The sequence below is a fragment of the Protopterus annectens genome, chromosome 3.part1 (genome assembly GCF_019279795.1).
Source record: "Protopterus annectens isolate FY-2018-M chromosome 3.part1, PAN1.0, whole genome shotgun sequence".
Lineage (NCBI taxonomy): Eukaryota > Metazoa > Chordata > Ceratodontiformes > Protopteridae > Protopterus > Protopterus annectens.
The window spans coordinates 956,951,559-957,023,647 of NC_056732.1; positions in this window are offsets into that span (position 1 = coordinate 956,951,559).

The window sequence follows — 72,089 nt, forward strand, 5'->3', positions numbered from 1 at the left end:
CCACATGACCACAGGGAGAACATGCAGACTTCGCACAGAAGGCACCCCAGCCATGGATCGAGCCGGAGAACCTCTTCCTGTGAGGTGACAACGCTAACCGCTGTACCACCGTGGCCACCCATTAAAACTGTTCTGCAATAAAAACACAAATTAGTATCACTACATGCATGAAGTTATATCTAATAAAGTCTGTTGTACAATAGAGCTGTTTTGCATGCAATCAATTATTAAAACTGTTCTGCAATAAAATCACAAAATAGTATCCATACCTGCATGAAGGTATGTCTAATAAAGTCTGTTGTGCAATAGGGCTGCTTTGCATTAAATCAATTATTAAAACTGTTCTGCAGTTAAAACACAAAATAGTATCACCTGCATGAAGGTATATCTACTAAAGTCTGTTGTGCATTAAGTGTAGCTTCAGAATTGATTTGTAAGAATTGACTTATAACAACTGGTCTGCAATGACACATGGACCAATAGCAATAACAACAAGGTAAATCGTGTACAGCAATATTGTATTGTTTTCATCACTGCATGTCAGCTGCAAGCATGTGGTATGGTACTACCATCAGGTATAACAGTGTACTAGTTGTAAACTGCAAATAATAACCCATAATCGGATATTGTTTGTTGACTTCACAGATATTTCAACACACTAACAATGTATTGTGTACACCTGAACTCTATGTAGTAATGTAGACTTTAGCTAGTATCTCTGTCATGTTTGAATGTCATGCATGTGTGTTCAACTGTCACTGCAGTCAGGTATAAAACTGTACCAGTATTTGCAGGTCATATTTTGGTGTCAGGTGAGCTCTAGGCAATATATTAGTCAGTCGGTAATCAGCAGTGACTCAGCAGCTCAGTTTTCTAAATGTTGTGTATGAAGTACATTTTTGCCATACACAGACTAGGGTTTGAATCCAGTGCTATGTAGATGTAAATATTACAGTATCAGTCACATAATGTTTACAGATATTCTCTCCACAGGAACTGCAAGTAAATGGGTGAGGTATCCCATATTATGAGTACATTATTGTGTGTTTACATGCCACGGACTGTTACAATCATTACCAGGAATGTGAAAATACAGCATAAAATGCAGGAAAAAAGTGTAATAATAATAATAAAATAAAATAGAAATAAAACGTGTAAACTTTGGTATGGTTGCATGCTTGTAGTGTGTGTTAAAGGTTGCTGCAGTCAAAAATTACATTTGATGCAGATGTCCTCTACAGTCAATCCTATTGGGTTCTACTCCCATGCCTGCCAAGCAAGGCATGATAGTTTACTGTCTGTACTTTACACATACATGCCTCTCAAGTGTCACACTGTCACTGAATTTAATTAATGTTGTGTAATCCCTCTGTCACAGATGTATCATCAACATGATTATGTAAATAGAAAAGTAACACTACATCAGCACACAGTACACCTTGGTAGTTATATAGGTATACCTGATATGCAAGTGGTCTGTGTAGTTGTGTGCTTGCAGTTGTTACTGCTTGGCCCATGCTGTCCCATGCAGATAGCTTGAGAGGTATGTACAAGCTACAGCAGCTATAAGGCACTTTTACACATAAATAAAGGACAGACCTGTAGAGTAGATAGCAGTACTGGGGGAGTCCTTGGTGGTCTAGTGGTTAGGATTCAATGCTCTCACCGCTGCGGCCCGGGTTTGATTCTTGGTCAGGGAGGCTTCAAGGGTGGGAGGATGGCATAATGATTAAGGTGCTTACCTTTCAGACACAAGGAGCAGGGTTTGATTCTCATGGGTCTATATCAGAAGAGTGAAAGTTCACAAGAATGAACACTCAAACATTGAAAAAGCACAAACATCGAACTTGATATTGTGGGGGGCTGTGCCCCCCACACCCCCAGGTAAATATATATTCCAACTCCGAGTTTGCACTACAGTGAGGAAAGGGCAAATATTCCTATCCTCACTGTACTGTGACCCCAGAAATAGTGTTTCGATGTCCGGCATTTTCGATCGGAAGAGCGTTTGTTCTTGTGAACTTTCGCTCTTCTGATATAGACCCGATTCCCACATGGAGTAATTGGCTAGGCTTGAAATGGCTCACAGGGGCAGTTAGCCTAGTACTAAGCTATGAAACATATAAAGCTATATAGTCTATAACAGTATTAATGGACTGTATTTCTCTCTTCCTCTAGACCCCTTATCGTCCAATATTATTTATTGTTATTCATTGGTTATGGTTTGCTATTAACATATGTTGTTCCATAAACATTATTTTGGGGCATGTTTTTTATTATTGTTATGTATTACAATGGTTGCATATTAACATATCTTGTTGAATTACCTATTCTTTTGGCCTTATGTTGTAACTGTTACTGGCATGCTGCTTATATACTGACTGTTCTGTTATTTATTGTTGTGTTTCACATAATATGCATTGAAATGTAATGGGGTTATTTCCAAAGTTCTGGCATGCTGTTATTGCTAACAATGGCTTTGTTCATAACTAACATATATGTATTGCTTTACCTCCATAACCACAGCGTGTCAGGTTAGGCTGGTTCCTGCTGATCCACCTACCCTACCTCAGCCATCCTTTGGCACCAGGGCCCAGCATATCTGGGACCAAAGCCAGTGGTGTCCCCTCCACTGGACCTGTACCACCTTCAGGGGAAACCACCTCAGGTGATGGGGCCTGTCCCCCTCGGGAGTGGTGGCGGAGGGACAGTAGACACCAAAGATAGACTATCGGCCATGGTGCACAGGATTGCTCATAGGAACTATGAACATCACCTGTGCTGGATTGAGGGCAGACTTGTCAACCTGGTGGGACCAGGTGGCCCTCATGGCCAGCCTCCAGCACAGCCACGTTCAGGGCAGTGAAGAAGCAGTGTAGACTGCCCATGGGTGGGGACCTCAGTCATGCTGCTGCCATCTGGAGGTAAATGCACTTCGGATTCCACACTACCGCCCCATCCAAGGTGTTTACCTCCCTCATGTGTCACACACCACCCCCTGTCTGCTGTCTTGTCTGTCTGCAATTGCATTCTCACCTACCCGACTTACCTCCTCATAAGTACCCATATCCCTTCCCCAACTTTCCACTCTCTCCTTATAAAACAAAATGGGCACCTGTCCCAGAAAAAAAGATATTGCCCCATAAATAGCTCTCCATTTCACACATGTCCACTGGACACAACTAATTTGGTCCAATTGATTTGACAACACATGTATGTTGTCCTCACCCCTCTCTCTGGGGTTTGAGAATCCAAATTCATCCACAAAATCTGTCAAAATGAACAGCTGTTACTGTACAAGAAATGGAAAGCTATGGTCCTTCTCTACATCTGTCCTGCACATCCCTACCTGCCTTTCACTATGTTTTCCCCCTGCTTGCCCTGATTTCACCACTGTCCTATCAATCCCTTTTTCTTTTCTTTTGAAATTATTAGTGCAGATTTGAGCAGAGTGAAACAGAGTGCTGTGACACACCACACAGCACAAACCCACTTAAATGAGCTTTAAAGTACCTTAATGATCCTATGTGTTTCTCACAGTGTTAGGTAGATGTATAAAAGTATCTCCCCACCATGTTTCAGACCCACGCCCCTGTCAACTACAGCCTACTGCACTAATCCACTAGGCCACACAGATCTTAAGTAAAGCAGGTGTTTCCAGCAATACATACTGATTGCCACTGACAGGCTGCAATCAAATCTAATGTGACAAATGGGAGTGTACATGGGATGCAAAAATATATCAGTAGACAGCCAAATAAATTATAATGGCAGTATGTGAGGCCTGTGATAGCAGTTAATGTTCCCTTTTACCTGAAACATCTGCAAACACACCTGCTAAAGCATCAATGGCAGAATACATATGTTCAAATGGTACCCTGCTGCAGAACAACTGCCTTTGAAAGCCATGCACATACTGATGGATGCAGACATGTGTCAGAGCACATATATCTGGCAAATACACATGTTGCAGCACTGACTCAGTAATACAGTCTGTTAAATGCCTTGCCTACAGACCTTTTTATGATACACTGCCCTGGGTTTGAATCCTGTGTATTGCACTTCAATTATATTGTTGTGAGCACAGCAAGTAATGACTGAGTCATGCAGTTTTAATCCCCATAGTTTACTGCTACTGCATTATCAGCGACCCAGTTTTGCAAGACTCAGGCCTACAGGCAGGGACACACTGCACATATTCGTATAGCCTAACCATATCTTGTGGACTACTCTGCTATTGGCAGTGCCAATTTGGCACTGTTGCATAACAGATGTACTTTAAGCACATGCCTCGATTGGACTGTAATGAGTGCCCTTACCCTGGGTATGCTGTAATGACAGGGCTTCCACAGCTGCCACAGTTAAACGTACAGCTTGCAGGTGTCCAAAGTGTTCACACTCCCCCCATTGTGTCCTAGGCTGAACATACCTCCCAAACCCCTATAACAAGGGATCCAGACATAGCCATACATAAAGGGGGGTGGCAAAGGCCCAGAGATAGGTACATGTTTCACAGTTTGCCCCTACAAAGATTGTAAATTGATAGAATAGCAGCTACTGCATTGCCATGCATATTCTGATGGGTATGAAGTGTGATGCTCACATGTCTCTCGCTCCTTTTTTACCTCAACCCACAGTGATTGCCAGTGGACTGTCAGATGACCACAATGTCATGGGACACTGTGGACATACTTCATACATCTCTACAGTGAAAAGTATTTGTATGTACCCTCTGCGATGATGTAGTCTCCACACCTCAGTAATATCCATCTGAGAAACTAAGAAAGGGGCCAAGGCCTACATGAAGGCCTTATATATTGCACTGTGGTGCCATGTCACTGGCTTGTGATAGTGCAATTAAGCTGTTTTGGATACAATTAGAAATACTGAGTCACAGATAGGTGCACAGGCAACTACCTGTTAATGATCATTACCTACAAAAGACAAGCAACTGCTTATGGGGAACAGGTCTGTATCTGATTTTACTCACACAGACAGCGTATGTGCATAGCATTTGCAGAGGAACATTTCAGAAAAAGGAATAGATCACTCTATCAGGTATGTACTACATTTCCCCATAAAACAGGATGCAGATGGGAGGATAGTGGTATGGGAAACAGGGAATAGGGATTAAAACAGTAGGCTTGTATTAGATCTGTGAGAATGACATGTCAGTGCTGCTCACCTGCTGTCCAACACGTACAGGCATCCCTCTCAATTTGCCCTGCTGTGCATCACATCTCTGCTCTGTCCCTGTCCATCCCTCCTACAATGGCCAGCTGTTGTAGTACAGATATTGGAGTACACGTAAGACATAATGACAGTAAGTAAAGGTATATACTCCTGTAACATCAAACTTTGTACTGTAATTTACCTTTTATCAGTCTGTCAGTGTCCCTGAATGTCCCTGATGTACTATGGCTAAGTCTCTGTTTCATGGACATTCATTCCTGTCTGGTTGAGAGCTATATCTAACATACCTTTCAACCTCCTAGAGTAAGATATGAGGACAAAGCCATATTTACTGAGGGGACAAAGGTCCAAACTCAGTGACAGAGTATACATATTCCCCATACAAAGTAAGAATGTGATTAGAGTAACATATATTACTGTAGCATAAGTGTTGTCTGAGGAGTCTGATGGGTGACAGTTAGATTATGTGTCAGTTTTCTGACAGCAAACATCAATCAGTGGACAAGCATTTGTCAGACATCCACAAGTTTGTGAAAGAAGGACCACATCTATGAGGCAAACATGGTGACATTCTGGAAACATCTGCATAGTTGAGAGGTATGATGCCTACAGGGTAACATATACAACAGCAGGTATACATTGCTGTCTGTTACTGTGGCACACTGGTTTGGCTGGACTGTCCCCATATAGTTGTTGGAATAATTCACTACTATTTGTCTGACAGTGGCTGTATCACATATTAGTGGGCATTTACCTGTAGGGGACACACCACAGTACACTGTAGTAATGGCTGTTGAGACATGCAGCAGAATCTGTCACAGCACACAGGGACATTACCCAGTATTGCTACTATCTTGGTGATAGTCACACATGTAGTGTGTCACCACAAGTTGGATGCTGTGAGATAAGAACCTCTACCTATCTAGTATAGCACATTATAGCTTGCAGTATTTATCACGTGCAACACACTGTTTATCTGATAGTACACTGTCAGCCAGTGCTATTAAGGTGGATGGCATCAGCAGGCCTTGTAACAGAGGTCAGTGTTGAAGCCAGCAACTAGTCACTGGCCATAAAATGCATAACAATTATATGGAATTAGCTTATAGAGGCTTGTCTGAAGTACTGCATGGGGATATATTTACACACACAAGTTGGATGCTGTAAGATTAGAACCCTTACCTATCTAGTATTTTGCACTAGAGCTCATAATACTTATCACATGCACCACACTGTTTATGTGACAATATGCTGTCAGCCAGTGCTCTTAAGGTGTATGACATCCTCAGGCCATGTAGAGGAAGGAATTTAGAGGCCAGTAGCCAGTCATAGGGCCATAAAACTCATGCCATTTCATGGAGACAGCCCATATGGCCACGTCCATAGTGTTGCGAGGGAATATATTGATACAAACACACACACACACACACACACACACACACACACACACACACACACACACAGTTGGAAGATGTGAGATTAGAACTCCTACCTATTTCCTATTACACACTACAGCTCACAGTACCTATCACACATGCCACAGGTTATGTCTGCTATATATGTGGATGCAGGCACAGTACTTGTGAAGTACACAAAGTGGCCTTGTGTTAGACAGCATGTGTGGCCTACAGAGTGATACTGATTGGTACTGTTATTGTATCTAGTGGCTTATGGGTGGGATACTTGGTATTATCCCTGCTATTTGTGTATACTTACCAGTCTGGCCATATGTGGCTGTTTGCAGTTTGATAGGCAGACATGTGGCCAGGGACAATATGGGCTGTCCAAGGAATGCATTGCCCTCATTGGACATTACAACACCTGTGTACCTATGTCTCTCTGCAGGATGACAACTGGCAGGCTCAGGAGTCTGTGGGTGAGTGGATTATGTACTGTTACGGCCTCAGTCTGTTGCCATCAGACAGTTGTTGTGATGTTTATGTAAAGATAACTCCAGCATTCAGGGGTATGTGGGAACATTCGTACATCCACATCCATATCTACATAGTTTGTATAATAAGGCTGTCTCCTTAAATGTAGTTGTGTGTCAGTAATGTAACTGTGTTATGTAGAAGTATGTGGGGAGTCTATGTAACATTGTACTTTATATAGTTAGGTATACTTCTTGTTTTATATATATATATATATATATATATATATATATATATATATATATATATATACACACATGTGTGGGACACATACTGATAGAGACACTGATCAAGCATGAGGGGGATAGGGAGAGACAGATATGTAGATGTAGCTGTATTTATGTACAGACATACTTCCACATAGCAGGTCTTTGTGAGGTAGAGGCAACAGACTTGGTCTCAAGTTAGCTAAGTGTAGAAGGATGCCAGTGTGATTTTCAGTACTTACAAGGTGACTCCAGGTCAGAGCAACCTGTACTCCAGTCCAGGATTATTGTGTGCTGCAGGGCATTAGCTGCTGCACCTGGTACCACAGTACTGCAGCTGCCTGATATTGTCAAATGCTTTCCCCAGCTGTTTGCTGACCTTAATATGTGACTCAAACTTCAGAACTGTAGAGAGCCTCACAGACTCTCCAGACTCTTGCTGCATATTTTTGGTCTGTTTCACATAGCATTGTTGTTTTCTGGCACATTAGTGGCAAATCAGTCATGACTGAAGTAAATTATTAACGACAGATATTTGAGTTTCAGACTCAATGCACAGCTGGAGAGTCATAAAATGCAGGACCTGTTATTCTATCCACATTCTATGTTTGTAGGAGCCAATATTTAAAACCTGTACCAAGTTGTGGGCCTTGGTCCCACTTTTATTCACTTTATTTGGCCAGATTACCTGCTGTAAGAGGTTAAGAGGTTAAGAGGTATGATGTGACTGGGGTACACGGTGAAACACCACATACAGGGTTACAATCTGCATACTTTTCCCTGTACATGTTTTTGCAGAATTTCTAGCATTCTGCCCCATATCTCTGCTGTGTTCTTCATACATTTGTGGTTTCACGGTGCTATACTGTAGTCGCTGACTTGTTGTACCTACTGACACATTTAACTGATGGCCTTAACATCCTGCAGCTACTCTGACCTGTTGCAGACTGCTGTTATTCTAGCCACCCGCTAGGTTACTCAGGACATGTATAATGTCTGTCTGTAGGTATGGCCTTTTGTGCCCCCATTCACTCCAGCTTTGTCCAGCTTTCTTGCAGTAACAGATTGAGGGGTTATGACAGTCTGTGGGACTACCACCATATGAGTACCTCACATGCAAAAGAGGTTGGATGCTGCCAGATTCAAACCATCACAAACCATCACACATGATGCTGTCCCTGGCCCACTGAGCCACACCGGCCACCAGACAGAGAAGTTTCCTCCCTCACACTGTGAACAAGATAGAGGAATTGTCTGTTCTGCTGGTATATCATTGCAGACTTACTGTTGCAGCAGTTGCATGGCAACACTAATATGTTTGTAGTGGGGGACGACCAGCCTATGCCCTGCTGGCATAGACAGTTATGCATCTGCCCTGTGACCCCACTGTTTGGCATCTATCTTGACTATTGTCATGGAGTTTCCTGCCATGTGGCCTAGTGGCTATTATGGGCCACATACTAGTGAACAGAGTAACTGGTGTCCCAAGTGGCTGTTAGATCTCTACATATAGCCCAGTATCCCACTATAGATCTCTGCAAGTAGCCCAGTAGCACACTATATTTAGCCCACTATATTCCATTGTATTCATGTGGTAGGTCCATACATATGCTACTATATTGTAGTACCCCTTACAAATGGTGTACAGGAGAGTGACTTTCCTTACGAATGTAGCAGTTGACAATCCTGTAGTTTGGGGCTGACTCTGTATGATACGGGCAGTCTACAGCCAATACATGGTGAAGTACAGGTTGTGTGGCCTAACTGGCATCAGTTTTACTGATATGTATGCGAGTTGGAGTATGGTGTCAGTCTCTAGGGCCCTAGGTTGTCAGTCCATATGCTGTGTGTTGTCTCTTGTCCAAGTCCAGGCATATTGGGAATGCCTGTTTGCCTACAGGGACAGCCTAGGGGGCTCCTCCTCCAAATCCCCTTGTGGGTGTGGTGTGATGACCTAGGCACTGGTATCTCTTTCTGTTACTGATTCTGCTGCAGCTGTTTATGCAGGATCATATTGTGTAGCATGGCACATACTGTGAACATCTGTGGACATGTGGCTGGAAAGTAGTGCAAGGCTCCACCTGATATATCGAGGCACTGGAACCATGACTTCAACAGTCCAAACTCATGCTCTATCATGTTACTGGTTCATGCGTGTGCCTTGTTATGGCTTTCTGCATTGGGTGTGGGTGCATTTCTGATGGGTGTCATCATCCACAGTTCCAGTGAGTAGCCAGCATCACCAAGTAAATGGCCGTGTGGGATGTCCCCACTATCAAACATCTGGTACAGCTCTGATGCATGCCGGATATGGGAGTCATGATAACTGCCAGGGCTGCCAGCACAAACATTCATGGTAATGCCTGGGCATTGCACACAACCTGGCAGTTGATGGAGTGATACCCCTTGCAGTTGACATAGATTCTACCCTCTTCAGCAGGTGGTGCCTTGGTGTGCACAAGAGTGCAATCTTTGGCACCCAATACCTCAGGGTAGTGTGCTACATGGTAGAAGAGCCGCATACTGCTGGCCCTCTCCTCAGGGGATTAGGAAGATAAATGTGGTCATGGCATGTGGTAGCATGACATCCCAGAACTGGTGGAGTACCCTGGAAGCAGATGCCTGTGAGATCCCATCACATCCCCAGGTGGTCTTTGGAAAGTACCTGTAGCTAGTATCCTGAGGGTTACATATACCTTTGCTTCCACTGGGATGGGTTCCCTTCTGTTGACTCTGGGTCTGAGTTGAGGGTGGCAGAGCTCAGTGAGTTATTATAATATGTCCCTGTCTACCCTGTAGTGCTCTACAATCTCCAGCTCATGTAGCTCCTGGTAGGTTACTCTGGGCCTGAACACTCTTCTCCTTCTCAGTCTAGGCCTATGGTCAGGATCAGCAGCAGCTGCATTGACCTCAGCATCTAGCACATACATATGTAGCAGACCTGCAGCAGCCCTTAGGATTCTCTAGGTTAAAATTCCCAAGTATGTACTCCAGTGGTGCAGAGTATAGGGAAATATCAGATTGTAGGGTGTATGCATACTTTATAGTGCTCTGCTGTAGGTGTACTTCATGTGATTGGCTAGCTATGATGCAGTCAACCTGCCAAGTAACTCATTAAGGGGTTTATTGGCCCTAGTTTAAGTGAAACAAGATTCATCAGTAATTAATATATCACTGGCTTTCTCAGCCAATTTTTTTTTTTGAGACTGACTTTCTTGCTGCGCAAACCCATAACACAAAGATAAACAAAGCTAAGCAGTCAGTAGACACAGCCCCATGAAGGGTCACACTCAGCAGGGCTGCATGCCATGCAAATGTACACAAACCCACTGAAAACGTGCCCCTAAGGTATACAAGGCTTAGTAGTCAGCAAACAGCTCCCCTGCTGAGCAGAGAGGAGCACTGCACAAACAGGTGCCACTGAGCTCCAATGCGCTTAAAAGTTTGCAGACACACCCCCTTTTGATGTCAGCTACCTTTTCTGTGGACCTCAACATAGTCCAGTGCCTACACAGATGGGATCTGCAAACACAGATACCTATTTGTGCTATTCACCAACCCCAGCTCATTTGCATACAGATCTGTGCACAGTGCCTTGCAACTATACTGTTTCAGGCTTTGCCTCATTAGCAACCACAGCAGTCCTACACTGTACATACTCAACACAGGGTCTGCTAATGCATTACTGTTACATACTCACAAATTCTGTTTTTTACAGTATTTTTTTTTCCATAAAGGCATGTTTGGGCACTGCAGCATGCCACGCAAACATACCCAGGGTATTAAAAAAATTATTTTACATTATTTTTCTGCCATTGTAACTACACTTTTGCAGTCCCTGGTGTCATTTTTATATCCTGTACATGGAAATTTTCCATGTACATTACAGACACCAACATGGCATCTGCACGACTGCTTCCCTGCTTGCTGGATCACTCTACCTTCCTCATTTGCATGCATTTTACCTACTTATGAGGTGATTTGCATGACACACACTTCCATGCTTGCATACTGCTGCACGCCTCTCAGCTTCCTTTACTGATTCGCACATCTGCCTATTTCCATGTAAGCAACATGCCACTATGGCTACACAGTAAATAAGTCAGTGTAGGCTTTATTAACCTCCCTCATGTCTTTTTGTTGCTTAAGAGAAAAGGGATAATGCAGGACAGATGCAAGAGAAAAGTGACAGTATTGCCCTTTTCTCAGAAATGTGGCAGCTGATTTTACTGAGTAGATTTTGGTGTGAGTTGCAAAATACTGTAAAGTTTCTGTGTCTTTGAAGTAGGATAGGCTGAGCAAAAAATAAAAGATTTTCAAGATCTGTTGATTCTGAGAGCTATTGAGTGTGATTGAGGTTATGATTCAAGGTGTTGGCATCACACACACACACACACACACACACACACACACACACACACACACACACACACACACACACACAGACACAGGCATGCACATGCACAAATGCACACATATGCGTGCACACACACACACACACACACTCACATATACACACACAGACACACACACACACACACACACACACACACACACACACACACACACTCAAACTCGCAGATCATATACTCTGTACCCTGTCTAACCACTGCTTTACTACCTTTTTTTAAATTCCATACCCTAGTACTGTTTCTCAGTTTCTCTCCTCTGTGTCACATTGCTGGCACCTTCTTGCACCACACAATGAGATAAGTTGAATGGTCAGTCAGATAGGATGAAGTATAAATATATAAATACATACAATTAGTACATCTGTGCTTAAAAATGCAGCATTTATATCCCAAAGAAACTATGACTATGACATTATAGACATTAACATTCCAAAGACATAATTGCTTAAATAAGTTCTTCTTCACTAATTTGTTCCTTGCTCATGGGAAGAAGAGAAGCAGAGCTACAGTAAAATAAATAACTAAATAAATAAATAAAACAATAGCAAGAGCAAAAGAAAGAAGTCAACACATTACAATGTCATTAGCATCACTGCAAATTTTTTGGAGCAAACTATATATACACTAAGTAACAACTTTCAGTCTTGCAAAATAAATAAACCTGTTATAAACTAATAGCTCTAACACAATTCTCATTTGGCATGGAAAGGTAAATTGACTGACCTGACTTTTTTGTTGTTTGATCCCTAAATACATCACCTGCCTTACTACATGTAATCACACTACCCATTCTGTCTTTGCAAACTTTGTTCCAACAGAAATTTAAGGAGACAGCAGAGGGAAGGTGTGTGTGTGTGTGTGTGTGTGTGTGTGCGTGTGTGTGTGTGCGCGTGTGTGTGTGTGTGTGCGTGTGTGTGTGTGTGTGTGTGTGTGTGTGTGTGTGTGTGTGTGTGTGTGTGTGTGTGTGTGTGTGTGTGCCTGTGTGCGTGTGTGTGTGCACGTGCATGTGCACGTGCGTAGGAATCAGCATAACCAATCTTGAATGCTTTTCTGAAATAATCTTGTCTGTTTCTTTTGCAAAGTTTTCACTCTTCTTCTTTATTTTATTTTTTACTTTTTAGAGCAACTCAATTAAAAGCATTCTTATTTTTTTTAAATCTTTTTTATTTATATTTCTGTGTGGGAAAGGATACAATATGTGAGTTTGCTAAAATGGGTTGTCCAAATGCAGAGTCAAGGGAGATGCATAGATATCCTAGCCCAGTGGACAGTATGGTATGTACAGCTTTCCCAGCCTTAGCCGCAGGGACATTTCACTAAAAAACAGAGGACATACTAACAGTATTGCATGTGTCAGCCTCATGTATTCTCAACAAGTACAATGTAAAAGGGAAGGTAATCCACTGTGAAAAGGTCTGCAGAAGCAGCAAAATCAACAGCAAACAAGATAAAATCCACAGAACCAACCATGGCAGTCTTAGATAAAAATTGTAGTTTTATAGAAGGTTAGCGCTTTCATGCTCCCCTGAGCACTTATTCAGACCAATACAAAAAAGTTTAAAACACACTCAAAATAAATATTAAAACACAAATCACATGACCAATGTAGTCAACAGTTATTTAAATAAACGACAAGCCTTTAAAATAGGCTTTAAAGGTGCATACCCATTTAACCCTGGATGTACATCCACCTGTAGTCTCAGTATCCATCTAGTCTCTCTCTGTTCCACTACATTGTTGATATCTCCCAGCCGTGACACTTGTTCTACCTTTTCTAATACTCTAAACCTAAAATTATGTATAACACCTTCCTCATGGACATGTTTAGCCAAAGCATTCCTCAGATCCCTATTTCTAATGGCCAGTAGATGCTCCCTTATTCTCTCTTTTAATATCCTCACAGTTTTTCCTATATAAAAGCATGAACATGCTTGGCAACAAGCTAAATAAACCACATTAATGTTAAAACATATAGTTCTAACTTTAAAATTATACTGTTGATTTGTTACAGGATGTACAAATGTACTATTGCAATCTATATACTGACAGTAACTACAACTACCACTAGGTGTTGTACCCCCAATGGCTTTTGCCTTATTCTCATTCTATTGTCATAACACAAAATTCACTTGAGAGAATGTTTATTCTTAAACACAAAGTTTGGTTGTGGTCCCACAACAATACCTATCTTGACATCTGACAATAAAACTGGCCAATTCTTTTTTATTATATCACAAAAAATAGCATCGTCATTAATTTAGTGCATCAAAAAACATACTTTATTTTCTTGACTCCCACTAGCCATCTGTCTCTGATCTCATGCTATCTGTCCACTTGAAAAATAGGATCAAGCTGTAGTATTCCCTGTTTGGACATCCCTGGTCTTGGCCCTCACTTCACATTTTCTATGACCCCTGTCTTTGAACTCTTGTGTCAAGGTGGTCAAATTAGACTCAAAACATTTTTTGTTGGCTGTTCAATCTCGAAACCCTCATCCCTTGTCCTTTCAATACATTTTTGAACACTCTAGATGGATGCATACTGTCCCTTCTCAATGTGGTGTTCACTCGACATGGTTTCCTATTATCTGGTGGCTAACTTATCACTCCCTAACTTGAAAACCTCTACATCTAAAAAATCCATACTAGTGTTAGAGTATTTATACGTAAATTTAAGAAATGTAGTTGTAGTGTGGAGATAATCTACAAACACTGGAATCAGTTCTTCCCGTCCTTGCCACAAAAGAAAAAGGTAATCCACAAACCTTTTCAAAAATATAATATATTTGGACAACTGTTGTTATTCAAAACATATGTTCATTCCCATTGGGACATAACCAAGTTCGCATAACTATTGGCACTGGGTGTGCCCATGGGTACACCCTGCTTCTGCCAATAGTACACCCCATCTAAAAGAAATATCTTATGTTCCAAAATGAGGCTGACTAATGAACAAATCAACATTATCTTAACCTCATTAAAACTACTGTGTTCCTTAACTCATTAACCCAGTGTACATTCTCATGGTGCCTATGTGCTTAAACCTGAGTATGCCATGAGAAGATACAAATTACAAGCAGTCACCCCTGAGTGCCTTCCACAAGCGAGAAAAAATGTACTGCAGATTTTTAGTTCACCTTAATGTAAAACACACTGAAATCGTAACTGAATGTGTAATTTAACTTATATAGTTAAGATTCAGGGTGTTTTTACACTAAGGTTACATTAAAGTTCTTGTAGAAAATCCAGTTTAAAAGTTTGCGATAAAGCAACTGGTGGCAACCAAGCGGAGTCTTGGAATCCAAGCCACCACTTGCATAACACCTCCACCCCCAAACTAAATTTCTTTTGTTTCCCCCTAATAATAAAGAGGGTCCAGCAGCAGGTATTTCTTTTCTTTCTACAAATAATTGAAGATTTTACCTGCTACTGGATCCTCTGTTTTATTTTCCGCACTCCAGGATTTCACAGACCGCCATATAGGCACTACCCAGAGTTCCCGTTCAGCTCGGAGAAACAACTACCTTCTTTTCCTTCCAGTAGGTTTTTTTTTTTTTTTTACTAATCTAAAACTAGAAACTTAGAATCTAGAAAATGGGATAGGAACCACTGTACATGGATGAGAACTGCTCAATTAGCACAGCCCAGAAGGTGGGGGAAAGGTATGAAATTCAGCCAGCCTCATGGTTCTTTGATGCGGTTTTTCTTTCATCTTTTGACCGGCATTCTGCAAGGGAATGAAGAAGGTGTGCCAGCGACCTCAACAATATCATTGTTATATGAAGAATATGCTTCAGCACCACAAACCTTTTACAGAATTAATATGTTCTGTGCAGTTTGTACTGGCTGGTGCTGCTGATTTACTCATTTGTATTATTTTTAATATTAACTTTTGTCGTAATTCACATGCCTCAAACACCGATACTGCAAGCCATCTCTAAAGCTCTTTTTAATCCCATAATGCTGCAGCAAACATATCAGTACGTCCATCTTTCAGTTATGATGCCCTTTGTTTTTTTTTCCTTGTTGTCGTCCAAAGACTGCCCTCTTGTAGTTTAATGCCTCCTCAACACACACACACAATTATGCATAAAGCACAAAACTTCTAAGTTGCTGCATGGAATAAAAACACTGGCATGCAGCTCCTGGAACTATTTCCCTGACTCCTGTTGCTGTACGTATTTATTTTGCAGAAGCAGCACAGAATCACATTTCACTGTGTTGTCTTCTACAAAAGTTCAAGAGCTTACCATTCTGCAGTTGATTGTGGGCCGATAACGGATGCATAACGAAAGTACAGCCTTTCAAAGCTAATGGCTTTTTAAAACAGTTTTATACACTTTCTTAGAAGTTATATTTATGGTTTTCCAGAAATTTAGTGGGAGTCAGGACACAAGCAAAAGGTGAGTAGGTCAAGGTATCATGTCCTGTAAGAACATTCTTGAGCTTATTATGGTAGAGTGAACAATCACAGTAGTTTACTAAAATTAACGATTTCTTTGAGCTGCTTTATTGGCCAAGTGTTTGTGTGTGCTGTGTGTTTTGTAGTACATTGCAAGAATGTCTTACACTGTGCTGAAAAGTTTACATGCTACTCTGAGGTTAAGTGAAATGTGCATTGTCATCGTCTGATCTCACATTAAAAGAAAAAAGTTTAAAGAAAAAAATTAAAGTGATTCAAATGAACAGGATGTTTAGATCTACTAGAAAGTGCACGTTTCAGAATAAAGTTCATAACAAATAACTTAAAATTAATAAATGCCAGTCTGAGTGAGATAGTGTTTTTTTAATGTTTATGAAGTGTGTAAAGTAGTATGGACTGATTTTTGTTTTCTTTACTATTAATGCATTGCTGCTTTCAGAATAATCTTTGCTGGTATGAAAAGTGTGTGATCCTCTTACAAACTTTATGTAAAAAGCACAGTTAGAACAGACTGGTTATTTTTATCTTTCATTAAAAGTTATGTTTGAAACTTTTGCCATGTTTTTTTCAAGCATCATGCTTGATTAACATCTCATTTTGAGAGCCCTCTTTGGGTTTGACAGTGAGTGGGCATGGACTATATTTTTGAGGGTGCATATTTTAGTATTGAGATGTAAACTGTATTTGTTAATTGCAAGGATTTTAGCTTGGTGTTGGAGTTTATTTGGGTAGTAGCTCTGAAAAGAGTTTGGAGTATTTGTTTGTGTTGCAAGGATGATATCTCCACATTGGGAGTTTCGGATGGGTTCCTTATTTGTTTTATGACTTTGTGGGTCATTATTGCATTGCTTGTCACAAAATGTATCATCCTGTGAACAGAATGTTGAGCTAGTAAAATGAACAGGAGAATTTCCTCCATATCGGTTACCATTTCAGTGGTAATGTAACTGTTACCCATGTTCATTTTATTGTTTTTATTTGAGCAGACTTTCAGCACTAAATCCTCTTTGTATCTCTCTATGTTTAGTTAGTTGACATTGGCTATTTTCCATGTATGGGCCATGGGTCTTGTTGGCAAGAGAAGATAACCATTGTTGCAGAACTCTTGGCCACGTGTTTATGAAGACTTGTACCTCTCAACATTATTTAGGTGCTTGCAATGATGCAAATAGGTGAATATGTATAGATATCATGAGCTATACATATTTTTTGGTTGTTTCTGATGTTATGACTATGAGCAATATTTCCTTAGAAATAGCAATATCTCAAGAATGGTCGCCCCTACATTTGGAAGCTAGAATGAAGCATTTGGTGTGAAATGTGTGTTGCATAAGTTATTGATGAATGCTAAAAAAATTTATAGAAAATATAAATTCTTTCTCATGAATTGGAAGCTTGTTCCAGAGAAGTGGCAGTCTCTAGGTGATGAGATTGGAGCTCTGTTTTATGTGAATTGGAAGTTTGTTCCAGAGGAGTTGCCTTGGAGATAGTCGAGATGACCTGCTCTCTTCTGGCCCCGCATAAATATCAGGGAAATTAAGGTGGTGATTCTAGCTTTAGAATCACAACATCACTTGTGGTCTTCAGTTGTGGGTCATGTGGCAAATGTTTCATTTTAGTGCTTGTGTATAATTGGATATACTACTGAGGGGGACGTTGCGGGCGATGTTTTATTTTGGTTAGTGTGCATACTTGGAAGGGTTGCTGAAGGGGTTGTCGATGGAAATGTTGCATTCTAGTGCTTGTGCATAGTAGGACAGACTGCAGAAGGGGTCACTGGGGAGATCTTTTATTTTGGTTCTTGGGCATGCTCATCCAACATCAGATAAAGAAGGTGTGTACTAACCATAATGTTCCATCTGTGTTCTCATTTTAGTGCTTGTGTATACTTGGACATAGTATTGAAGGGGTCATTGCGGGGAATGTTTCATTTTGGTTTTTGTGCATATATGGGCATACTACTGAAGGAATCTCATGGAAAATGCTTCAGATGGGTGCTTGTGCATACTTGGACATACTGCTGCAAGGGTCACATGGCAAAAGTTTCATTTTAGAGCTTGTGTATACTGAGATATATTAATGAAGGGGCCATTGGGAGAATGCTTCATTTTTGTTCTTGTGCATACTTGGAAGGGCTGTTAAAGGGGTTTTTGTGGGCACATCCAGCATCTCAGCCGAAGCAGTGGAGCCATTGATTGCAGGCATGGAAATACTGGCATCAGGCTCAACCAGTCGTGACTCTCCTGGCTGTCTAGCTACAGCAGGCTCAATATCTGAGTGTGCTTCAGGTACAAAGGATCGTAGCCAGGAAAATACATGCCCATTTACAAAAATCACGTAAATCCTTTCAAGTTTTCACTTTTTGGTGACCAATAAGCGATTCTGAAAGGAGATGACTTTCTCTGTTAACTCCTCCACAGTCCATGCATAAATTTCCTCAGGAGCAGTAGCTACAAGTCTCTGTTGCCCCTGATTAATGCCAGCTATTAATGATTGTTCCACTGGAAGAAAATATCTAATAAGTAGCTTAATATGACTGAAAATCAAGTCCAAGTTTAATTGTTGCCACTCCTTCAGCAGGTCCAAATAAGTATCCCCATAGGTCAGCATCCTGAGTATGCGAAGACCCCTGGGTACTACTTTATGGTGAAGACAATCTTCAAAGTGAAGATGTTGACATTGATAATGTTTCACTTTGAATAAATCATTTTCAAGGGCCTTAAGCTTGCTGTTAAATAACACATTGTCAAAGTTCATGTCTTCTCTTTCAGTAACTACTGCACCTAAAGTGCAGGTCAACAGTGGATTGTATTGAATAGCTGATAGCTTGTCTAAACACAATAAACTTACTGATTCAGTCCAGGGTGTATAGTCCAACTCAATGTTTTTCCCTTCGCCTTGGTCCACAAGAACACCAACAACAATGCGAAGCCAATGAGAAAGGGAAGGTAATCTACTATGAAAAGGTCTCTGGAAGACAAAAAATCAACAGCAAACAAGATAAAATCCACAGAACCAACCATGACAGTCTTAGATAAAAATTGTAGTTTAATAGAAGGTTAGCGCTTTCATTGTCCCCTGAGCACTTCTTCAGACCAATACAAAAATGTTAAAAACACACTGTAAATAAATATTAAAACAAAAATCACATGACTAATGAAGTCATCAGTTATTTAAATAAACTATGAGCCTGTAAAATAGGCTTTAAAGGTACATACCCATTTAACCCTGGATGTACATCCACCTGTAGTCTCAGTATCCATCTAGTTTCTCTCTGTTCCACTACATTGTTGATATCTCCCAGCTGTGAAACTTGTTCTACCTTTTCTAATACTTTAAACGTAAAATCATGTATAACATCTTCCTCATGGATATGCTTAGCCAAAGCATTTCTCAGATGCCTATTTCTAATGGTCAGAAGATGCTCTCTTATTCTCTCTTTTAACATCTTCACAGTTTTTCCTATATAAAAGCATGAACATACCTGGCAGCAAGCTAAATAAACCACATTAGTGCTCGAACATATAGCTCTAACTCTTATTATGTTATACTGTTGATTTGTTACAGGATGTACAAATGTACTATTGCAATCTATATACTGACAGTAACTACAACCACCACAAGGTGTTGTACCCCCTAATGTCCGTTACCTTATTCTCATTCTATTGTCATAACACAAAATTAATTGAGAGAATGTTTATTCTTAAACACAAAGTGTGGTTGTGGCCCCACTACACTGCCCATCTTGGCATCCGACAATAAAGCTGGCCAATTCTTTTTTATTATATCACAAAAATAGCATTGTCATTAGTATAGTGCATCAAAAAACTTACTTTATACCTAGAGTGTTCAAAAATGTATTGAAGAGGCAAAGGATGAGGGTTTTGAGACTGAACAGCCAACAAAAAATGTTTGAGTCTAATTTGACCACCTTGACACAAGAGTTCAGAGATGGGGGTTATAAGAGAAGGTGAAGTGAGGGCAATGACCAGGGATGTTCAAACTTTAAGGAATACTACTGCTTGACCCTATTTTTGAAGAGGACATGTAACACAAGATCAGAGACAGATAGCTAGTGGGAGTCAGAAATAGGGATCTGAGGAATGCTTTGGATAGCATGTCGATGAGGAAGGTGTTATACATGATTTTAGGTTTAGAGTGTTAGAAAAGGTAGAACAAGAGTCACAGCTGGGGGATATCAACAGTGTAGTGGAACAGAGATAGACTAGATTGATAGTGAGACTACAGGCTGATGTAAATCCAGGGTTAAATGGGTATGTACCTTTAAAGCCTAATTTAAAGGCTCGTAGTTTATTTAAATAACTGCTGACTTCATTGGTCATGTAATTTGTGTTTTGATATTTATTTAGAGTGTGTTTTAAACTTTTTTGTATTGGTCTGAAGAAGTGCTCAGGGGAGCATGAAAGCGCTAACCTTCTATTAAACTACAATTTTTTATCTAAGACTGTCACGGTTGGTTCTGTGGATTTTACCTTGTTTGCTGTATTCTAAACAAGGACCTTGGCATTATGCTTCAGCATGTGGAAGAGTATATCCGAGGGCTGCATAGGAGAGAGCGACCATTGAGCAGGCATTCTACTGAACAGTCTACTTCCCTGAGGTCTTGGAAGTCATTTATTGCAGAAACACAATGCCATCAAGGCATCATCTTATCTACAAGGTGTCAGCATAGCTGGCCTTAGGCATAGGCCAACTAGGCAATCGCCTAGGGTGCTGCTCTAGCAGGGGCATTTTTACAGTATTTATTTGGTGTAGGTAGAGCAGGATGGGGGCACTAGGTGATGTGGTGGGGGGCGCCATGGAGCCCTTTTGCCTAAGGCACCAGTTGACCTAAGGCCACTCCTGGGTGTCAGATACATCTGCAGGAAAAACTTCTACTCTATTGACTGTCAGGTGGTTTGCAATTCATAATGTCTCATCTATAATGTGTCCTTGTACCACCAAGGCAGTTGCTATGATTCTTATTTCTGGCTCACATCCAACCTGTATTAGCATGTCATATGGGGTGACTGTCTACTTATTTACTCAGTAGATGCACATGTTGATGGGTATAGAAGTCACTATATAAAGTCACTGTGGAATCAGGTAGCAGGCTACCTATAATGGTGTCACCACTGCATGTTGTAAGTGATGCTGGATACATGATAGTTCCATGTATGATGTCCATCACCTGCAACTCCAAGATCATAGCAGAGACAGAATATAATACTTCACATACAGAGACATGGGACATTACTCAACAGGTAATTTGACAACTTCAGAGGTACTTCTACTTCATAAATGCATCTGGTGGGACACTGCAGTTTGTCTCTGAGACCTGTAACCAGATATTTGCATTATGTACCCTGTTATACAACATAGTTGCATGGAAACAGCTTCAGAATCTGAGAACCACCCCAGTAGGGCCTCTCACACTTGTTACAGCAGTGGACTAAGATCAAAGCAATCAATCAGAACAGGAACAAGCAGCAGTGAGCCCCATATGGGGAAGGGGCAGGTTCAGTACATTGTGGCACTTCCAAAGAGGCTGCTTCTTGTAAACAACTATGGGCCCTGACACAAAATAAACTGATACATATATTAACAGACCCAGGATATGCAATTAAGTGCTTGGACTGGTCATGATGTGCATCTGACATTACCTTATCCACTCAGGTTAGACAAGGGAAGAGCATAGTCACTATCATTTGTACAGGCTGAAGGTGCAGTGAAAGGGGATATAAATTCTTTCATATCAGCCATAATTATGGTAGCAGGATATGGTAGCCACATAGTCTGGTTAGCAGGCTGTGGGGAGTCAGAGATCTCATCCTCAAGTTTTGTGTTGGTGCTTCTGTGTTACAAAAGTTGGTAATGTGTATTGCAGTGTTTTGCAGTCCTAGAACTTAATGCAGTTGATTGCAAAAATGACACAGATCTAAGTGAGAGTGCTTGCACCAGGTTTAGAGAGGTCCCATGCTGGGAGCAGTTAGATGTATGATATCCACAACCAAAATGATGGTTGCGCCACAAGGGATAATGATGGTGTATGACTGTAGAAATGATAGCATGCAGACTGGTGAGGTGCCTCAGTGGTAAATCCAGAGGCATATCATTTACCATATACACGAGACTGGCCGTGGTCATGTGTAGTGTTCTCTCTGGTCAGCGGTAATAGTGATGCTGTCTAAGGAAGAGTCTGTATCATCTGGATATGACCAGCCTGTGGCCAACCACCTTGCATTTGGAGCCTTCTATGGCCATGGACAGCAGAACCTGCAGAGGAAGACCTGAGAATAGTCCTGTGTCACTCTACAGGAGGCATGCAGGTATTATATATTGTCCCACATGCCAGAGACACAATCTTTATCTACACAGAGTTATGGCTAGCAGCTGCATGTGCCTGGATCACTGAGCTGCACATAAGCTGGTTAATGCCAAACGTTGCACCCAGGTTACAGACAGATCAATAAGCATAATAGTGCTACAGACCATCATGCGTCTCCCCTGAGTGGTATATATGCATATCAGAGGCAGCATGGCTCTCAGATGCTATCTGGCTTGGGGTATTCTGTATAGGTTAAATGGGGCTGGCAGTGGCAGGATGTTCATCAAGCACTAGTGAGATTGGGGTTTCTGTTTGTCTCTGATCAGGGTCCTAGTACATGAGGAAGTTGTGCAATGCCTCCAATGTAAGTGTTGCTGACAGAGTCAATGTGTCTTTTCTTGTGCAATGTGCATATTGCCATCATTGCCAGAAACAGGTGATTGGTTTACATCAGGCATGTGCATGCGCTGCCCCTTGTACTGAATCTTCCATCAGCAGAAATTGTGAAAGCAAAAAAAAGGATATGTATGTGTGTATGTATGTATGTATGTATGTATGTGTATATGTATATATATATATATATATATATATATATATATATATATATATATATATAATATAGATATATACACATATGTGTGTGTGTTTGTGTGTGTGTGTGTGTGTGTGTGTGTGTGTGTGTAGACAGAGAAAGAGAGAGAAAGACACACACACGTATATATATATATATATATATATATATATATATATATATATATATATATATATATACCTATATATACCTATGCCAACACTATTACAAATGGAGTCCCCACCACCAGCACACTATTATATGACAGGATCCTTGAATACCTTATGAATATTAACATATCTTGTTATGCAGGTTAATGTAGTTATAGATATGCAATGGCCTCACTAAGTTCAGTCTCACATGCTATGCACTATTCAATATGACAATGTAATCTGTATTTTCCCCGCCAGACACTCATGTTTCTATTACCAGCTCTGACACCTAGGGTACCACTGGTTATGTGGGTCTGGTCCCCTTCCCCAGACTGGTATATCAGGAACTCTGCCACCTTTTTTAGTTTCATCTGTGTTGGTGATCTACCTTATGTGATGAACATATACCTAGCAGTGTATCATGTTATTCTTGGCATGCAATATAAAACTGGCTACTCTTCACTTAACCTGATGCAGACTCCTTTTGTGGCCAACTATATCACTGATGTCTTGTTCCACTCTTTGTCACACCTGTTTATGAAAACGTTGGCCAACATATGTCAGCAATGTGTGCAGAGGGACTGCAGTAACAGTTTAGACTCCTAAATGGCAAACTTTTCCAGCTGTTTCACCTATCATGTGCCCATGTTGACTCAAATATGCTTGTTCCATGGGATTCATGAAAACTTGTTTAGGCTTTGTGTGAAGTCTGCATGATGTTTACATGTTAGCCAGATGTGCAGCAGTGCTAATTGCATATGCATGTTGCTCTTCAACCTAACACAAGTACAAGCACATTTCCTTGGCCAGTAACAGTGTTCCCAGCCAGGAAACTATGTTGAGCAGCACAAGCACACTCAGTAAACAAACAGATTTGTCTATAGGCAAACCTGTTAAGAGTGTTTGCACGGACAGCATGAAAAGGTAGATAAGGCAAATAATACTTGCTGTACATAGGCAGGTAAAGTGTATTAATTGTACTCTTACATAAATGAAACATATGAATACAGTAATAAGTAAGAGGGGATGTGAAACGGCAAAGGGAACTATAGTACATGGGTTACCAAACAGGAAAAGTGTACTGATGACAATGTGCGCAGAAATCAGCCAGGTGTATACAGTTAAATTTAAGAGGTGAGGGTAACTGTTTAAACTTTAGTGTAATAATCGATGTGAAGGTGATTATGTCACAAAGACAACTTTGTAATATTAAAATTTTGCAATACTTATGTCAGAATAATCACTGTTGGTTGCAGTTCTTCAACAAATGTAGATAAATAGAAGCAGACATGATATTATAGGATGTGACAGTTGCACAAATTCACATTGTAATAAAGATGAATTACATAACATATGAATGTGATTGACATGTTAATTTATGATGATAGTTCACAAGGATAGTATATATACAAAATGGGATATTTGCAGAGTGTGCATTATGTCCATGTAACATGTAAAATAAGAATGGCTTAGAAGCCACAATTTCCTTTTGAAAGACTCAAGCCCATGCCATCAATGTCAACATTGACCTGTGTATTAACTATGTATGCCACAGAAAAAGGTATAGCACATGTACAAGGAGAATCACCCTTGAAGGTTATTATGCACCTCAATATTATAATAGTTATGCATCCCATACGCAGGTGTGTGTGTGGTGTTAAAAATGTGGGAGCAGTGTGACATATGTAATACCCTTGCATAAGGCACTCCTGCCTAACACAGTTATTGTGCAGTCAGATAACAACAGATGCAAGCTCCACACCATGAGGCAATGTATTCCCAGAGCTGTGTATCATCGACATCTGCCACAAGAGGTAGCAATGGGTATTGTGACAAATGAAATTAATGTCTGAAATAAGAAAAGTTACCTGATAATGAATGTCATATCAGTATGTTAGACTGATGACAATTTGATGAGTATGGTCATGTGCACACAAATGTGATCAGTCCTATATCAATTCTCAATGGACAATGGTGGCTCCTCTGTATGTCTGTACACATACCACTAAAGAACTGGAGCACACAAGGGTGTACCACAGTACTCAATGTATGTGCTAAGGTAGCACTCTCTCTATTACATTGTCAGAACAAATGTGTACTTTCAGGAAACCCAAAGCTACATTCACATGTGTCTGTGTAACATATCATGGGATACTACTTATGTGATGTAATGGTTATTGTGTGATGTCAGTATGCTCACACGAAATTAATCCCTATGCTAGACTCGAACAGCAAGCTGTACAACTCCTCTAAATAACAAGATGGCTATTAATCACATTTATCACAGTGGAACTGTTATCACAGCTCTTGAACTCCACCTATGTGAAGTCATTCAAGCAGCTGTACTTTATTTGCCCATAATTGTTATTAGCTAAAATTGATGAGTGAGGCCTCTGCCACTCTATATGTTTAATGGGGGGGGGTATCTTTCCTGCAGAGCAGTTTAGAACACAAATGCTTACATTCACTCAGTACTGGTTTGGAACACTTGCCTAAACATTCAATAAAACAGCACCTTTGCCAATTGTCATTTGTGTGGTTATGTGAAAGCATTACATCATGAGTATGAATCAAATAATGTGTCCCTGTAATTACTTTGAAAGAATTTTGCTGTATGTCAGACAGCATTGCCTAATGCTAGGTATCCCTAAACACACCTGTACTCCCCTGCTGTTGTCACTGTGACGGTAGAACAACAATTATGTACAATGTGGATCTAACCTATATTGGAGCATATGCCTTACTTAGACAACAATATACATCACATTGTCTTATATCCTTAGACCTGAGGAGGTGTTTCATTACAATTGAGATGGAATGGCAATGTATTCAAACAACAGAATCAGTCTTCAATACAGCCTTTCTAAGGAAATGTAGAATACGTTCTTGTAAGAGGAAACAGAATTTATACCTGAATATAGTAAATGTGGGTGGCAACACTGTTAAAATGTACAGTGACATTGGGATTTGAACTATGTAGCTAACATCACAGGTTAATGAAGGTTTGTTGAAAGACACGGACAACTACATATTTATTTGACCACTGTGACACTGCACATTTCAATGAATGATATCACCATTGTGCAGTACCTTCATGTTCCTGTAAAAAGTGGTTGCACACATTATATAGGTTTACCTCATATATGTATATGCAACCTGTTCTGCACAATAACGGAAAGAAATACCCAACCACAGAAGACAGTCATTCCTCTATTCAAGCTGCCTATGCACTGAAACAATCTACACAGAAGTGTATTGGAGAAATATGACTGCATGTGAGCCACAATGCATCTTTAAAAGGATGACATCAGTTGTGTCATGCAAGAGAGATGCGTGTACAAAAATGACTTCTACACATATGTGGAATTCTAAATATTGTCAATAGTTAGAAGTATAACACACTCATGCAACCATTTACATTCAAACACACACACTTAGTAGAGTCTCACTGCTGTATTCAAACTCCCTACCTGTCAACTGACACAATCTACACATAAGTGTATTATAAGCATGTGCCACAGAAGAGGTCTAACTTTAGTGGTGTTATAGTGCATTGTTGAAATTATGACCTCAGTGTGTTACAGAGAATATGTGCTTGTGGACAGAGGGAAAAGGGGATGTGGGATTGATCTGACAATGTAAATGTTTCTCACAAGTGTGAGACAAATGAGCACACCTGTTGAATTAATACTCTTTGAATGCAATGGACACATCACACACACAAGTTGGTTGTTGTGAGATTAGAATCTCCTACCTATCTAGTTATACAAGCTAGATGACACAGTGCTTAGGATGACATCAGCATTGTGTTGCTGAGAAGATGATGTTGGGAGAAGGGTCTAAAACTAATGTGGACTCACCGTGCAGTGTAAAATTTACAACAGGCTACTATTTTACTGTGGCGAGGCTAACAGAAGTTAAGGTCATATTTACACAACTTCATGCACACCAAGTTGACTGCCATGAGATTGAAACCCTCTACCTATTTAGTTATACAATCTAGAAAACAAACTACTTAATGCCACCACAGACGTCTAGCTTCGATAGTGTAAGGGTGAACTTTATAGAGGATGAACTCAGCATTGTATTTATGAGAAGATTATAGATTATAGAAGATAAGGGTCTGAAATCGATGTGGACTCAGCCTGCAGTATAAAATTTACTCCAGGCTATTACTGTATTATGGACAGTAGTAGTTAAGGTAATTTCTGCATAACTAAACACACACACACACACACACACACACACACACACACACACATACACACTGACTGCTGTGAGATTAGAATCACCTACCTATCTAGCTATGTGACATAGGGGGCACAGTATTCAGTGCAAGCACCACTGCAGAAATCTGACTTTGCAGTCTAACAATGCAGTGTAGATAAGATCAGTGTGTCATTATGTATCAGAAGATATTGTGATGTTGAAAGTTTTGTGTAAATCCATATGTGTTGATATGATGTCGTAATTGCAACGTTATGCCCTATAATACACCCATACTGCTGACAATGCTGTCAGCTATGCTGTCAGTAATGTATATTACAGACATAAGAGTGAAATCTACCATCCTGTCTTGCCTATGTGAGATACACACACCTGTGGAACACAGAATGGACAACTAATTATTCATGGATCATCAGGTGATGATGATGATATGTAAACCTTAATGAAATGAACTGATATTAGCAATGGTATGTGCTCATGCATTGGCAATATGGACTGTTAGTACCAAACAATACTTAATGTTCCAATGCAGGAGGGATAAAAAAATATTTTTGTATGTCTAGGCTGAGTGTGGTTGTATATCATTTGTAAGTGTCAGTGCTACAGTGCTCAACCAACTGTCCAGAATGAAGTGGTCAATTAACCACACAGTTCACTGCATTTCACATCAGTACATTACACAATTTCCATGTAATGAAGTAATTGCATCCAGCAGCAATACATATTTCCATTCCAAATCACTTCTGCAAGTGCAAAGCTGAGAATTGCATTTGCACAGATGTTGGCAAAGTGTTAGTACACCTGCCAACCTTTGCACAAATAAGAATCATGGAGAAAATGTTGCGATTCTGATTACATTTACAACAGATCAGGTTTAACTTTACATGTTGCATACATATGCTTTGCATGTTGTATATACCTTTCAATGTCAGCTTCAAAGCTCAAATCAGAAATTAAATGTGCTTGCCTTCCCCATTTTACAATAATACACTGCAAGCAGAATTATCTGCTGAAGGAAACAACAAAACACTACATTCAGTGTTCCTTCTACAGAGCAAACAGACTTATCGGTGCTGCATGGCTATCAGCACTCTGGACATTACTTAGTAGAGAAAATCCACCTGTTAACCTAGCTTTCTCTGGGGCACAAGGTGTAAACACTCTGAGCTAAATAAAAAAAGCAGAGTTGAATCAAGTTCAAATCCGGTACATAGATGTTTTTGGAAAGTGTGTCAGAATGTGATTATTATTTATTTTATTTATTTGACATTTGTTAACCACTTGTTCCAAATGAGCCAGGGGCCCATTTTCAATGGAGACCCGAGGAGAAAAGCTCCAAACAATATACAGTTATGAAAAAGACATACACTAATAATTTGGTCAAAAGTACAAACACATAACATAAAGAGATAAGATGCAGTGCATAGCAGAGAAACTCAATAATTCAATGAAAATTCCATTACAAAAGTATGCAGTGTAAAATATGTATTCTCAGTAGTTAAACTAAAGAGACATAGCATTGGAATAATTTCCATCTTTTTGATATAAGAGGGTAAAAACAATGAAACTCCATGTCAGAGAGAAAATAAAAAAAAAGGGGGGATAGTTCTAATAAGTAGAAGAGGAATAAGTCCAATTGAGGGGATGCAGAGATGAAATAGATGCCATGTGGGGGAGGGGGTTGGCATGAGCAGGACCAATTATTTTGTAGATAGTGTTTTAATTATCTTTTAAACTGGTGTTTTGGGGAAATATTACTTATATTGTGTTCCAGACATGAGCTACTGAGTACTTATAAAGGGGTTTATATTAGAAGATCTAAGTATTACTACATTGAATGTTCTAATATTGAACCATCGAACACTCAGAACAGCAAATTTTTTTCCCAGGGAAAAAAAAATCGCTGTTCCAACAAATATACACACAACACAACCACACCAAAATACATAATCCACACACATACACTTCACAAAACCCTACACTAAACCATACATACACTACTAGCTATCCACTTACCTTAACCCAACCCTAACCCTAAGGTCCGTAGTTACCGCACACTCACCTTACCCGCTCCCTAACCCTAAAGTCCCTATCGTACACTCACCTTACCCGCTCCCTAATCGTAAAATCCCTATCGCACACTCACCTTCATTTGCACACTTACCTTAACCCGGTCCATAACCTTTGCTCCACAGTCGAGGAAATAGCGAAGCTGCCGAAACGGCCCACCAAATACTTTCCCTAGGAAAGTATTTGATATTCTGCAGCTTTGCTATATTCAGCATTCAATGCAAAGGGTTTGATATTAGTACATTTGAAGTAGTAATTTTCAATGTTCTTTTTAGGTTTGTAGATGTGAAGAAGGTATTTTTCAGTTGTGCAGAGGTGTCTGAGGGGGTGTAGTAAGATACTAGTTTGGAGAGAAATGGGTAGGAAGAGGGATTATAGAGAACAGAATGTGTGATATGTAATTGAGAAAGTAGTAGTTGATGAGATAATTCAGGCCACTGAAATGTATTTAGGGTGAGACATATGAGTACCTTTCAGCCATCCAGATTTTTTCAGAATGTCCTGATTTTTGCCTCATATCATTGGCCTTTTCCTCAATATGTGTGGTTTTCTGACAAATCACTGAGGATTGAAATAACTAAATGTCACACATCTAAATTTTAAACTTCATTTCCTTTAGAAAAATGCATGCTAAGACAAATACTGTTATTCTAGCAACTTTCTAAGTCTGTAAGAGCAATATCTAAAATCTGTCCCTATGTTGGGGCCTTTGTCCCCCCCATTATTTTTAGGCTTTGTTGAGATTTCTTATGCTAAGAGGTGTGAGGTATGGAGGTAAGGTGTGTAATGCTCTAGTTAAGGGGAGGACAGGTTAGTCAATTAACTTGATGAGGCTTGACCCTGTAACTTGGTTACAGGAGACAAGAGCCTAAATCCTCTATACCAACTACCAGACTGCCAATGGAATTGTAAGCTTGAGTTTCAGTACATTTTCAGGGAATTGAGTTTCATTCCATTTTCAAGGGACTGAATTTCATTTCATTTTCATGGAACTGTGAGGAATGTTAGTGGCAAATCTGGCTGTTTTATTGTAGTTTGCTCAAGTTTAGACAATAGAGTACATTGAATATTAATAAGGACAGGGGCAGCATAAAGTAGACATGGTAAGTGGAGTGACTGGGCCAAAGAAAGTTTGAAGGTAGGTGTAAGGAATTTTCAATATCTGTAAAGTAGTCCAAGTTTCTGCTTTTTTTTTATACATTGTTGGATGTGTAGGTCAAATTTTAGTTTGTTGTCGATTATGGTGCCAAGTATGGTATGGGTTTAGCTTTTATGATGGTATTATTGAGGGAGATGTTGGCAAAGGAGGATTTGTGTTCTAGGAAAGGAGAAGAAGTTTTGTTTTTTAGGATTTAGTACTAGCTGATTGAACCATATTTCGACAGATGAGAAGGTGCCCTGAGTGTTAAGAGATTAGGAATACTATGCGTGGTGGTGATAAGTGTGGAATCACTGGCATATTGTAATAGTGTTGAGAGCTTACAAGCAGAATGTAGTTTGTTAGTGAAAATATTGAATAAGAGGGTGCCCAGGAGTGATCCTTGAGGAACTCCTGGGTTGACTAGAAGGAAGGGGGAGAAGACGGTTTGCCAGAGAACAGATTGTTGCCTATTGAAGAGGTAGCTGGAAAACCAGTTTATTTTTTAGCATGACTTTAAGAATATCTAGGAATGGCTATCATAACCATGTTGTCTGGCAAAATTGTGTCTATAATAGCTACTGAAATAATCTTTTATGCATACAACACATGGTACATACTTCAAAGGAAATCACAGGTTAACTGTGTGTACAATGAGGTGCAAGGCAAACACTCACCCAATTACACAATAACACCAAAAGTGCATGACATTGCACAACTGCCAAGCACTACAACTGATAAAACAGAAGATGCTTAGACGGATACGTAGGGAACTCATTGATAGCAAAAGACACTTATAAAAACAAATAGTATGAGCTTCACCTAATGCTGGATACGGACTGCTGTTAAGATGAAAAATTAAGTCTACAGACTTGATCATTATCTCTAGGCCCCACCAGGGAAATCTTACTTCACACATGGCAAAACCACACCTTTGAAGGGACAGTGTTACCCTATTTAGCCAAATGAATATGTAGGTTTTATTCTTCAGCAAAGAAATGGCAGACAGAAAATGCCATGACATGACATTTACATGCATCAGGCTAGTGAATAGTCAACAGTATAAAGGGGTGAGAAAGAAGGGGTGAAGACAGACTCGTATATAGAGACACCTATGAAAGGGTGATAATATGGGTCATTAATGTATATCTTTATGGTGTGCCCTCAGTATTAATCAGTCAGGCTCTGTATCAGTAAGTGATGGCTATAGGGATGAAGACCCTCTAGGACAGGCAAAAACTGATGACATGGGTAGGATAAGGGTGGTTTAATAATTTGATCTTATGGGCATGGGTGTGTTGACAAATGCTTTATTGCAACAGTATTCAAAATCTGTTCATGAAAGTTTATTAATGGATAAAAATTAAGATGCATGTCATCATACAACTGAGATATAACATCATAGTAAGACATAATGTGACATACATCTGGACTTGATCTCTTGCTGCTATGACCAAAATGTAATCTTCAGACAAGTACTTTATGTCAACACTCCACAGAGGAAGTTGCACTTTGTTACATCCAGTAACTGTCAGAGTGACTGTTGCAAAGTATTGCCTTTAGTCTAAGTATTGCCTTTATTCTGCCCTTACTCTGTATTAAGATAGTGCAGCATGTTTAAGCACCTTTGCACAAGGATAACTGCACTACTGAGGGTGATGGCAACAAGTGACTAAGTTTTGCCATAGCACATGAACAGCCATTCGCTCTCACTCAGCATTGGTGCATGATGCTAACTTCTGTGAAACTGCTGAGGCAAAATAAGTGAAGACTTTTCCTATGGGCCATTTCTGTCTATGTGTGATTCTATTGTTTGACCAGATTAAATGTGTGAAAAATGACTTGATAGGAAAGTGGTGAAATGGGGGGAGGCAAGCAGAGGGGAGGACACAGGAGAAAGACTAGAGGAATTTGCAGGAAGTAAGTGGGAGAGAACCATAGCTATCCACTTCTTTACAACATAAAGGTAGAAGTGTAGCTAGAATCAGCTGATTTTGGACTGCCACCACACCAAGGGTAGGTGCTGACAACAGAATAATGTTGTACATCCAATTGTACCAAATCAAGTGTGTTAAGAAAGTACACACACACACACACACACACACACACACACACACACACACACACACACACACACACACACATGCACAACAGTCTTGCACCTATACCTACCCTATGTACCTTTCTATGGTTTGCTCCACCCCTGTAATACTTTAGTGCCTTTATGGTACATATGTTTTAGGCCCTGGTAGTCTTGTGTATCTTGCCAAACCGTGATTCCTGTGATGATGTTGCTTCTGTTGCAAACCTTTAAAGAATAATTCCTGGCAGTCTATTGTTCCCTTCCAGCCCTGATAGCATGTATAATGTCAGTGCCATTAAATCACTTCACTCTGTCACTGGTATTTAGCTTTCCCACACCCCAGTCACAGTGCTATTAGGGCACTTTAGAGTGTGTCTGGTGTTCCCCCATCATCACCATTATGCTGTTCTTTGTTTTATGGCACTTTATGGAGGTTACCCATGTGTCTACTATATCCCACCACCCTTATTCCCGTAGTAATGCTGATCTCATCATGGCACTTTGAAGCATGTATCCCCCACACATCTTCAATCCCTGTAGTACCACTAATGCCATCCACAGCACTCAAGGTCTTGGCACAAAAAGTCTGGAGAAAGACAAAAATAACTGTGGTACAAAGCCCCAAAAAAGGACACATTTTATGTATTGCTCTTATAAACTTAGAAAGTTGTTAGAAAAAAAGGTCCTTTGTTAACATACATTTTCTGAAGGACATGAAGTCTGACACTCAAATGCCTGTCATTATATAGTGAATTCAGTCATAACTGATTCACTACAAAAAAAAAAACAAGAGAACTACAACTTTTATGAGGAACAGACCAAAAATATAAGGCAAAAATCTGGACAGTTGAGAAGTATGGTGCCATCATAGCACTTAAAGTATTCCCTGTTATCCAGTGCTTCTCTCATTGGTTCACATAGAATTGTTGGTACCAGTATGTCACTTTACAGATGAATTCCTGATGGTCCTTGGTTCTCTCCACAATGACTGAGGATGAGGACTAGATTCTCACTATTCTCAGGCTTAATGTGGGTGCTTCTCATATGCCCCTCATTTAACTTCAGTCATCTTGTCCTTCATTTTCATGTCAGTGCCATAATGGCACTTTAAAAGTAAGCCCTGGTGTCTACTGATTCCTCACCAGCACATTCATGTTTGTCAGTTAAAGGCCATGATCACCATCACAATGTGGTGGGGATGGCCATGCTGGTTTACACAGCTGATGCCTTCCTGGGAGAAAGCCCATAGCTAATTACAATATATCTCTTCCCCTGGAATGCCTCATTACTATTTGCTCTGCTGCATGTCTTCTTACTGGAGGGCCATGTAGCACCATGTAATGGTGGTTTCTGAATCAAAGAAAGGTACCTCAACATGTACACCTTTTTGTACATGCCAGGGTACCTTCATGAATTTAGTCTTATAGTCATGTGCTCACTGGTACACATTTGTGTGATGCTCATCAATTCAGTCATATGCACTTTGATAGTATGACTCCAACAGTGAGCCTGCCTAGTGGCACTTGTTCCCATAAAAATGGCCAAATTAATTCCATATGTACTTAATTTCATCAACTACTTGTACTGCTTAAACATTGATTGATAACTAATCAGCTATGGGTTGCATTGCACTATGCATGGGATGCTTGAAATTAAATCTCAGTGAAACTATGACGTGCTTATCTATGAATCCCATCAAGAATATGCACAAATGTGAAAAAGACACGCAAATCAGAAGGAAAGGGAATAATGTTTTAGTTCACAAATGAGGTAGTGCCGAAGGTTTGGAGAAATTACACGTCACATAACAAGCGGAAGGGTGCTAACAATGTGAAAGAAAGAGAAAGAACAAAGTCACAAAGACATATGAAAAACAGTCAGTAAAGTAAAACACTAACCTGAAAAAATATAACTTTCAGTCTGGGAAAGAAACAAAATATTTTATAGATATATAACCAAGCAAATTATGACTGAAGGCGAGATATCAAAACCTAGTAAATTTGAGAAGAGTGAGAGAAAACAGCTGAAAGGAGCAGCATGACTGACAGAATATGTGTACCATGCAGATAACAGATTCAGAGAAATTACAAGGCATAGCCAGTCCAGGGATTATAATCATTCCACTGATAGCCTCCCTCACAGGGTACCTGCTACCTGAAGAGAACAAAATATCACAGGACAGGGACGATTGTGTGACTCCAATCCAATTGTGACTGTTTACCTTAAAGAAAGTGAAGGTATTATTCTCTTTTATATGCAGCAGAACATTATTCCAGAGGTGGGATCAGCACTGAATATTAAATCTGCCCCCACCCCCATGTCTTATTTGTTTAATAATGAAGGTTCAAGACTTTAGTTTGTGTCTGTGAATCCATGTGATTTGTGAAGGTGTAGCAGATTATGAAGGACTGAATCCTTAATAGCAAGGAACATTACACATAAATCACATCAGAGGAGTCTGTAAGAAACTTATTATAAGTGCAGAGCCTCAAGATGTCTAGGCAGCTGAGGGTGTTTTGTCCAGTGATCTTTTTAGCTAGGGACCTCTGGCTGTATGATGCACATAAAGAGGTACATACTTAAAAGGAGCATTATATTCTATAACTGGCCTGGTTTGGAAAGGTAATAGAGGAATGATTAACTCTTTTGGACTTTGGTTGTTAATTGGTCTAGACAGAAATTCCATATCTACTGTTGCTATATGGTGGTCAAAGGATAGGGGGTTGTCTATGAACTTACCAAGATCTTTGATGAGTGTATCCATCTGGGGTGATGTGCTGTCTATACTCTATGCTGCTAGTGAGATTTGTTTACCAAAGGTGCCAATTATATCCTTTACCCATTTCTAATTCATCACTGATTTGTATGATTTAACCCTTTTTGCAATAATTTGGTATCAGATGCTAAGAGAATGATAAGGTCCAGCTTGCAGTCATTGGCAAATTTAGTGGGTTAGTAGTTTGGAAAACTGAGAATTAGATGCTGATAAGAAGTGGGGTCCTGTACAGAGCTGTAGGAATGCTGCTAGTAATCTTTTTGCTTTCTAAGGTGATACCTGCTACATTACCTATGGGTTCTGTCTGTCTATTAATTTGCTGTTCATCTTCTAATATAAAGGTCTGCATTAGGCCTCTAAGCTGGTTTACAATTCCACCATGAGGAATGCTGCCAAAGACCTTGGACAGATCCAGGCACACTGCATGAACTGCATGATCACTCTACAAATTTAGTGGCATTCTCAAATACATCCTTCCTTTGACAAAATGATAGACTCTACAGCAATAAGACTGTTTATAAAGGATCTTATGAAATAAAATATTTATCCATACTTTTATAGTAGAACAAGGAAGATTTAGTATACATTCACCAGAGGGATGGTAAAGTAAATGCAGTCTGTACAAATGTTTTCACTGAGATAATAGTCTTGAATGTGGTTCAGATGTCTGAAGGTAAAATAATGGTGCCTGACAAAATTATTAGATAACTACAGAGAGACTTTACAGTCCATAACTCTCAACTGTACAGATTTTTGCAGAATGTCTAGATTTTTGCTTCACATTTTTGGTGTATTCCTCCTAAAATCTGCACCTGTCTGGCAAATAGCTCGGAATTGAAGTAATTAAATAATGACAAATATTTAAAGTTAAGACACTACATCCTTCATGCTAATGCAAAACCTATTATTCTATCAACTTTCAAAGTTTATAAGAGCAATATTTAAAATATGTCCCTATTTGTCCCCCCATCATTTTAGGCTTTGTCCAGATTTTTTGCTCTAAGAGGTTGAGAGGTATGAGTACATCTGTCTAATTTCCTAACACATAATATGCAACTACTGGAAGAAGGCAACTGTGATTCCCTTTCACAACAACTGATGAAGCACACTGGCTACAAACTATCAACCTGCCACCCTAAAATCAGCTGTGAGTAAAATTACGCAGTCATCGCCACATATCAGAATGTGATACATCTAGAAGTCAGTGGTACAGTGGAAGCAAGACAGCATTATGTCTGTTTATAAAGGGCAGACTAGATAAACAGATCAGAGTTATATTTTCTTTGAGTAACCTGGCTCCCTCTTGTAATTACAACACCCCAAACCATAAGCCTGATAATAATAAAAAATAGATAGCTAATCAAAAAAAGTATGGCACTGCTCATGTGTGCTAACCCTAACCTAACTGTAACCCTAACACAAACCCTAAACATTACATTACCAAAAACCCTTTCCCTAACTACAACGCAACAAAAAATGACACAAAACCCACACAGCACAAAACATGTGCATCATTGAATCTATCACCTTGCCTAACCCTTACTCTAACCCTTATCCATGAATATTTGCACATACATATCAACTGCTATAATATAGTTTTGCACAGATTCAGAACCATTTTCCTTTCAAACATTAATTTCCTGCATACGTCTACTTACCCACTTTATTTTAAACTAAATTCAAACTTATGTGAGTCACATAAATGACAATTCACTCCTTTGTGAATTCTCACTTTCTTAAACCCCAAAAAAGTATCAACCAAATGAGTATTCAGTCTTTTGAGTTACAACTATATGGGTATATGTGGTTATATGTCTTTTTATTGAAACTCAATTTATTGAATATCAAATCTTCGAAACTCAACTTATCTAAAGCAGAATATCTAAAAAAAAAAGAAAAAAAAATTTTTTTGTAGGGGGGCAAGGCCCCCTGCATCTCCCAACACCCCACTAACTTATATGTAACAACTCCACAGTTACACTATTGTAAAAGAAAGGGGAAAACACTACCAGTGTACTACCAGTGTGCACAATACAGCACACTGCATTAAAGCTAGCTGTAGTATTAAACTTATAACTTTAAGAAATCTCATACCAGTGATCTTAAACTGTATAAAAACATTTCTTCTGTTTTTTTTTTTTTTTTGAGTTTTCCAGGTTGAGTTTCAATAAGTTGAGATTCAAAACGTTGAGTTTCAATAAAAAGGATATACACTCATCTATATCTATCTGTCTATACACATACACATATGGGAGGTGACAAGACTTAGGTTTGCAGCTTAACCTGAGTGATTGAAAAGGCCATAGTTTGTGTTAAAATTAGATTACATCCTGGAGGACAGACTAGATAAACAGATCAAGTTTTTGGAGGGTGAAGATTAGGCTAATTTAAGACATGGAGCAGAGTGATGCAGTATGCTCCAATGCCATTACACTGGGTTTGAGAATGATAACTTAATCTCTGCCTCCCTCTCTTGGCTAATACTAACATGTGCTTAAGGGGACAGTGAATGTTTCCTATTTTGCCCAGTGTAAAGCATTCAGCATGGCCTTCCCTAGATATTGATGAATGTTATAATGGCTGCGTGATTATTTTATACAAGAGTGACACTGAATTTTGAAAGACTTTGAAACAAGACACTTGGAATATGTGGAGGTAATAGGGAGATGCCCCGTGGACCATGGCAGGATTGAAAAGAACTCTATGGAACCGTCTGTGAGACTATAGAGAACACAATACTCCGCTATAGACATTCTGCTAAAATAAGCTCTGTGTTAGTGAAACCCTAATCAGCTTGCAAGATTTTTAAATTTGTAAAGCCAAGGTAATTAATAGTTTTCTAAGCTGTTAAGAATATGGACTGCAGTAGGTTTGATAGAGGGATATGGGCTGCAATAGTTTTGGTAGGGGGATTTAGGACTCTGGGTATCCTAGATCATGGAAGCCTGATAGGTACAGCGAGGCTAAACATTTACTTGATTGACTGATTCATTAGCTAATTTGCTTTCTATTTCTGATGTGAAAAATATATATCAAGTTTGGTAGAAATATTGAAATGTATGATGTGAATTAAATAATAAGCTGCATGCACACATGCTTATGGTTATGATTTCTCTGTCAGTGAAAAGATAGTTAAGTTTAAATGAAGGGAGGATCAGGTATCAATTTTGAGTCAGGGGATGAGGGGATAGATATTCAATGAGACTCAGTAGATAGGAGAGGAAGAGGAACTAGATAGTTGGAGGGTATATAACTGAATGCTCAAAGCACTCTGCTTTCTTTTCTCCGTAAAATTGTGAAAATAATAGGCTTAATCCTCTCCTTCCCTTCAATGAGATAGGCAAGCAACAGTTCAGAAGCAGATTTCTGTTTTTTTTTTTTTTTAGTTTCTTCAAGTTTTTTGGGTTTCTAATGGAGCCCATTCCTAAATCAAAGTACGATTAAAGTTCATGAAATTAGTATTGTTTCACTTTTCGATGTTAACCAGAAGTGCTCTTTGCAGATCCCACAATGTGCCCAGTAATGACTCCTTCTGCAATTCGTGCAGAGTTACATGTATCAGTAACATATCTAAGTACTATTGTAAATTCTTTTTTATAAGACCCACTGCTCCTACTACTATTGGAACTGTCTGGGTATCCTTCTTCCACACTGCCTTTGTTTCTGCCTGCAAATCCTGATATTTTATGACTTTGTGTCTCTTTGTACATAAGACATTGTAGCCACTGGGTGTAGCAAATTCAATAATTAATGCTACTTTTGTCTTCTTTTCATGGACTACTATAACTGGTTTTCTTGCATCTATATTTTTAACTGTTGTTAATGGATGACTCCATGTGATATAAACTTCATCATTTTCTATAATGCTCTGTGGCTTATGTTTCCAATGTTTTTCAGATACTTCGATAACATAGGTTCATAGGTTCATAGGTTCATAGGTTCATACTAGGCTATCTGCCCTGGGGCAATTATAAGCCTAGCCAGATTCTGTATGGCTTATGCCACCCCTTGATTTGAGTATACTGTGCCCTTTTTAAGGTTTAGTTTACTGTGCCTCTGTCTAATAGTGACACGGGAGTAATCCCTGGGACAAACCAACAATCCCCCATCCACTTATCGAGATTCTTCTTGAAGAGATTCAGTGAGGTGCTCTGCCTCACATGAACTGGAATTCTATCCAGAGTGAAGGGAGCCTCTGGGTTATGAACCTGTCCCTTCAGCAAGTTCTATTTATTTCTGTGCTGAGGTTCAAGTCCCTCAAGAGTGTGGCTCTAAGGGATTTAGATTTACTGAGGTGGAGCATGTCCATTAATTCTGGATTTGACATAGCTTTGTATGTCAGGCATAGATCGCCTCAAGTAGGTGGTATGCAACTGAGTAGAGCTGGAGTTTTTTTAACCGAGCAGCATATGGCATCTGTTTGAGACCCTTGATCCTCTTGGTGAGATACTTTTGGGGTCTTTCTAATTGCTGCAGGTGTCGGGTAAGGTACATCCCAAAAGGGGCATTGTATTCTATGATGGGCCTGATGAGGGATGAATAAAGGCATGATTACCTCTCTTGATCTAGATGTGAAACCCTTCATGATGAGGTGGGCTATGTAGAAGGTCTTTCTAACCACTTTGGCAATGTGGTTTTCAAAGGAGAGATTGCTATCAACTTGGGTCCCCAGGTCCCTAATAACTTTCTCTGTACTTAATGGGTTTCCGCCTATGTGGTAATTTGTGGGCACATTGTTTTTGCCAAAGGGTATGACTATACATTTTTTGGCATTTAGCTTTAAACCATGGCGCTGGCACCAGTTATCTGTCTCTGTGAGACCTTTTTGAAAGATGTTTGTGTCAGCTGGAGAGTTGATTATGGCGCCCAGTTTGCAGTCGTCTGTGAACTTGGTGAGCCATAGTCCTCCCACATTTGCCTGTACCTCAGAAAAGTATATACCGAACAAGAGTAGTCCCAGGACAGAATCCTGTGGGATGCCACTTGTGACCGGTTTCAAGTCTGACATGGCTCCAGCAACTCTCACTCTGTGGGTTCTATCTTTGAGCCAGTTTGTGACCCATCTTGTGACATAGGGGTTTATATTTAAGCTGGATAGCTTATCTATGATGCCTGAGTGGGGTATTGTGTCAAATGCCTTTGCAAGGTCCAGATAGGCTTTGTGGACTACCTTCCCTTCATCTATGGCTTTGGTGACTGTTTCAAAGAAGTCAACCAGGTTCTAAAGGCAGGATCTGCCCTTGACAAAGCCGAACTGGGTAGGATCTAGTGTCTGTAGGTCCCCAATGTCTTTGTTTATGAGCTCCATGATGATCCTCTCCATAGCCTTGCAGACTAAGCTAGTCAGGCTTATGGGGCGATAGTTTCCAGGGTCTGTAGAGGCTCCACCTTTGTGGAGTGGGACCACTGTTGCTGTACGCCATTCTGTGGGCACATATCCTGTAGTGAGGCTGAGATTGTATAGCTGTTTTATTTGAGGGATTAGTTCCTCTTGTAATTCATGTAGGACGCAACCTGGGATGCCATCTGGTCCCATGGAAGCAGTGTTTTTTGCTTTGGAGAGGGCAGCCTTCACCTGAGCATCTGAGATGTTTGGGATGCAGCCCTCTGCCGGGATAGATGCTTGCTCTTTTGGGGGGGGGGGTGAAGAAGTTTGCACTGAACCTGTCTGCCAGGATATTGGTGATGACTGTGGGTTCAGTGTATTTTTTGTCATTTAGAATCAACTCAGAACAAGTCTGGGAGTTGCATCCCAGATTTCTAACATAACTGAAAAAAGCCTTATGATTGTCTTTGGTGTCCTGTGCAATTTTTCTCTTGAAGCTGGCCTTGGAGGATTTTATGAGGGATCGTAATTTTTTGCTAGTACTGATCAGAGATGCCTTCCCTATTAGGGATTTTGCTCTATCATGTAGTAGCTTCCTCCTTCTGTTGTATAGTTTATTTATGGCAGGGGTCCACCAGACTGGACGCCTGCCTTTGGATGATTGGGTCTTGGTTTTGTTTGGGATAGCATGATCCATGCATTTCTGGAGATGTCCGTAGAATGCATTTATATAAGATTCTGCAGTTTTGGCCATAGTTTCCACTGGCCCTGGGGCCTTGAAGGATTCCACTTCGGTTTTGAGAAGTGAGAAGTTCGCTTTTGAGAAGTTTTTCACTGTGGTTTTCTGGGCTGGGGTGGGGTCGGGATGTGGACATCCAGTGAAATTAATTTATGGTCTGATCTTACCAATGAGGGATATACTTCTGGTGTAGAGCATAGAGTCCCCATGTTGGTAATGATCAGGTCTAGTATGTTGTCCCTCTTGTGGGAGTGGTGACTAGTTGTTCCATAGCATTTGAGTTTATAATTTCCAGGAATCTTTGGGCTAAGGTGCTGGGGCTTGAGTAGTGCTCCCAGTCAATGTTTGGGTAGTTGAAGTCACCCAATATAATGGTGTTCGGAGAGATCTTCATGTTCTCCAATGTTTTCAGGAAAGCCGAGTGGGATTCCTGACTTTGAGAGGGTGGTCTGTAGGATGCTATAAACTGAAAAGCAGTCTTGACCACTGTTAGTTGCACATGGATGGTCTCCGATACTTTGTGCAATGCCACTAACCTGGAGGTGTGGATATCCTTGATAAATATGGAAACTCCCCCTCCTTTTGTGGTTCGGTCCGGGTTTTGGGGCCGAAAAGCATGATATGAGGTATAGCCTGGTAGTGCTGGGGTGCTCTCTGGAGCCTTGAACCAGGTTTCTGTCACTGCACAGATATCAATGTTCTCCATACTGAGGAGAGCTTCGAGTGCATGCATCTTGAAGTAAAGACTTCTGGCGTTTAGCAGCATTACCCTTAGTTTCTTATTCCTTGCGCTGTCTATGGGGGTGGGTTTGACTTTTGAGCCTTGCCTAAAAAAGGCACTATGGGGGTGGCAAGAGCTTTTGCCAATATCCGAAAGCCCAGTGGTGACAGGTGCAAGCTGTCCCTAGCGAAGCAACGTGGCTTGTCGAGCATGTCATCCCAGGCTGACAGACACTGGATCCCCTTTGAATGACACCAAAATTTTAGCCAATTGTTAAAATCGATCATTTTGTCTTTGTACTGTGGCATCATTCTAGGTGAGGGTAAGATGCTGCTCAAGGTCAGGGTCATACCAGCCTGGGCTACATGATCAGAGAGCTCCTCTATGTCTCTTTTCATGTAATCCAGGGAGGTACGTCTCAGGTCATTCACACCAGCATGTACAATGACTGAGTCATATTTGTATTTGCTTTGGAGTGACCTGAGTGCTTGCATTATGTGTCGGATCCTAGCACCCGATAGGCAGCTCACCGTGACCTTCTCTTTATTCAGCCTGGTGAGCGGGATGTCAGTGTGTCTGACAATAGAGTCACCTATAACAAGAATATCAGGTGTGTTATTCAGCCTTAAGGGCTGTGGCTGCTTGACACACTGACTTTGTGGGTTATGTGTTGTGTGTGTTTTGTTTTGAGGTAGCGTTTGCTTGGATGTCTGCTTTGGAGGTCTCTGTTGCTTAGGTAGATTTTTTTTTAGAGCCTCCGAGTATGTTTTTGTTTATTTATGTGTTTGGTTCGCTGATGTGGTGGGACTATGTGATACTGGAATTGTGTTGTGTGAGGTTACCTTCTCCTCCTGACTGGTTACACCAGTTTTGAGATGAGAGAGCTCAGCCTCCAGTTTGGCTAAATAGTTGCATCTCTCACATATATTTGAACCTGTTTGGAGGAGGAGAGGGTTGTCCGTGTACATGAGACAGTTGTAACATTGCCTCAAAATTCCCAGATTCACCAGCTGGACTGGAGAGGAAACCATTGACTGACCTTTGGACATGCTAGAGTAATAGGGAAACTGAATTTAAGATGGACCAATAGAGGACAGGGTAATTGTAGAGAGTATAAGAGTAAGTAGTGCTTATGGTTTAATAGTGCTAACTTGTAGGATTACTTAATTGGACCAGTGAAGGGCCTTAGAATGAGAATATGGTGTTTAAACTGAGAGATAGAGCAGTTCTAAGGGAAAAAGTGAAGAGCAGACTTTGTGGAGCCAGGAATAGTTTAAACCCAATTAGGCGGCGCTGCCCGCTGTTGAGCTATGCACAAAAACGTGCAAAACCACGCAAAAGAGGGTTTTAAGAGAGGAAGATGAAGGAGTTGTGCTCTAAATACAGTTACTAATGCAGAAATCAAATTTAACAAGCCAGAAAATGCTCAAAATAGGTGGCTATGCAGAAAAACTTAGCAAATAAACAGAGGAAAAATACTTAAAATCTCAAAAGTGGCTCCTTTCTTCTCTCAGCATTTTCTCCTCTTGGTGGGTGCTTCACCAACAGCCAACAAGCCTGAAAAGACACCAAAACCACGAGGCAACCAGGTTTTAAGAGAGGAAGATGAAGGAGTTTTGGAATTGACCCAAAATGGCCAATAAATCTACAGTTTCAAGTCAGTAACCACTCCCACAGGGGCAGGCAGGCTGCTCAATGTTTTTCACTGCCACTGATCAACAGAGACTTCCCTTTAGCCCGAGCAAAAAAATGGCCTCACAGAAACTTACAGTTCAAGAACAGCAAGCCTGTAACTGAACTTTTTTAAATCTCAGAAAAGTGGGAAAAAACAAGATTTTTTTTTGTTTTTGTTTTTTCAGAGATAGCAGAGGTTCACAAGTATCAACAAGTTATAACAGTGCAGTAAATGACCCCACACAAGAGTGCTAGGCCAAAGACAGATAAAATGCAAGTTTTGAGAAAAACGATTTTAAAAATAAGTGCAAACAGGAAATTCAGTAAACAGCTCTAGGTTGTGCTCTAAATAGAGATACTAATGCAGAAATCAAATTTAACAAGCCAGAAAATGCTCAAAATAGGTGGCTATGCAGAAAAACTTAGCAAATAAACAGAGGAAAAATACTTAAAATTTCAAAAGTGGCTCCTTTCTTCTCTCAGCATTTTCTCCTCTTGGTGGGTGCTTCACCAACAGCCAACAAGCCTGAAAAGATGCCAAAACCACAAGGCAACCAGGTTTTAAGAGAGGAAGATGAAGGAGTTTTGGAATTGACCCAAAATGGCCAATAAAACTGCAGTTTCAAGTCAGTAACCAGTCCCACAGGGGCAGGCAGGCTGCTCACTGTTTTTCACTGCCACTGATCAACAGAGAGACTTCCCTTTAGACCAAGCAAAAAATGGCCTCACAGAAACTTACAAACAGTTCAAGAACAGCAAGCCTGTAACTGAACTTTTTTAAATCTCAGAAAAGTGGGAAAAAAGCAAGATTTGTTTTTGTTTTTTGTTTTTTCAGAGATAGCAGAGGTTCACAAGTATCAACAAGTTATAACAGTGCAGTAAATGACCCCACAGAAGAGTGCTAGGCCAAAGACAGATAAAATGCAAGTTTTGAGAAAAAAAAATTGATTTTAAAAATAAGTGCAAACAGGAAATTCAGTAAACAGCTCTAGGTTGTGCTCTAAATACAGTTACTAATGCAGAAATCAAATTTAACAAGCCAGAAAATGCTCAAAATAGGTGGCTATGCAGAAAAACTTAGCAAATAAACAGAGGAAAAATACTTAAAATCTCAAAAGTGGCTCCTTTCTTCTCTCAGAGTTTTCTCCTCTTGGTGGGTGCTTCACCAACAGCCAACATGCAAAAGTCCTGCCACATTATTATGCCTTTCAGTATACAGTCCTTTGCTGCTAGTACATCACATCCAGCAACAAGATGTGTGACTGTTTCCAATTCTGTTTTACAAAACCTACATTTGTCTGTTTCTCCCACATGATCAATAGACTTTTAAACTAACATGTACGTAGTCCAATATAATGGCTTCCAATATTAATCTTTCATCTTTTGGTTTAAATTCATGTATCATACCTTTCAACTGTCTAGATTTTTGCCTCATATTTTTGGTCTGTTCCTCACAAAATTTGTGGTTTACTGGATTTTTGGGGCAAATCAGTAAAGACTGAATTCACTGAATAATGACAGCTATTTGAGTATCAGACTTCATATCCTTTAGAAAATTCATGATAACACAATCCCCAGGATTTACTAATCTTCCGTGTAAGACTAGATTAGTCTTACATGAAAGCACCAGTGTAAGAGTATGTTGGCAGTGTGCCATGCATATTAATGAGGGCGCGCTGCCTCAACTCTAAAGCTTACATGGAGCGCGAACAAGTGTAGGAGGCGTGTCGGACTGCCGAGCAGTCCAAAAATCCACGCCCCTACAATGAAGAAATGCTGCAATTTTGAGTTACATGACTGAGTCCGCTCACATGTGCACAATGTAACACTACACTCTCCCATATGTTAAACAACTGACAAAACTAAAAATAAAAATATTTTTTTTTCTTCCAATATAGCTGCCCATATTTGCATGGGTTTGTGCGGGTTTGCCCATTGCTTAGCTACAGTTAGCAGCTTAGACACCAGAAGAGGATAATATAAAAAATATATGCAAATTAAGCAAAATAGCAATAGCGTAGTGGTTAGAACCTTCGCACAAAGAGGACGCATTCCTGGTTTGAGTCCCACTACTGCGCTTTCCATTTTCTGTGGGAAATCTGTATAAAAAATATTTCCTGACATTTTTTATGTATAAGTTTTGTAAAACGCATTGAAATGTTAAATGTAGTAGTGAACACATTTTATATATATATATATATATATATATATATATATATATATATATATATATATATATATATATATATATATATATATATATGAAGGTGAAATGGTTATGCATTCTAAGGCATGAGTACCCTATTTTAAGCAATATAAAGCACTGCTAAGCACATTTTACTATTATTGAGCATATTTAAATACAATTGTGCAGAGCTGCACACCGTGCTAACCAGCGCAACCACAACATATTTGCGCGTAGCTGCGCAAGGCACTAACCAGCGCAATGTTGGGCAACATCGAGCAATGTTCGGCAACGTCGAGCAATGTTGAGCAACGTTGGGCAAAGTCGGGCAAAGTTGAGCAAAGTCTGTTAAACATGCTCACAACTCCTTTACTGTACCTTAACCAGTCAGGTCTGCCCAGCAGGAAAATAAAAAGCAGTGTCAGGGCTTGAACTCAGGATACTGTGCACTATAGTCACAGTATTTAACCACTAAGCCATGACAGCATTTCACAAACATGCACTTTCAACAGACACATATCTATCAAAGGAATTTTAAACATTTCCAACATCATTTAAGCAAGCGTGCCTACAGCTGAGTTTTTCCAAAACTGGCCAATCACAAATAAGTGCGGGAAATGAGGCATATTTAAGTTCCACAGGTGGGAATGCATGCTATAACTGGTTGTAGCTTCCTTCAGCAGTCAGTATGGCTGGTTTTGGAGTAGGCATTCGATTTAGACCGCAACGCTGGGGCATCCAGAAGTCCAAAGTAATGGTTTGGCTCCTTGTCCACAATCATGAGGAAAGACTCCTGCGGGGCCAGTACCAGGGTACCCAATATAAAACGGAGGCCTGGAACAGTCTTGCCCATGATCTCACCAGTGCCACTGGTGTTCCTCGGACTGGTGAGCAGGTCAGGCACCATTATTCTGACCTGAAGCGACGTAGGGAGGATCAATTGGACCAATGGATCCAAGAATCCTGTACGATGCCTAATGCCCCAGTACTGAGTAAGTAGCCATTGTATTAAGTAGTTAAGAATTGCTATGCTTGTCTATACTATGGATAGGTATGTCTCAATATCACTGCATTTACTTCACAGCTGCAGGTGTCCAGGATATGAACCAGCAAGCCCATGAAGATAGGCTGCAAAGGCTGCATCATGAGGCAGGTTAGTAATTATTCTGCATGTACTGTTATATAAAATAAATGAGAGAGCCTTCAAAAAGTATTTTAACCCAATAAATAAAGGTGTAATAATCCTTTAGTAAATGTATGATTCATGGAGTGCATCTGTGTAATTTTCTTTGATATGTTGTTGTACTGTTGCATTCTACAAATAGTAGTGTTGCATTAAACAGTGTCAACCCACACTTGGGTAGGCCTATATAACATGGATGAAGGGAGTGCCAGTATCTTGTATGCATATGTACAGCCCTCAACTGTTGGTTCATGGTCAGCATGTACAGGTTAATCTGGCACATGAGTAACTTTGTATTGTGTTCCCCAGAAATGTCAGTGTGCTGCCAGAAATGTAGGGAGCTGTTAACATACAACTAATACTTTCAACTGAACATATCTAGATAATTATATGAAAGTAGATCTGTCAGTGTACCATCTTCACAGTAGTGTGTGTGAGCAACTCTTGAAATATGTTGCAGTAACATCTGCATCTTGGACAGTTTGTATGTAAGCTACAGCTCATGTATATAATGATCTAGCAAAATCCAATTGCACACTATAAGGACATTGGGTAGTGCAATAATACATGTAAGGGACATATAGCTGCAGTTAATAGGAATGTAGTGAAAACTAGAAGGATAAAAGGATTGAAGTTGTTAACTGAGCTATCTTTTCCCACCCTACTGTATGTGCATAAAAAATGCAATTCCACACCTCAATCGGTATGTCTAATCTCAAAACATTTGTTGGGACATATGTCCTATTGGTTTATAAAACTTTGCATTTATTTCTATGCATGTGCCCTGTTAAAATACCACAATATTGGTGGCCTGTTGCCATCAATTCAACCTGCATACTGTTGTAATGTACACTAATTTTCTATATATGCATGTGTTATGCTTGCTTTTCAACTGTTGAAATTCTGGTGTGTTGGTTTAATGGGAATACTTCTGCATGCTGTTATAACTAATTGGGAATGTTGTTGACTGTTACTAACCCATATCTTTATTAAACTCTCCAAAACATAGTTCGTATGGGAAGGCCGGTCCCAGTGGACCCACCTGTCCCACCTCAGCTGGCCATGGCACCTGGCACCAGAAGATCTGGTGCCCAGCCTGGGACCTCTTCCTTCATTGGCCCTGTGCCACCTTTGGGTGAAAGTGCTGCAGGGGATGGGGCTCAGCCCCCCCCGTGCAAGCATGGGCGGAGGGGAACCTATCACCCTTTGAATGGTCCAGGCTGTGGTGAAAAGAGAAATTGAACATTCTGTTGCTGAACCTCTATGCCAGGTTGAAGCCTGAGTGGCACAACTCCTGCATCAGCCTGCCCCTCCTACACAGCCCCCAGCACAGCCACCCTCTGAGCTGTGAAGGTGCAGTGGTGACTGCCCATGGGTGGGGACCTCAGTCCCACTGTTTCCATCTGGGGGCTCATGGGCTTGCGATATTCCAAACATCCCTCCCCGTCAAAGGTGTTTACCCACCACATGTGTCATATACCGCCCTGTATGCATCTTGTTTGTCTTGTCTGCTTACCTCCCCAACCTACCTCCCCACATATACCTACTTCCCCTACCCCACATTGCACTCTCACCTGAAAAAAAATAAAAAAGGGCAATCTGCTCCCAAAAAAAAAAAATTACGCCCCATACATAGCTGCTCATTTTGCACACATGTCCACTGGACACATGAAATGTTATTTAATTGGCATTACAACATATTTTATTGTCCTCACCCCTTTCTCATGGGTTGAAGGGTTCACATATACCTCCAAATTTATTGCATATGCACAGCTGTTACTGTTGAAAAAATGGGCAGCTATGGACCTTCCCTACACCCATCCTGCACATCCCGAGCTATTTTCCATACTGTCTTTCCCTCTTTGTGCCCCTTTTTCACCACTTTCCTATCTCCCCATTTTTCTTTTCTTTCAAAGAAGTTAGCATGGGGTGAGCAGGAGTAAGCACTATTAAGCAGTAGTTAGCGGGTCTGCGCGAGTTAGCGCTTGTTCACTCTTGGCTAAGCAATGCGCAGCAATGCGCAAACCCACGCAAACCCACTTACAACTTCTTAAAAGTGCCTTAGTCACTCTGTATGTGAGGGCCCTTGTTCTGCTCAGGAGCAAAATAAAACACCTCTGTAAGTCTCGAACCCCGGACCTTGCACACACTACACAACAGGAGTACCACTAAGCCACGGTATATATACATCAAGTTGGTGCTTAAATAATTATATCATGCATCAGAATGAGTGAATGTAAAGGAAAATATGGAATGCCATACCACACGACCTGTTTTGTGGTTGTTGACCAACAGTTGTTGTGGGATTACATTACATGACTGTGATAAGAGAAGCAGCCATTCTAGCAGGAAATAATGTTACACCATCACTTTACAACCCCACACAGTATCACAGCAGGACAAACACTGGCATATATGTTTAGGGCAGAGGCCATACCTCCCAACTCTCCCTAATTTTCAGGGATGTCCCTGATTTTGACACAAATTATAGCTCTGTCCCTCTGAATCCCTCCTAAATCTACTAACTTTGGCCAGAAAGGTGGTGAATTACACTTAATGAATAATGACAATAATTAAGAGTTAGACACTTCTTTTACTTCAGAAAAGGTTTATTAATTCATATGCTCTGATTCTCTCAATGTTTCAGCTTAATGACACTAATATTTTAAAGGTCTCCCTGATTGTCCCTGACTTTTTCTTGATTTTTCCCTGAGTCTGTTCAAATATGTACCTGATTGGTTGAGAGGTCTGGCAGAGGCAGAAACACAGAGGCATATTAGCCTTTCTGCTGTTACACACTGTGCAAATAGCTTTGGAAGGAGTTTTGGAAGCATACCCTTATGTAGGAATACAACACTGAAATACAAATGGATGTAGCCATATACTGGTAGCAACTAACTGTAAGAATGCCATTGCTCTATTGCTGAAAAGACATGTGTGGTGCAGAGACAAAAAATAACAGGGTATTATCTGGCTATCATGTGGATAGGTCCACGGTTGGGAGTTATGCAGACAGACTACTTGCCTTGATAAACTAACATGTGCACAGCAACCCTGTAAGTCCAGCAAGATACAATCCACCCAATACTACTTACGCTCTCTGTACTTCTGCAACCCTACCCAAATGTAGAATATACCTGTGTGTGCAGGGTCTACCAAGGATGTAGGTAAGCATACTCACAGTACTGAAATGTGTCCAGTTTTTCTGAGCAGCTTGTGCTAATGTCAACACTAAAAAAGCACAAACTGTTTAGAACTGAGTAAATGAATATTCATAGTATAGCAGTTCACAAACAATTCTTGTGCCAAATGAATACATCTCTATAACTAGCTTTGTATGGCAGTTAAGTGTAACAGTTGAAAAGAAAGTACATCTTTCCAAGTATCTTGGGGTAGCATTTTGAGGGGTGAGTACATTTCCATACTGAAAAGTGGGTACTGAAAGCAGCAACATTAGGTCTGAGTACAAAATATAAATCTCTGGCTACACCCCTGGCTTCTGATATAAGAACTATACCAACTTTCTGTCTTAAATAATGATGTCCACACCAAACAAGGATGATCTCCATCTTGGAAAGCTGAAAGGGCCACGCCTACATGAGTCAGCAATTTATATTACGGGGTTGCTATGACAGTGATTACTGCAATTACTACACAGCAGGCTGCATGCAATTAGCAAATGGTGGCCACTAACTGGTGCAGAGGCCATCACATGCTCATGTGCAAATTCCTACAGAAGCAGGCTGCAATCTCTGCCAACAAACTCAATCACTCTATTGCAGAGACTGACAGAGAGACAGACAGAGAGAGAGGGACAGAGAAAAGGAGAAAGAAATATTAAACAAATTATACAAAGGAAAGGTGTGTGACACATATGTATTCACTGGCATGTAATAGATGTTATTGAAGAATAATCTACATAATGTGAAACATTCATATGTGGCAGCAGTACTTCTTTATGCACAGATGTTCTGCTTAACTACTGCTATGGACAATACTGTGTGTACCTGTGGGCAGTGGGACATACCTGTGAAATGTGTAGCTCAGCATTAAATGCCAAAGATCTGATCCATGTTATCTGTGTTCTGTATAGTAGTGTGGCCAATGGCTGTTGGGGGGATTAGCGCTGACATTATATAAACATGGGTGTGACAGAACAACACATGCATGATAGTCATATTAAAGTGTAGCTTAGCATTGGCAACTGCTGTAGCAGTCTAGTATGCTTATCTAGCATCTGTTGCCATATATACCCCCCTAATGTTAGTCTGTGTTCATATGTGAAACCTGTGTGTGTTGCAGCAAGGCCCAACAGTTCAGTTGTGAAGTCCAGGGACTTACAACAGTGTGGACCATGTGTGTGTATGACACACACATACAGAGAAATATATGTGTCATATATATTCACATCTGAATATGTGCATAGAGCAAGGGACATATTGCAACTGTTTGTGAAGGAGGGAGATATATATGTTGGTGAAGGTTAGTATGCGTATATTTGTATGTAGATTTTAGTGTGTGACAAACAAGACAGCATACAGTGCTGGTATATGACATGTGGTGGTTAAACACTGTGGGTGGTTTGTTCAGTTTGCAATGTTGAAGCCAGTAAGGCCTGCTAAAGCTACCTGGGCTATGAACACCTTCAATGCATTTATCCCAAGACTGTGCGATTTTATTACATTACTGTACACCTTACATCCTTTGTATAATTGATATTCTCACTATGAAAGGTGAAATGTATATGTGCCTACGTATATATGTATATGCAGACAAATGGATGTGTATATGTATATATATATATATATATATATATATATATATATATATATATATATATTTATATATACTCGTACACACCTACATCTGCTTGTTGCAATAGATTCTCTGTACTGTTGACTGACTGTGATGGTCAATATGTTTGTGAATACGTCAAAGATATGTATCTGTGGGATAGCTTGGTGGGAAACTGCTTATGTTATGAGATTAGGTGTCCTTGCTTTGATCCTAGCAAAAGCTGTGTATTCTGTAGCTAGGCAGAACAAGTGCTATTGCATACAGTGTGATTAAGTCCCTTGGTTTTAACTAGGGTGTGTCATTGGAGGCTAAAGCACTACATCTATGATTATTGATTGGTACCGATGTTGAATGCATATCCTGTGTGTACTGTAGTACTAATTGAAGCTCTGGGCCTGTACAGCAAAGTATGGTGTATGTCCACATTGCTTGCATCCACTGTTTTGTGTGGTCCCTGTATTAATCACAGATTACATTTCTCAAGATTAAGGTTGTGTAAGTACTGACACATAGCACTGTATAGTACACACTGAATGCTTATCTGGGTTATCATACCTTTGTGTCCTGTAGTTATGTCTGATGTGTGTGTGGGTATGTCTGTAACATGTCCTTTGACATATGTGTGGTAATACATATAACTGCGTATCTAGCAACATTCATAGTGTACTACAGCATTATGTGACCTATATTCCCAATTGTGCACATATTTTGGCCATGGGTTTGGCATTAACAAGTTGTGTGGTATAATAGTAATACATTTACTGGACATTACACTTATTGTGATGGATGATATATTTCTTTACACATCAGCTTGATGTATATCTGCTGTGGCTAGGTGGTGCATCGAGTTGCATACAGTGTGCCAGGTACTCTTCTATAGTCTTACATAGTGATTTTATTTTGTTGCTGTGCAGAACATGGTTCATTAGACAGAGAGTGAGCATGGCACTTTCAAGCAGTTGTGGGGTGAGCAGTGATAAGTGGCAGTTACAGTGTTTCACTCTCTGTTAGCTTATAGGTTGCTATATATGGCAGTTCAGTGATATCTGTACTGTATAATGTTAAATGTGCCATATGACTTGCTCAGACATATTTTTGTATTTATGTCTTCCAGGGATCATGGCCCACCACAGGAATCCGAGTTACAATAGTGTTGAAGATGATATCATTACTAGCAGTATGATTCAGCACTACTGTCTCATGTTCTCATGAATCAGCTAGGACCAGCAGGAGCGTATTGCAATGTGGCAAGATGTTGTCCGTGGGGTCAATGAGGTAAGCCTGCATAACCGGACATATGAGCAGGTACGCCACCACTGCAGTGATCTTCTTAGACATGTCCGTCAGCGTGCCACTGATGTGCGTAGACAACAGCTTGCAACAGGAGGTGGTGTTAATATCCATCCCCCACTCACCAGAGTGGAAGAGCTGCTCATGTGCCTGGTGGCACCTGCCCAACAACAACAGCATTAGACATACACCATGATGGAGGTTGGAGCCACCCAGCAAGCACGCATGGAGCATGCAGGTAACATTGCATATCTGTAGACCACTGTTATCTGTATTGGTAGATCATGCATATGTGAGATGTGGAGTGTGTTTTTCAAAGATGTGGAGCCTGTTGTTGTGCAATACTGATCATTTGGAACATAATCTGTAGCCCTGTGAATGTAAACTGTTGCTGTACTGTAAGATTGCAAACACACAATGCCACAGTTGTGGCCACTGACAAACTGTCTCATCTCTATGTAGGTCCCTCTGGGGTGACATCAAGGCAGCGGACAGATGCTGGTGAGTGTGTTCTACATTTATTATTGTAAATAAAAATTGCATGTCAAAGTTAAGGTGTAGGCCATGTAAGCATGTAACACACCTACCCATAATGCATGCTGTGCAAGTTTGGTATAAGACCACACAAATCTCACTAATGTGATTAGCTGCCTCAAACACATGCAATACCCATACCATCTCAAACAAATGTGGCTAGACTGTAGTGACCATTGGATAGGCACAGTTGATACTCAACATGCACATAACATACACATCTATGTCATAACACAGAGCGTTTTAACATGCTACACATAATGGATTCCCAAACCCTCTGTAAAGACACACTCCAGTATCCAAAATCTCATCCACACATTACACATAATATACCTGAGGATTAGAGGCCTATCCTGGGGCATTTAAACACTCTGCAACACACTAAACATTCATGTCAGGGAATGCTCCTTATTGGCCTCCTTACAAACTCCTTACAAACTCACGTAACAAATTGTTGTGAAATGGTGAATTTAGCCAAGGTAGTACAGTTCCAGCACATCATAATTAGTGCTGGTTTGTGAAACATTTGTAGCCTTAAGTGACCACCTGATGCTTCATGATGATGGCTTATGGTACTATACCCCATCCAGTTATTGTAACCACAGTACTACACATAGCTGTCATTGCTACACACCATAATGATGCGTGTGTGCACACATACGCACATCTAAACAGTATGCATATCAATCACCATTTGCACAACTGACACATATATGTCTTGTGATGCTATTGAGTGGCTAGGTCATATGACACATATTGGGTATGTGTAGTGTTTAAATATGCAGTTGTGTTTAAGCATGCCATGTCATGTATGAGACTGGCATGTCCACAATATGATCTGCACTCACCATAAGTACCGTACATTGGGTATGTGGCCGAATGGTATTCCATCAATTATCCATGCACCACTGATGATGTTGTGTGAATACTCATCATGCATGTGCTGAAAATACATCCACAATTATTTGCTAAAGACACAGAGGCTGTAATCAGCATTTGGATACCTATCTGACACACAGATACACATCCAGCAATGATATGTACACCTGTGAGTTATGGTGCACAGTACATCACAGGGTTATGAATAGCTGCACAGCAATGTTGTGTCCATCTATGCATTGTGTTCCAGGGGGAGGGCCATCACCTAATAACAAAACACATGCATCAAAGCCATGTATACTGTTAGTAACAAGAACTGACTACACTTGCACTGCATGCTGTAGAGCAATGCATGTCCTGCATGCTGACATGTGTGATATGACTGTTTTGCTTGTGATACTGTACCCCACCATCACCTGCTATTGTGTATGTTCTGTGATTGCTGGTGTTGTGTGTGTCTGCTTTCGGGATGAGTGTAGTTTTGTGTATATACATGTGTGCATGTGTGCATGTGGTATGAAGTCATGTTCAGGTCTTAAAGTGTGTTTCCTGTTTTCCTCTCACAGGTGGCAAGGTAGGGCTGGTTCAGTACAGCAGGGAACATGATGTCACAGACAGACAGTGATGATGAGGATAGGTGTGTTGAGGCACAGGCAGGTTTGTCAGGGTCTGTTGTTGGGCCACCAATTGACAGTACACAAGTCTCTACCCCATCCATGCTCACTGTCATACTACCTGTACTTCCATCATCACCAATGCCCTTAGCTGAGGGACAGTGTATGGTTGGCACTGGCCAGGACAGTGTGGTATCTATGGCACATGTATCAGGACACAGCCACCATAGCCAGATGTCTGGAACGGTACCACATAAGCAGATGCCCAGGGGTTCTTGTCAGAGCACTGCTGGTCGTCATGCTCCTGGCAGACGTGCCACACCTCTTTCTACTACATACATGTTCCAGGCTGTCATGGAGGCACAGACACGAATGGAGGGGTACACCAGACAGGGGCTAAGGGCACAGAGGGCTCATTACACCTCTGTAAATGACAGTAGCTGTGACCTAGCAGGTGCCATACGTAACTACATTGAGGTCATTGATAGATGTTGGGGTGAGACATTGGATGTCCTCCACAATGTCATGTCCATCTGTCAGGACAGTGCAGGATGGTTGAGACATCGACGTGGATGTATGCCAGCAACATTACCAGCTGGAGGTTGCCATGGACATTCAGCAAGTCACAGCCACTCCCGTAGTGCCAGTACCAGCCCCAGCAATGTTTGGAGGGGGTTGTCCATAGACCATCCTAGCAGACGATGTGCACGTGGCTCTGGCCAATCCCAGCAGGGACCTGGATCCAGTGGACATATGTCAACCTCTTCAGATAGTACCCAACCTGGATTAGTACCTGATACTGTCTGTAGCACCCCTGCCAGGCACAGGTTCCATATCCGTGGCCAGAGATGGTGAACTGTATAGCCTGCCAGGTACAGTCTGTAGCTGTCTCACAAATCCCTGTATATGGCAGCCACAAGGTGGAACTGTGTACATGCAGACACACACACATAAACCAGAAACCTAGGGCAAACACATACCCGTACACATAACATTAACATTGGCCCATAACAGTGCTCATGGCCCTCACACACACACTCACACACATGTTGATTGTATGGATCAGTGTAGGCCTCTGGAAAACCAACAACACACCCTGTGCATATGATGAAACCTGTGCAACCTCCTGTCATCTGTAATATTGATGCAGGAACAGGCTAACATGGTGCTGATGCACAGGGTGACTTTAATAAAGTATAGCAATGGTCGGATGTGTAGCATGTTGTCAGCAGTAAAGTGTAATGATATCCTTTAAGGTGTAGCTGAGCAGGCATGACGCATTAAAGCTGTAATTATCAATGTTGTATTGTTTTCTCCAGTGTTTATTCCAATTGTGTTTTGTTTGCCCATGTGCCACTTGGCTGATGTGTGTAGTTATGTCAGCATGTGTTATACAGTGGACAGTAAGTGTGGGGTGTGTGCAACACACATTTGCAGGTGTCCATTTTTGTGCATTGTGGAGGTGCACTGTCTGCATGTACATGCATACTGAACACATGGGCAGGGTGACATGCCCTGTATTGGCCAGTATTAACACTCCATAGTTTCTATTGGTGGGCAGTATGCATTGTACTACACACATTTTGGAACTTGAGTGTGTATGACATGGGTTGACACTGTGCTGTGGGTGATGCTGTTGTTGCTATCTGTCATTGGTTTGCATTACTAAGGTTAACACTGTCCCAGCTGCATAATCCTTTAGTAATGCACACTGTTCACCTACAGGGTTGCATGGACTGTGCTATCACAAACACAAGAAATTCTCATTTATACAGTAAAAGTGCATTAGTCTCATGGACCCCTGCCATAAACTAAATATATAATAGAAGGTCTGAAGTTGTACCAAAAAAGAGTTACATACCAAGAAGGGATAACCTCTCTGGTCAGTATCATTGGGAAAATACAAGCCCTCATTAAACATATAAGGCAAGCTTCAAAATACAAAATGGCAAGGATTCCAAAGACAGCACTAAAGCTATCTTTAGTGTTGTTTATAATCTACAGGGGAAATCTCAGATCGGGTCACAGTTAATGTAAATGGTCACAAAGTACACTTATCTGACTGACATTACCAATTTCTTGTCAGACAGTTTGAATGCGGATTTCACCACCCTGTCGTTACACAAGGGCCACATTTCCAGACCTGAAGAATGTAAAACTTGATGATTCACAGACACTGTAGTTAAAACATCTCTTTACCAAAGTCCAAACCACAGTGGCAATGGTACTGGACAGTGTCCCTGGCTGTGTCATACACAAGCTGACATATGAAGTCACCACTCACCTAAACACTCTGTTCAGATGCAGCCTCTATACAGGTTACTTGTGGAATGACGCATGGTAATGGTATTCACAGTCCACAAGGGTTGATCTACAATGTCTTCTTCTTCTTCTCCTTTTGGATGCTCCCATTAGGGGTCGCCACAGTAGATCATTTGTTTCCATTTCTTCCTGCCCTCTGCATCTTGCGCTGTCACACCATCCACCTGCATGTCCTCTCTCACCACAGCCATAAACCTCATCTTAGGCATTCCTCTTTTCCTGTTACCTGGCGGCTTCATCCTTAGCATCTATTTCACAATATACTCTGCATCCCTCCTCAGCACATGTACAAACCAACGTAATCCTGCCTATCTAGCTTGGTCTACTAACCTTCAAACCTGGGCTGACTATCTAATACACTTATTCCTCATCCTGACCACCCTCATCACACCCAGTGCAAATGTTAACATAAATTGATTAAGGGTAGAACTACAACAGATCCTGGAAACTCTCACCCTATAAGCCAAACAAATGTTATCTGGAAGGCTATGGAGCACAGCATTATGGAACTCATTAACAGAGACATTATGAACCTGCAAACACTGCACCATACCCACTTAGGTTCTCTAAAGGCCAGATCATGGCTCCTACACCTAGTAGACTTCAAGCCAGTTAACAAGGTTATAGGTGAGGGAGGGGAGGTCCACACAGCCAAGCTATAGCTCACCAGCAATTCATGCCCATCCCACATTCTGGTATTATACATAACCTCAACAAACTGACCATAAATGATTGTTAGACGATGGATTGACAACTGACACAAGCAACATGCACCTCCATATGTAGGACACACAGTAACATCTGCATCCTCCATGTACAATTCTATGCCAGTAACAAGTGGTATTCACCTGCACATAGTCCTGGGACCACTCCTGTTTGGCATATAACTTTCTTAGGTACAAGCAAACACAGTAGGGATATGTCTGCTCACGTTTGATGAAAATGCATACTGTGGGCTATACTTTATTCTCCAGATGACATACACATCCTCCAAAATGGTATCATAGAGACAGATATCTGGTGTCAAACTCATGCTGTAAAGCTATAAGCCAAAGAAAGCATAGTTATCCACTTTTAGAAAACAAAGTATCACCAGAGTACCACATAGGTAGTAGCCCCCAAAATGTGGAACAGGTACTAATGTATACATAGAGCCATGTGTTTAGTAATCTCTCCTTTGATAATCACATTACCAAAGGGTTTTGGAAATCCCTCTGTGGAGCACATAAGCAATAAAGGGTGTGGAGATCCACAGAGGCTGTTGCACACCTATAATGATTAGTCATCTTTGCCAGACTTTGCTTGCTTTGGAACAAGATTCAAATATTCCTCAAGCATAAACCCTCACTCACACTCTTCAATAGAAACTCTGATGAGTGGATGTGAAACAGAAGCTGTAGCCCTGGGATCACTGCAGTGGCTAAGCTTGTCATGAGCATACAGAAGTGACCTAAGGTCTGGAAAGCACCAGCACGCTCTGGCAAAGATAACAGATGCTTTCATGGAATAAGCAGAGTACCACCAATGAAATAATTTAGGTCACATGTATGTATATGGCTTTGCCCCACAGCTACTTTACATGTGTAATGCACATACAGTTGTCATTGTGATATGTCATACACTAGAAAAATCAAAACCCACTAAACATTGACCAACAGCATCACACCCATGGAACACACACACACACACACACTCAGCAAGTACGAGATTCAAACTTCTTCCTAACTACATTATGATATTACAGCAGTACACATTTACACAGCATGCTATACATTTTACTGGGATTTCACATTTCCACAGGTATATTTGTAGGATGGTGACATCATCAGACTTGACAAAGATGAGTATACCACTTTTAAGGGATGTGAGTAGTTTCCAAAAAGGTTGTTCTTTCCCAGAGAAACACACACACTCAGTTGGCAAGTGCAGGAATCAAACCACTATCTAATTACGTTATGATACTACAGCAGTATGCATTTACATGATGCACTAAACACATTACTGGGATTTCACCTTTCCACAGGTATATTTGTAGGATGGGGACATCATCAGACGACAAAGATGAGTATACCACTTTTAAGGGGTGTGAGTAGTCTCCAAAAAGGTTGCTCCTCCCCAGGAAGACACACCCACTCATACACACACAGTTGGCAAGTGCAGGAATCAAACGCCTCTCTAAGTACATTATGATAATACAGCAGTATGCATTTACATGATCTGCTATACACATTGCTACAATTTCACCTTTCCACAGGTATATTTGTAGGATGGTGACATCATCAGACTTGACAAGATGAGTATACCACTTTTAGGGGGTGTGAGTTGTCTCCAAAAAGGTTGCTCTTCCACAAGAAGACACACACACTCATAGCTAGCACATACAGGAATCGAACCCCTACCTAACTACATTATGATACGATAACAGTATGTATTTACACAACACACTATTCACATTACAGGGATTTCACCTTTCCACAGGTATATTTGTAGGATGGTGACATCATCAGACTTGACAAAGATGAGTATACCACTTTTAAGTGGTGTGAGTAGTCTCCAAAAAGGTTGCTCTCTCCCCAGGGAGAGACAGACACACACACACACAGTTGGCAAGTGCGGAGTTCTTAATCCAAACTAAGTACGTCTTTACACCTCAGCAAGCAATATGGAGTTACAGGGTGCAATATAGACATTACTTGCTGACAGTTGGTCCAAAGGTTTGTTTCACATTTGCTAACCTCATCAAGCTTATCATACTAGGTGTATTGTGAGTGTATTATTCGCATAGGCCATGACCATATCATATATGGGCTGATGCACCACATGCTGGCACACACAGGGTCAAACCGGTGGCTAAGCTCTGTCAACCCAATACTGGGCAATACAGTCAAGAGGAGTAGGGTCATACAACCACAACACCAACAGTCTCACATAGACCTACAATATAAGCACCAGCAAAACACGCACAAAAATACACATTACCATACTCAGAGAATACAAATATTATTCTGAAAAAGAGAGAGTGTCCTCCTAAGCAGAGAAGCAAGCAACATGCACCTCCAAGCACACGCCAGAAAACACAAAATACACCAAAGCAGTGTGCCTCACATCAGGCCCTAAGGCAAAAAAAATACCCAACACACTAGTAATAGGTGACTCCATAGTCAGGCACACATATTTTCCACTCACTCGGCTGGACAAGGGGAAGGTTACTGTCAGTTGTCTGTCAGGTGCTATGATCCGTCACATAACACAAGCACTTACATCACTCCAGAACAGGTACATATATGACGTGTTCTTTGTACATGTCAGTGTGAATGATCTGAGACATACCTCCCAGGACAACATGACAAGAGATATATAGTAGCTCTATGATTATGTAGCCCAGGCTGGTATGACCCTGACCTTGAGTAGCATCTTACCTTCACCTACATGATACTGCAATATAACAGAAAGATGATAAACTTCAACAATTGGCTGAGCTTCTGGTGTCATTCAAAGGGGATCCAGTCTCTGTCTGCCTGTGATGACATGATAGACAAGCATCGTTGCTTCGCTACAGATGGTTTGCACCTGTCACCCCTATGCTTCTGAATACTGGCCAAGGCTCTTGCTATCCCCATATTACTTTTTTTAGGCAAGGCTCAAAGGTTCATAGGTTTATTGGTTCATAGGTAGGTACTAGGCTATCGGCCCTGGGGCCTATACAAGCCCAGCCTAAAAAGGTACCCTGGCTTTTGCCACCCAAGAAATTTACTTTCCTGTGCCACTGTCGAGCAGAGACACAGAAGTGATCCCCAAGGTGAATTTCCTATGTCGCATCCAATCATTAAGTTTTTCTTGAAGAGTGCTAATGAGGAGCATTGTTTGATATAAATAGGTAGCTTATTCCGGAGTATGGGAAGTCTCTGGGACAGGAATCTATCCCTCCGGCATCATATTCTGTTTATTGCGGTGACAAGGTTTAAGTCCCTAGAGCGTGTAGCTCAGAGGGATTGAGATTTCTTTAAGTGGAGCATGTCCAAAAGCTCTGGGTTTGACATAGCTTTGTATGTTAGGCAGAGATCACCTCTGAGTAGGCGATATGCGACAGAGTAAAGCTGGAGTTTTTTGAGACGGTCTGTGTAGGGCATGTGTTTGAGGCATTGTGAAGTATTTCTGTGGCCTTTCCAGTTGTTGTAGATGTCTTGTGAGGTACATACCAAAAGGGGCGTTGTACTCTATAATGGATCTAATGAGTGATGAGTAGAGGGGAACAATGACCTCTTTTTTTCTGGATGAGAAACCTTTTGTGATGAGGTGTACCACATAGAAGGGTTTCCTGACTACTGTGGCAATGTGATTATCAAAGGAGAGACTGCTGCCCACCTGTATCCCAAGGTCTCTTATCACTCTTTTAGTGTTAAGTATATTTCCGCCTATGTTGTAGTTCTTGGGTACAGAGTTTTTACCAAAGGGGATGACAATGCACTTTTTGGCATTGAGCTTGAGGCCATGGCTTTGACACCAGGCATCTGTCTCAGTGAGGCCCTTTTGTAGGATGTCCACATCGTTAGTAGTTTCGATTATGGCTCCTAGTTTGCAGACATCTGCGAACTTCATTAGCCAAAGACCTTCTGTGTTACCCTGTACTTCAGGGAAGTAGATACCAAACAGGACAGGACCCAGGATTGAACCCTGTGGTACTCCACTTGTCACTGGTCTGAAGTTGGATTTGGAGTTTGCTACTTTCACAGTGTGGGTTCTGTCAGTGAGCCAGTTGGCAACCCATCTTGTGACATAGGGATTTATACCTAGTTTAGTGAGTTTATCTATAATTCCAGAGTGGGGGATGGTGTCGAAAGCCTTGGCAAGATTTAAATAAGCTGTGTGAACCACCTTACCCTTGTCTACAGCTTTGGTGACTGCTTCAAAGAAGTTTATCAGGTTTAGGAAACATGATCTGCCTTTTACAAACCCGAACTGGTTGGGGTACAGAGTTTGGAGATTACCAATGTCTTTGTTTATAAGTTCCATGATGATACGTTCCATGGCCTTGCAGATCAGGCTCATCAGGCTAATGGGGCACTAGTTCCTGGCATCTGTGGTGGCCCCCCCCTTGTGTAGTGGGATAACCGTCACTGTGCGCCATTCAGCAGGCACAAAGCCTGAGGTGAGGCTATGATTGAACATGGTACTTAGGTGTAGTGCCAGTTCATTCTGTAGTTCGTGTAGAACACAGTCTGAGATGTTGTCTGGTCCCATGGATGCTGTGTTCCTGGCTTTGAAGAGTGTGGTTTTTACCTGTGCAGCCATGATTACAGCAACTTTGCATTCTTCCGGTATAGAGATGGGCTCTTTCATGGGTGAGAGGGGGGTAAAGTTAGCACTGAACCTATCTGCCAAGATGTTGTCAATATCAGTTGGGTCTGTATATTTAGTGCCATTGTGCTGTAACTCAGAGCAGATCTGAGTGTTGCCATTGAGATTCTTGACATAGCTATAGAATGCTTTGTGGCTGTCTTTAGAATCAGTGGCAATTTTGTTTTCATAACTTTGGAGGATTTTATCAGGGATCACTGCTTCTTACTGAAGCTGACCAGGGAGCTCCTCCACTCATGGAATTTTACTCTCTTTTGCAACAGTTTCTTCCTTCTGTTGTACAGTTTGTTTATGGCAGGGGACCACCAGATTAGCTTCCTTTTTTTGGAGGATAGTGTTTTGGTTCTGTTTGGGATAGCACAATCCATGCACTCATGTAAGTGCTTATAAAGTGCGTAACTGTATTGTCCATCTGCATGGGTGTCATGAAGTTCACCACTTCTGTCTTAAGAAGCATGAAGTTGGCTTTGGAGAATTTTTTAACATGATTTCCTTAATGGGGGGGGGGGGGTAGAATGTGGATATGTAGGGTAAGTAGCTTATGGTCAGATCAGACCAATGAGGCATTGACTTCAGGTGTGGAACACCGGTCACTCAGGACAAACCAAACCCCGTAACCAACACAAATAACCACAAAGTGAGATAAATGCTACTCATTGCCAGAAGTCTCAGCCTACAAATGCACACACTCGTGGCACTTCTCAGTATGGAGAATACTGATATATGTGCAGTGACAGAAACCTAGTTCAAGGCTCCAGAGAGCACACCAGCACTACCAGGATACTACTCATTACATACCTTCCAGCATCATAACCTGGATCATAGCACATAGGGTGGGGATGTATCCATATTCATCAAGGATGCCTGCACCTCTCTCTACATCCTCTCTACAGGATATGTACCCATAGAAAGCTGCACAGCAACATTCTTCCAACTCCTCAGGGGTGGGGCCACAAAAGACTCTTGGAATTCACGCTCTATGAGCCTGACGAGTCTGATCTGCAAGGCAATGGAGCCAATCATAATGGAAGTCAACAATAAAGACATTGGGAACCTTCACACAGTTGAGCACACCCAGTTTGGCTTCGTCAAATGCAGATCACACCTTCTGAACTGGGTGGATTTCTTTGAGACAGTTACCCAGGCTACAGATGATTGAAAGTTGCTCCACACAGCCTACCTATACCTTGCTAAGGCCTTTGACACCATTCCCCAGTCAGGTATCATAGATGAACTCACCAACCTGGACATAAATCCATACATCAGAAGATGGATTGCAAACTGGCTCACAGATCGATCCCACAAATTAAGAATTGCTGGCTACATGTCAGACTCTAAACCGGTAACATCTGGTGTCCCCCAGGGTTCAGTCCTGGGGCCCCTCCTGTTTGATATAGGCTTCTCAAAAGTACATGCCAACACAGGAGGGTTGTGGTTGACTAAGTTTGCTGGGAACTGTAAAGTGTTTGCCATAACAGATTCCCCGGATGACACAAATATTCTCCAGAAGGGACTCTATGAGACAGATGTGTGGTGTCAGAATCAGGGCCTCAAGCTCAATGTGAAAGAATGCATAGTAATCCCCTTTGGGGAAAACAAAGTACCCACAAACTACCACATAGGTGTTACCCCCTAAAAACTGACAAGGTAATAAGGGATCTGGGGACACAAGCAGATAGTCATCTTTCCTTTGACAACCATGTTGCCAAAGTGATTAGGAAATCCTATGTGGCCCACCTGATCAACAAAGGTTTTGCATCAGGATCAAAAGAGGTAGTGGTGGCCCTCTACTCTTAAGTCATCAGACCCATCATTGAGTACAATGCACCATTTTGGATGTACTCAACTAAGCATATCCAGCACCTGGAGAGACCACAGAGGTACCTCACCAAGAGGATTACTGGCCTCAAACAATTGTGTTATGCAACACAACTGGTAAAACTAAATCTGTTCTCCGTTGTGTACCGCCTACTCAGAGGCACACTCTGCCTAACATACAGATCCATGTCCAACACATAACTGTTGAACATGCTCCATCTACAGATAACAAAATTGAGTCACACTACACACTCCAGGGATATGAACCTCATCACAGCAATGAATACAACATGCTGGTGGGATAGAGTACCATCCCAGACACTTGCCTTACTGTGGAACAGAGTCCCAATGTACATCAGACAAAGCCCCTTGCTGGCACTCTTCAATACGAACCTTGATGAGTGGATGGGAAACAGACAATTCACGCCAGGCATCACATCAGCAGCCCCACTAGAAAGGGGCTTAGAGTACTAACTATTAGAACTAGGGCTTAGGAGACTAACCAATGGGGTGGTGAAAGCTGCACAACTTGCCTAGTCTAATATATGCCTTCGTGAAGATAGTCTACTACATACCTATGAATCTATGTGACAGGTACATGTCTACAGATAGTAGATGTGTACTTCATTGTACAGTCATGTTGTACAGCAGGCACATGCACCACATACACTGTAATGCTTACAGCTACCGGTGGCTATTATGTACAGTGGATGAGATGTGCACCTCATGTCTTTTGTGCCATTGGGATGTGTGCTGGGTGGGACAGTCCTGGATGGCTCCCTGTTATGGTCACCCTCTTACACCCATCTCTGCCCATCCATCTTTGGCTTATTCTACTGTATTTCCCCTACATATATATAGGTACATAGGTAGGTAATAGGCTATCTGCCTGAAGGCATATATTAGTATGGCCAGAGTGTGCAGCTATCACCACACATGGGGTTAGTTCCCTATGCCACTGTGTAGTAGAGCTGATGAAGTGATCCATGTTGTGACAGTTCAGTTTCACGTACACTCATCAAGGCTCCTCTGAAAGAGTGTCAGTGAGGTACTCCACTTAATGTAGGTTGGGAGCCTGTTCCAAAGCAAGGGAAGTCTGTGAGTTAGTAATGTATCCCTCCAACATGTTCTATTTATTGTTGTGATGATTATATCTTTAGAGCATGTGGCAAAGTGAGTTTGGGTTTACTTCAGAGAGAGCATGTACATCAGTTCTGCATTGGACATGGACATGTCTGTTGGGCAGAGATCGCCTGAGAAGACAGTATGTAGCAGAGTACAGAATGAGTTACTTCAGTCTTGTTGTACTGGGCAACTGTTTGAGGCCAGTAATCCTCTTGTTGAGGTACTTCAGTGGTCTTTCCAGCTGCTGAAGGTGCCTAGTTAGATTCATCACAAGTCTGCCGTGATACTCTCTGATGGGTCTGATGACTGATGAGTAGAGGGAACCTCCTTTGACCTACATACAAAGACCTTGGTAATTTGTGGGAACACATAGCATGATTATTCTAATCACTTTGTGAATGTGTTTCTGGAAGTTGAGATGACTATCCACATGTGTCCATAGATCCCTTATTATTACCTCCATATTTAGGGTGTTGAAACTTATGTGGTATTTATATGACTGTAGCTCTAGGCCATAATTTTGACACCACATCTGTCTGACTGAGACCCTTTTTAAGGATGTCTCTGTTGTCCCAAACATCGATTATGACAACCTTTTTGCCGTCTTCCACAAGCTTTGCTAACCATAGCCCTCCTGTGTTTGACTGTATTTCTGAAAAGTATACACCAGACAGAAGGGGTCCCAGGACTGAGCCATGGGGGACAGCAGTGGTTACCAGCTTACAGTCCAACATGGAGACCACAATTCTTACCTTGTGGGATCTATATGTGCCCCAGTTGGCAATCCATCAGATGACATATGGGTTTATGCACAGGTTGTTGATTTTATGGATACGACATGTGTGTGGGATGTTGGAAAACAGCTTTTCAAGGTCTATGTAGGCCGTGTGGAGCTCATTTCATTGATGTATGTCCTAGATGACTGCCTTGAAAACTGTCTAGCAGGTTTAGGGACACTGATCTGCCCCTGACCAAACCAAAATGGGTAGGGTTGGGTGTTTGTAGGCTCCCAATACCTCTGTTTATGAGTTCCATAATGATGGACTCCATGGCCTTGCAGATCAGGCTTATTAGGCTTATAAGACAATAGTTCCCATGGTCTGTTGTGCACCAACACTTGTGGAGTGTGCCAAACATTGCTGTAACCCATTCAACAGTTTCATATCCTGTACAGAGGGTGAGTCTCAACAGACTGTTCAGGTGCAGGGACTGCTTGTTTTGGAGTTCACATATGACACAGCCAGGGACACCATGTCATCCAATAGACACCATGTTTTTAGGTTTGGATAGAGCTGTTTAACCATTGTATATGTGATTTTTGGCTTTTCACAATCTCCAAGTATGGTAATGGGCCCTTTTGTCAGTGAGAGGGGGTAAATATGTATGAACCTGTCTGACAAGATGTTGGCAATGTCAGTCATGTACATGTATTCATTTACACTTTGCACTGACTCAGAACATATATGAGTTTACATTGATATTTATGACATAGCCAAAGAAAGCTTCATGGTTCTCTATGGACTCTTTGGCAATATTTTTGCCAGAACATGGCTTGGATAATGTTAGGAGTGCTCATTGTTTCTTGATGATACTGATCGGAGATTTATTGATTTTCTTTGGATTTTCACTTTCTTTGAACAACTTAAGTACTTGTATTACATAGTTTGATTATGACATGGGTCCAATATATTATATGGGTCTGTTTTCATATCACTGTGTGTGCAAGGCAGGATTGGTGAATAGTGACATGTGTCTTGAGTAAGAATTGCAATTGCCATATATGTGTGGCGCACTGCTGTAGTCAGACATGGCCTAAGTTTGTGAGCATGCTCAGTATGACCTTTCAGTATGTTGTTGACTGAAATTTGCTTTGTTTGTTTAAGTGTGTGAGCATGCCCAGTATGACCTTTCAGTATGTTGTTGACTGAAATTTGCTTTGTTTGTTTACGTGTGTGAGCATGCCCACTATGGGCATATATATATATATATATACTATATTTGTGTGTGAAAATTCAAGTTGTTTTTTACTTCAGGGCTCACCTTTGTGTTGTACATCGACAGGAAGCATGCTGTACCTGCAGGGCTTCCATGAGTCAATTTGCCTAGACTTATCAACATTTCTACATACAAGGGGGACAGCAATTATCTTTACATTTCTACCCGGGGGGGGGGCACACCTGATTGTTACTGTGGGTGTACATGGGATGAGGGGTACATCTGACACTTATACACATTTGCTAGGCCTGCACTGCTATGTCAGGTACTCCATTTCAGTCTGTACTGTTGCCTATCATACTGGCTTGAGGCATACCACTGGACTACAGACCTTAGCTTCCAATTACATGCATATTAGTTTGTGACTTCATAGCCTATCTAACCCACATCACATTGCCTGGTCTGCTGTTATCTGTCTGCATAGGCCTGGGGGGAGGTTACTCATATGCCTCTTCGGAGGGCATGCTACAGCATTTGTTTGTGTTTGCATTTGTCTACAATTGTCCAGCTGGCTGTGACTGTTAAGTATGTGACCCCCCCCAACTGGTATGTGTGAGTGACTTAACATGTGTCTGTGCCAGTAAAATGCTGTCATGGCTTAGTGGTTCAGTAGTGTGACTATAGTGAACAGTATCCTGAGTTCGAGCCCTGTCACTGCTTTTTATTTTCCTGCTGGGCAGACCTGACTGGTTAAGGAACAGTAAAGCAGGTGTGAGTGTGTTTACCCAACTTTGCTCAACTTTGCTTGACATTGCCTGAAGTTGCACTGGTTAGTGTGGTGTACAGCTATGCACAATTGTATTTAAATATGCTCAATACTGGTAAACTGTGCTTAGCAGTGCTTTATAATGTTTAAAATAGGGCACTCATGCCTCAGATGGTGCTGCAGGGCTGCCTATGTTGGATGCACATAGTGCACTCCCTATACATGTTTGAAAACAGGTAGTGTCAAGTTAGGCATCCCTTTTACTGTATGTGTGAGTCAGAGATAGGTGTCATTTCCAGGGCTCCTACTGAGTCAGTGTATGTGCTATGCGTTGCCTCTTTGCCAAGGCCAGGGCATACTGGGCACTCCTCCTTCTGCCTACTGGGGCAGGCTCAGGTTGTTCCTCCTCTGAGTCACGCTGTGCCTGTGCAGGCCTTGGCAATGGTAGGGGACTGTATGGCCCTGCCCCATGCTGTTCCTGCTGCAGCTGTTTCCACAGGATCATATTGTGTATCATGGCACATACCATAACAATTTGGGTACATGTAGTTGTTGAGTACCGCAAGGCTCCACCAGATGTGTCCAGGCACCGGAACCTTGACTTGAGCATCCCAAACACATGCTCAGTTATGTTTCTTGTTTGTGCATGTGCCTCATTATGGAGTTCTTGTTCAGGTGTGTGTGCATTTCTGATAGGTGTCATCAGCCACGGCTCCAGTGTGTATCCAGCATCCCCCACTAGGTGACCTTCAGGGATGTCCCCACTGGCAACTCTCTGGTACAGCTGCGTCAGATGTCAGACGTGGGTATCGTGATAGCTTCCTGGGCAGCCCGCACACACATTCATTATTATGCCCTGGGCATCACACATTACCTGGCAGTTGATGGAGTGGAAGCCCTTGTGGTTGATGTAGATCCTACCCCGCTCACCGGGTGGTGCTTTGATGTGTATGCGTGTGCAGTCTATTGCACCCACTACCTCAGGGTATTCTGCTATTTGATGGAAAAGATGCATATTGCTGGCCAATACCTCACGGGAATTGGGGAAATATACGTGGTCACCGACATGTGCTGACATGGCATCCAGGAACTGGTGGAGTACCCTGGATGCTGATGCCTGTGAAATCCCCATCATATCACCAGTTGGTCTTTGGAGTGTACCTGTAGGTAGTATTCTTAGGCCAACACATACCATGGTATCCATTAGGATGGGTTCCCCTCTGTTGGTTCTGTGTGTGAGACATGGCCAGCACAGATCAACAATTTGCTGTAGGAGGTCTCTGTCCACCTTATAGAGCTCCACTATCTCCAGCTCATGTAGCCCCTGGTTGGTTACCCTGAGTCTGTACACTCTTCTCCGTCTCCTCACTGTGGGCTGCTCAGCAGCATTCACAACATCACCACCCTCAGCACCTTGCACATGTTGGTTTATGATAGCAAGAGCAGCCCCTAACATTTTGTCGGACTTAAGCTTTTTAAGCTTTCCCTCTTTGTATACTGCAGTGTTGCAGAGTTCTTGGAGAAAAAACAGGGGGAAATGCTGTTTACAGAGTTTAAAGTGCTGGGCTGGGCTGAACTAGTCTGCTGCCTGTGTAATTGGCTGATTCTGATATATTTCACCTGGCAGCTCTGCTAGTTCTCCTTGGTTAACTTCCTACTACTTCTTTTCCTTCCTTTTGCCCTTCTGTTTCTGCCCTGGGGGAAAGCACCGAGCAAACAAGTATAAACGCACCGCACATGCTGTGTGCATGTTTGCAAGGAGTTTCCTATCTTTTAACATTGTGCACCTTTGGTTTGAGGCTTTCAAATAGAACAACTGTAGACACACCTCTTGCAATCCTGAGCAACTCAAAGCAAACATAAGCCACTGTGCTCCAATTAGCTTACAGCTGCTCTGACACACCCCCTCATGATGTCACCTATATTCTACTCTACTACTCACCTACTCCTACTCTTACACTCTTGGGACATGGCTCACAAGCTGGGAAAAATTGGGATTCACTATCATTATCCTCATTTGCATAGGATTGCCTACTAATGCATGGTTACATCTCTCACACTGAGCTTTCCCCCCTTAGCAACCACTACTCACTGGCCATGTTGTCTTCAGCCTGCCATTCACCTGCATGGAAGAATAAGCTTTTTAGTGAAAAATGCCTTTTTTTGGCTATTTTTAAATTATTTTCTTGTTTTTATAAGCGCCCCATGTTTGCGCAGTGCTGCGCTATGCTTAAACATCGGAGATCGGGGAAAAAAAGTTACATTTTTATATTTTTAAACATTTATAAATGCCAATGGCCTTATATTTGGCCATTGGCATGCTTCCTCAACTGTATGCATCCTTTATTTGGAGCTGTCATAGCTCCTTTTAGCTATTTGAAGAATGGTACTCTGTTACCAATGGAGTACATTTCTGCAGCTAACACTAATCTTCCATGGACAGTTTAGTGTTTCCTGGATTGCAAATTTATCTCATTTACATGGCTTTCACCAGCAAATGAGGTAATCTGCATACCATGACACTGTCCATGCAAGAGTAGCTTTAGCAGCTCTCGTGCACGCCCCTGCCAGCTATACCTGGATCGCACAGCAGACATATTGCTGGCATGAGCTCCTACACTCTTCTTGCACTCCATGCAAGCTTTCGTAAATCCGGCCCAATACCTTTTATTCTGACAACTTTCAAAGTTTATGAGAGCAATATTTACAATTTGTCACTATTTTTGGGGCTCTGACCCCCCATTATTTTTGGCTTTGTCCAGATTTCTTGTGCTAAGAAGTTGAGAGGTATGTCACCTCTCCTTAACCATTACTGTATTTGATTCTGAAAAAAAACATTAGGTTAGTCTAAGAGTTTTCTTTTCTTGCAGCCATATTTATGCATTTTCCACATTTCTTGCCTTTTCATCTGATCCTCCACCTTACATTCTTTCTTTTATTTATTGACACATTAAGTTGTTGCCTGAGTTTTATCTACTTCTAGTTTGATTTCCATTCCAACTTGTTGTCAACATGCTTCTGCTAAACTAAGCAGGGAACACATCTCAGACTTATTCTCTTCATGTTTCAAAACTTTAACTACATTTGGGTCTTGTGAGGTCTGCAGATATGTATGTAGTCCCATGATTACAGATCTATACATGTAATCAGTTTTGAGGAGTCCCATACCTCCTTCAGAATGGGTACTATATAATCTGTGTATGCACTGATTTTTATAAATCATTTGATGAGCATGAAGTATACTTCTTGTTTTCCTGTCTAACTTATCCAACACCTTTTGGGGCGAGTCAATCACTCTAAAATTGTAATACAGG